General features: G+C 40.1%; 4 protein-coding genes across 5 annotated transcripts in view; 2 read left to right on the top strand and 2 right to left on the bottom strand.

Annotated features, from left to right (window-relative positions):
- Window positions 1–5,706, bottom strand: part of ESM1 (endothelial cell-specific molecule 1) — a 6,334-nt gene extending 628 nt beyond the window's left edge. The window contains exons 1-2 of one of the 2 annotated variants that reach the window (XM_009873884.1): window positions 5,406–5,706; window positions 1,576–1,731 (exon numbers count right to left, since the gene is read on the bottom strand). In XM_009873884.1, the coding sequence (XP_009872186.1) occupies window positions 1,576–1,731; window positions 5,406–5,706 (457 nt within the window). The remainder of the gene's footprint in view (window positions 1–1,575; window positions 1,732–5,405) is intronic. The other variant, XM_009873885.1, reaches the window with a different exon arrangement.
- A 23,311-nt stretch (window positions 5,707–29,017) lies between these two features.
- Window positions 29,018–33,573, top strand: GZMA (granzyme A (granzyme 1, cytotoxic T-lymphocyte-associated serine esterase 3)). The gene is made up of 5 exons (XM_009873882.1): window positions 29,018–29,078; window positions 29,801–29,948; window positions 31,585–31,723; window positions 32,418–32,690; window positions 33,418–33,573. Exons 1-5 carry the CDS (start codon window positions 29,018–29,020, stop codon window positions 33,571–33,573), a joined length of 777 nt encoding a protein of 258 aa, XP_009872184.1.
- A 5,784-nt stretch (window positions 33,574–39,357) lies between these two features.
- On the bottom strand, window positions 39,358–60,668 carry CDC20B (cell division cycle 20B). The gene is made up of 11 exons (XM_009873886.1): window positions 60,654–60,668; window positions 59,550–59,727; window positions 57,199–57,347; window positions 53,087–53,186; window positions 49,606–49,716; window positions 47,534–47,730; window positions 46,615–46,709; window positions 44,903–45,131; window positions 43,713–43,838; window positions 42,868–42,985; window positions 39,358–39,533 (listed from the first exon to the last, which is right to left on the bottom strand). Exons 1-11 carry the CDS (start codon window positions 60,666–60,668, stop codon window positions 39,358–39,360), a joined length of 1,494 nt encoding a protein of 497 aa, XP_009872188.1.
- A 2,126-nt stretch (window positions 60,669–62,794) lies between these two features.
- On the top strand, window positions 62,795–66,521 carry GPX8 (glutathione peroxidase 8 (putative)). The gene is made up of 3 exons (XM_009873881.1): window positions 62,795–63,003; window positions 63,644–63,905; window positions 66,182–66,521. The coding sequence occupies exons 1-3, from the start codon at window positions 62,797–62,799 to the stop codon at window positions 66,343–66,345; spliced, it is 633 nt and encodes a 210-aa protein (XP_009872183.1). The 5' UTR covers window positions 62,795–62,796; the 3' UTR covers window positions 66,346–66,521.
- Window positions 66,522–72,089: the final 5,568 nt, after the last annotated feature.

The raw sequence follows: 72,089 nt of genomic DNA, 5'->3' as shown, positions 1-72,089 counted from the left end.
ACCATGAAGATGTTCAAACTGAAATACACAGGAACACACCTTGGCACTGTTAAATTTACTAGGGTGTATGTAGCCATTACGTCTTTATAAAATACACAGGCCAGAAACTGGCATGTTTAAAATACAGAAATGTTCACAACTATTTTAATTCACAAAGGATCTGCCCTAGATATTATAGGTACCTCTGAAGACTACTATTAAGTGAAACCCTGTGTGACCATCCCATGCAGTACTACCTATGGTGTCCACAGTTTACTTTAAGTGACAGACTTCTGAGGACAGAAACCAGTGTGAAACCTTTGCATGGCTAAAAAATACCATATGTTTCTGTGGGGTCAGTATCTCATCCTGGCTGGGATGCTAAACATTGAAGCAGAAGAAAGTTTTGGACCAAAGGCAAGGGAAGGGAAGAGGAACTGATGAAAAAAGTTTACCTGGAAAGATTCAGAATATAGGCTAGATGTGGAGAAAAGCAAGAGAGAAATATTTTTTTTCATGTTATTTCAGCATCCCTGGTAATAAACAAAACCTGAAAAGGCAAAGGACCACAATCATAGAAAAATACAGAAAGTATCAGGACTGATCCATCTCTTAAAGATTTTTTTTCAAGATCATTTTAAACATGGTATAAGCGTAAGCTGAAGAAGTTTTCTTCTAATTTTCTCTAAACAGAGAGTGGAGAAAAGGTAGATCGTGTGTTAAGGCAGCAACACTAGATAGCTTAATGTACCAGGAGACAATCAAAATAAGGCACACAAACTGCAGCTGGAGGAGAAATAAAATTCAAAGACTTTTGAGGGAAGTCCTAGAAAAGCTCCCAATAGGTCTAGAATTAAACTGATGTTATTTATTTAAAATCTTTACATCTATGTTAATTTTGATTGCTGTTTAAATTTAGAGTAAATATTGTTCAGTCAAATAGACCTCAGTGTCATCAGGTGGAGGACAAAAAGGGAAGGAATTTTAATCCCAGCTTTAAAAACTTCAGTGATCTCTCCTTCCTGCCTCAAAACCCCTCTAGTTTCTTGCACTTCCAGATCTGGAAGGATTTGTTACATAGCCTTAAAAGTAAGAACTTATTCCAGAGATCCTGTGATAAATGACTAGAATAAGACACTTTGTAAAACACTTCACTGACAACTGAAAAGGTATAAAGCTCTGTCTTCATGGGGAAAAAATGTGTTATTTTTACCATGTATGAGCTAACAGTAGTAAGTGCAGCCTAGTGAAATCCTATTCTACACAAAGCGGGTACATGCACCTAAACTGACTAATGCAAATCATAGTAGAGTCGCCCATTGCACAGGAGGTGTTGTACTGCTTGTGCATGCAAGAGCCGCGAAGTATTTTGCACATGTTAAGATTTCAAAATATTTTTACCATGTGTCACAGCTCACCTAATCCCTTGTCTTATGTTAAGCGGCTGCCAATAAGAAAAATAAATGTACCTTGTGTTGCTAGCTTTTTGCACAGCTCCACCAACGTACACATCACTCACGCACAGCACACAGAGCGTGGTAGCAGATCACGTACAAGGTGACTTCTGCAAAAATCACCTGCCCCGCAAAGTCTTACCTGCGTGTGAAACTATTTTTCGTCGATTTGGAGGCTTTGAGGCAGACAGCTGAAAAAATGGGAACTTCAAACACTTCCCAGTTACTCGGTCACAGATGCCAGAGGGACAGCTGCAGGTTTTCCTGCATTCCATTCCGTAGGTACCATAGGGACACTCTGAAAAAAAGTAATATAGGAAAGCAGTCCTCAGAGATCCGAGTCAACCACCAGTACTCCTAATACCTTGCCTGCTTACAGCCTTAAAAGTGGAAAACCTCTGAGTGGAGGTCAGCTAAGCCTTAATTATAGGATTTCAGAATGCCAACTGCTTGTTACAAGTATTCTCCAGTTTTAACACACCTTGACACACATTATATCCATAATTTCTTTTCCTATAGCTTACTTGAAATGTGCTATTGGTAATTCTTCTCTGAAATATTCATCGTATTAAAAGACAAATTAAAGGTAATGTGAACATGTAAGTGTGTAATCATAGCAGATGTAGTTAAGGGCTTAGAATTGGTTTTAGGCAAAAAAGAAGGCTTCAAAAAGTTCCTGAATTCATTGTTTGGGCATGACATTATATTTAAATCATGACTGTCATGATTTAAAGCTGCAATCCACTGCTGGAACCAGGTTTGTGGCCGGGGCCGCTGCGTGGAGGCTTGGTGGAAGCGGCTGCCCCGACCCTGAGGAGCTATCCAGCAACTCACCCTCTGCCTGGAGACGCTCCCAGCTCTTGAGGAAGAGCCTTCCCTGTGAGACAGTTTCTCAGACAGCAAGGGTCTGTCTTCCCACGGCAGACAGCAAAGAGCTCACCTCCATCTCCAGCCGAAAGAGCGAGTACGCTCTAAAGGGATCCACTGGCAGTAAGGTGGCTGTCTGGTTATAATGCGTCTGATTGCATACTGCCCCGAATCAAATTTCTCATCACTTGAGCAAGCTTGTAGCTTTTCTGAAAAAAATTAAGCCAGGTGCAGAGGATTTGCTCCATCCTGTAGCTGACACATATCACATGCTGGATTGCATAACTTCCCAGAGGGTTTTAACCTGAGGTCACAGCCCTTGTCTTCTCATGCCTTGCTCTTGAACAGGGTAACTTCCCAGGACCATAACTGAAGGGATGGAGACAAGGAAAATCCAGCTCCAACAATCCCTTTCCAAACATCCAAACAAGAAATGATCTCAAGAGAAGTTTGGGATGTCCCCAGAGAAAGGTCTTTTTGCTCAGGCTGTCCTTGCCAACCCAGTGTGCATGGTCACCTTAAATGACAAGCTCTGGAGAGCTTCCCATTTAGTTCATATGGGCATATCAATGACCATTCAGGGCTGTACCAAAGATCTATCCAGCCCACGCTCCCATAAAACACTTAAGAAATAAGATGACATTGGTAAGCACGGATAACACCTCTCCTCTCATACACTCCCTCATTTTCCACTCTTGGACCTCCTGATCCAGACATGGTTTCTGTGCATGTATCACACCACAGCAGTGTTACCCTTCTCAGTTTGTTTAGTCTCTGCTTGAATCAATGAAAATATTTAGTTTCACCATACAGCCTAGGCTATCTGAAAATCAGGCTAATGCCCCCAAATGAAAAACACATACTACAATTCTCTGCATGTCCAATTGGTATACTTTTATAAATTAAAGGCACTGGAACATCAACCAGTTCCCTACTAGGGACTGCACAGTGAATGCCTCCAGCCTGGAGGACCTCCTTGAATTTCACCATACTCCCCTTCCCAAGCAAGGACACTCTCTGATCTGCTGCTTGTCCACATAAAACCAAACCAAAATCCTGCCAAAGCAAAATAGTTTTTGTGTGCACAATCCTTCCCTGAGAGCATATGCCACACAGAGCATCAATCTGCCTGCGGCAGGTTCTCAGCCCTCAGCCCAGAGAGGTGAGATACAAAGCTGTGCACAACAGCATGGAAACAAGTCTGAGCCCAATGCACTTCACCTCATGTGGAGCAATCCTGGCATTGATGCTGCTCTTCAGATTTGAACTTTGCTGTTGGAAGTTTTTTAGGTTTTTCTTTCAGTAGAGTCTGCTCCTAAATAAATAGCTCCCAGTCATCTAAGGGAAGCAGGAGTGGGTTCTTTACTGTGACCATTATACCTCAGGTTTAGGGCGTATTTACTAATAAAAGTGCAGAGCACCAGTATTCCTTAGTCTGATTTGCACAGTACTGACATTGCTATTGAAAATGATATGATGAATTCTTAGAATACTAGAAGAACTCCAGATACTGCTCTGAAACTTACACTGTCCATGTTTTACCCATTTTAGGAATAAAAAATTGAGGAACAGAGATTTCAGGTCATTTTTCCACAACTTCAAAGTAAACCAGTCACAAGCAACCAGAGAGAATTTAGCCATTGTGCCTCTTTGAATTATTATGAAATGGAAGTCATTAAAATGAGTGATCTAGTATCATATCTATAAATTGATATATAAGTTAACAATACGTGGCCCCATACTTTGCCTGATAAAATTCATGTGTGTACACAAAAGGAAAGAAAAGAAATTAGAAACGACATCTATAATTTTTAGTGAAAATCAGTATATGGGGAATATAAACCTTAATGACAGTTTTTCTACTGAGCATCCAAGATTCAGCCACAGGGATTCAGATCTCATGCCCCTCAATGTTTTTTATTCCCCATTTGAATTGTCCTATTGCATAGAAATTCCTATTAAGACAGTGAAAAGTATATAATCATTAAAAAAAACTGTTGAAAGAATTATAGGTGGTATCCTGCACTGCAGTAATTTTTAATAAGCTGGAGATTAGTTAACTATCTCAGTAGAATACTTTTCTGTGTGCTGTATGTGAGTCAGCCTGAATGATTTTTGCAGCATCTGGTTGTAAGTCATTACTTTAACTGAGGCTATTAATACTCCTGATATTTAATTGCCAAAACATCTACACTTTTAAGGAAGTTATTCAAAGACATATTTATATCTACTTACTGAAGGGGTACATGAGCACAGGAAGACTCACTGTGTTCATGCTTTGCAAAGCCTTTTTAAAAAAATATTTATCTTTAAAACTTTCATCCTACTTCTTAGTAATTTAGTATCTCCTCTCCTTTTAAAGATTCTCCTTCTTTCATGGAATGAAGATAACTCTTATATTAAAAATGCTACTATAGTCTATGACTAAATAAATCAGCACGCAGTGTACCTGGAATGCGCTGAGAGCAGTGGCTGGCTGCTCATCTCACAGTCAGCACCTGTTGTTATTTCCATCTTTCAGGCAGGAGGGTCTCTGTTTGCCTCCCCTGACCACATCCCTAAAGTAGCTGAGCACCTCGAAGGCATGACTGAATTAAAAACAACAACATATCAGGCACTGTGGCAATGCTGTTATCTCCATCCCCCAGATCCCAGAGAGAGCACCTGATGTCAGGGCAGGCAGTCGGCAGCACCCGAGAAAACCTCACCCAGGGTGGGAGCGTGGCAGGGCAGGAACCCCTAGTCAAGGTTGGACTTGCAGGATTAAAGTATTTGCAATTTATAGAAAGCCACCCACCAAATCAGTGGGAGGAACAGGACTATTGCCTGGGTCTCCCAAGTCCCAGTCAAAAATCTCATCTCCAAGCACAACCCATCCATATTTCCTCACACGTGTCCCCAAGTCTAAACAATATTCTTACATTCATGACCCTATCCTGCCTATATGTAACACCTTTTAGTACCAGCAGGTATTTTTCATTTTCTTCTTGGCTAAGGGATGAGCTGGAAAAATCCAGTTTTAGACCTTTCAAACAGGAGGCAAGCCCTACATGTAGGTTGCTGTCAAATTGCCACAGTGGGTGCATGCAAAGTGAATATTGTTACCTTTGCAGATACCAAATTCATCACCAAAGTCATCCTCCTCTGTGTAAAACTGGCACTTCAGCCCAGGACCACACTTGACACCATCCATACCCGAAACCGTACGATAGCAAGTCTCCCCCAGAGCAGCTGCACACACTCTGCAACAGCCACAGTCATCCAGCACTGTTCGCTTACAGCGCAGGGTACTTTTGCATGCGTTACTGTCACAGGGCTCGGGACAATCTACTGCGTATTTCGCACTCCAAGCAGTTCCAGCATGCGCGGGCATCAGGAGGAGTGTGAGAAACAGGAAGCTCTTCATGTCTTGCAGGGGTAAATGCTCCGTCCCAAAGAGCAGGCTTTAATGCTCAGCCTGCTGGTGCCTTGTGCCGAGGGAAGCAGTGGTACAGAATCCAAAGCGGTAGCTGCACACATCAGCCTACAAGTTTATGAGCTTTATAGAGTATGTTGCCCACATGCTGCACCGTCGTCAGCTTCCTCAATCCGGCAGCGCTGCTCCTGCCAGCCTCCCTTGTTTCAGTTTATGAAATCCAGGATGAAGGTTGGATTAGCACTCTGCTGCCATCCAGGAATTGAAAAGCCTGAGCTGATGTAATCTGTTATGTTTAGTTGGTTGTTTTGCATGAGGACTAAAAACTCTCTCACATCCGTCTCAAATGCTCAAGGACGTCTGCCAAAAGAAAAACAAAATAAAACAAAACAAACACACAACCAAAAAAAAAAAACCCCAACCCCCAACCCTGGTAGGTTGCATACCTTCCTGCAGGACAGGGATTGCTCTGACACTAGGCACGCTGCTGACAGGATGGCTCTGCCTCGCTCACACAGCTCATGTAGCCAGAAGCAAATCACACTGAATCATCTCACTTCTAAAGAATAATCTTTAAAAGAATAAATCTTTGCCACCCCCTACAAGGGGATGTGGACAGTGTGTTAAAGAGCAAAGTGAGATCATGCTATTTAACAGCTGAGCTCAGAAGTTTCGGTGGTGTTTTGCCTGTCTGCATTGAAATGCTACTTTTTAATCAATGTTGAGCTGCAGGTGAATTAAATGTTTCACTCAAAGATTATTGCTAGAACTAAAAATAGGTCAGACAGAAACCAGCATTTTGTGGGGTCTTCTGCAGGAAGTTCGGGAGAGTGATCAATGAGCTGCCCTGACCTCACAACCAAAGGGGGAAATCCCCATCCATCACCAGCACCATCTGCACAGCCTTAACATAGGTCCAGGGTGGCTGATTCTTCTCCCTTTTACACCACTTATATCCTGAACATACTGTATGGGATGGTCTGATGGTGTTTTTCAATGAAATCAGTGCAAATAAACATAAAGTAAGTCTCAGTTCCCCCATCCCCTGTCTTAGATTTTATTCACACTGCCAGAGCTTTGACAAGAAACAGCAAACAACCAAATAGTTTAGTGAAACAGATAAGCCACCAGAGAGATGGAAATTTCTACTTTAAAGAAAGATCTACAAGAAAGGAAAAAAAAGAATAAAGCTAGCCATAAATCTCTGAATACCAAAAGTTGTTGCCACTGAAGTTAGTGGGAACCAAATGAATCTAAATTTGCACGTGGCCAGCTTGCCATTTGAGAATCGTGTGTCTTGGGTGGGCTGAGGACACTACCGGTAGGCTGCCAAATAGAATGAAGGACTATGCTGATAATATAAGAGAGGAAGAAAGCCTTTTCTTCATAAATGGAAATCTGAATTGCTAGATCCAAACCAAAATGCTTAACTCTTCTCATTCATGAAGAACATGAAAAAACAACATACTTGGTTGGTATGTTGCATTTGAGTAGGTTGTTCATGTACTTCTGGTAGGTGTAGGTAGAAGAACCTGGATAGCATAGCCTAGCCTAGCCTAGCCTTGCAGTGCATTACACTGCATTGCATTGCTATGTAATCCTGGACCAGTCCATGAATTTATAGTGTAAAAACTAAAGCATTAGGTTGAAGTCTTGTAAAAATTGACAAAATGCTACTGGTAGCCATGAGATGACAGCAATTAGCAATAATAGACAGCTTCGACTTCAAAATCCAGTGCAACTATCATCTGGGAAATGAAAAGTAGACTTCAAATATGCAAGTGAAGATTGCAGCTAAAACCTGAGGAGGAACAAAAGTGTGATGTTATAATAAGCAGATAAATTAGAAATGCACGTGCTACCCCTGACCCCATCACAACTGCAACATGGCAAAAACCTGTTAAAAAAAGTGCACAATATTCCCCAAAGTTCACGGATAAGCACAGTAATGTAAACCACTGCCCATTTCTGGTGGCATTAGCATCAACTAAAATTGACATTGGTTTATATTAATAGGTCAAGATGTAACCTGTGGGACTGAGGAGCCTCTGTACATCCCACGGAGCAGTAGGAGAGAGAGAACCAGGCAGCACAGCTAAGGGCAGTAACAGTTTTAGCTCCCTGGCCAAATCTGCTCACAAGCGTGGAGTAGCCCAAAGAAGCAGGTTGCATACTTAGTGCATGGAACTTCACCAATCTGCCGCAGTAAAGAACAGGAAAGCTCTCGCTTAAGTCCCTCCGTTAAGTCTTCCTTCAGTTAATTAATACCTGCCCTTAAATTCATACCTGCTTACTCAGAGGAGATAACAGGAATATGCAGACCCATCCACACATGCACTTAGGCGTTTATGCCTGGTAGTAAACACCAGCTAGTAAAATCTCAATCTGTAAATATATTTAGGAAATGCTCTTTGTATAAAACACAAAACAAGATCTGAAAGGGCTGCATTTCATGTTTCTCACAAGAATAATGTCCTAGGGAGATAATAAATAAAAAAATTCACACAGATGTGGTGAAGAAAAGAAATTGTAAAAGAAATCAGCATGCACCCCTAGCAACTAGCCAATATTATTTGGAATAAGATGGAAACTGTATTCTGTGCTTGGAGCTTGAAGCCAAAGTAAATTATTACAGTGGATCAAAAAATACATGTAATGGAAGAAAACAATATGAACAGATAGAGGTCTGGCTTATGCATGACTATCATGGAGGAAATAATGATACTCTCATCTCCCACACTGTCCACTATTAAGTAGTGACATAAATCCAATGTCACACCCTCTGGTTTTAATGTTTCTTTGTTGTTTTACCTGTCAAATCCACTAAGCTTTTCTTTCCAATTAACAGCTTGACCCTGTAAAGCCCTCAGCTAAGCTCTCACTTGAAAACTGGTGCAACAGGAATTAATGAAGCTTCTCCAGCTATCAACAGCAGAAATTTTGTCACCATTATTTAACTTGTGGTATAAATATGCTTTAAATGTGGAAGATTTTCTGAATCAGATCAGATCAATGCTAATTACTTTTCCCCCAAATTTACAGTATAAATTGTCTTGATCCCAGTTTACCTTATAATTACATCACCATTTATAATGTTTCTCATTCCTTCTAGAAGCAGAAAAAGTTTCAAACCTTAGGTTCAATGTTTTACAAGGAACTGAGTAATTGCTGGTAGCATCAATGAGCTGTGAACTGTGTTTCCAGCTGAATACTTTAGAGCACAGTTTTTCTCATTCTTTTGCAAATAATCAATTTATCAAGCAAAAGAAGCTGGAGGGGGTCCCTTGAGGTTGTATTTATGCCCTCTGAAAAGTTTGACCACATTCGTTAAAGATCCCCCCAAAATGACATACCTTGTGATAAATGATTAATCTGGTCTGATACATGGGAGCAGTCGATTCATTAGACCAATACTCTAAGGCTTTGCTCGTTTTACTTTTTAGGTAAAGAAACATTCAGTACAGTTCTTCTGAACTTAAGCATTCTGGCCACTGCCGTTATCCAATCTTTTGAACACAAAAACTCAGGATAAGCAGGAAGCACTAATATCTCTTTAAACATAGGAAAAGGTTTAATGTATGACCCTTGTTGCTCATTTCCAAAAGACAGTCCCTAAACTAAAAATATGTTACCGTACATTCCTGAATGATCCAACTTTTTCCCAGGCTTCCTTTACAAAAAGCCATAAGCACAATGCTGTACGAGAAGCAAAGATTCAAAGGGAAACACCGAAAGGAAGCTGAGCTGCAAAGTCCAAAATGAAAAGCCAGAAATAGGAAGTAAAAGATAAGAATCAGGAAAGTGAGATAGCAGCAAGGACTCCCCTTTGTATGATTTCTTTTCTTGTATCTTTTCAATGAATTGCTAATTACTCTTTGTTTCTGCTGTAACATGGCAACTCAACTTCACTCTGATAAAAATAGATGCTTTGGGACATTTCCTACTTACTAAAAGCAAGAGGTGTTTACATCCTTTCTCCAAGCAGACCAGGTGCTACACAGAGAACTGGGTAGGCCAGCTACCTATGTGTGCACTTCAGGAGCTACCACAGAAATGACTGGATATGGTGGGATTATCCACAGGGAGCCTTAGGAATTAGAGACATAGCTTCTTCGGACCTTATTAAAAATGTACTCGCCCATAACTCCACATACAAATACATAGCCTGAGCACTGGAAGCCAAACTGACTGCATGTCACTTCTGCCCTGAGTTTCCTTCCTCAGACCTATGGCCATACAAAGGCTCCTGGGCACCTTCCAGGTCTGTGCCGCTGTGTTCACGTGGCACAGTCCTGTTCATCGACAGGTCATGACCTGGCTCTGATGGAAGGATCTCTACACTGTGTCATCACCACAGTGTGGCTATTCTCAGTGATTTTACAACCACTGTGATGATCTGCGTAGCAGAAGTCACTGGCTTTCTCTCAGTTAATTCATGAATCAAGTCAAATAATTCTGCTGTGCTGTGCTTAGAGAACATGTTCTAGAGACAAAAAAATATCACAGAGTGGTGGAAAAGCTCTACTACACAGCAAGGGGGACAGATTTTCTCCAAGGCAGGCAAATTTGTCACACAAAATAAGTAAGTAGTTGATAAGTCGGGAAAAATTATGAAAAAAATAAGTTGAGATTCTGTTACTTTGAAATCTTTTTTTTTTACTACTTTTAAATCGTCTACATTTCCAGAGAAACAAAAGGAGTTTCAGTGCCCAAGATCTCTAAGATCTATATTAGAAGATTTCATAAAACTACAGGAAAGTCACATACCTTCTCCGTGCTTCAGAAAATGTGCTCCTCTGAATACAATTCTAAACTTCACTTGTCACCAACAGCCCAAACCAACACTCTATTTTCACACCTCTTCACCTTACCCTGTCAATAGTTTTGAATAGTTTTTTCTTCTGTGGGACCTCTTGGTCCTGGGAATCTATATTGCCTTTGTGATCAAGCCATATACTCACTTAGAAAAAAAAGCTTTTCCACATAGGAAAACATCTCCGCTATATTTCAGCTATTGATTTTCCACATTTGGAAAACAAACAAAAAACTTCTCTTTCTAGATTGATTTTCAAACGTTCAACTTCTTTATCAATAAAAGAAAAGAAAATGTGACTGATGGTTCTTCGCATGGTCTACTTAGGTGCTCAGGTGCCGGTATTTTGCCCATACAGTAAGCAGCTTTAGTGCTGAGATAATGTGAAAGATATTTTGTCTCTCACTATTTGATATAATTAACTGATGGAATACATATTCATTTCTCGATTGCCATGCAGCCTATGACCTCAGTAGTTCTCTGCAGAACTAGAATAAAACATATTAGACTGGAACACAACCGTCAATAAAATGAGAAATATTCTGAATTTTATCCTTTCCCTAATTAATGCAAATAGTAGTTTTATTTTGACTCTATCAGTCCATGATAACTAAGCCAAACTCCCATTTGATATGTCTTTGTACTCGATACCTGTACATAATTTCAAAGTTCACTGTTTCGTTTTCAAATCCTAGGTAGACATTTTAGAATTAAACATTTTAGGATTGATGGGGAGTATCTGTTTACTTGCAACTCCAGATGGTTTTAATCTCTGCTCTTTAAGAAAAAAAAAAAAAAGGTAACATCTCTATAGTCACTTATGGGAATAGAACCATATCTTAAGTGTTAGAGTGTAATTAGTATTACTTTTCTGCACTAAAAATGTTTTTTGAAAACCTTGTTCCAGTGAAGCAGTGTTAATATCTTACAACATTTCTGCAAAAATTTTTAGCTATGCTTTAGATATATACTTTAGATTTGTCTAAGTAGTTATTTCCTGCAATGAATGGCAAAGCTATTAAAAGCTCAGCTCTTGTTGTGCTTTGTGGGTTGCTAACAAGAAAATTGGCCTTCATGTGAAATGTTGAGTTGTTTGAGTTTGGGATAGGTGTCCTCATGAGCTAATATTTCAATGTATTCTTTGAAAAATCACAAGGATAATAACATTTGCATTGGCAGAGAAAAAACAAGATCAATCAATTCATTTAGATAGGCAAAATTATCAAATGTATCAATCATCATTTTTCTTCAAGAAGAAACCTCTCTTCGTTTTTATAAGTACTTTCTTTGAAGTATAAACACTTTTGGGAGTAATTAGATGATCCAGAAAGTCTTAGGAGTACTTCAGCCTCTCCTGGGTAATAAAAGTTCAGGGAAGAGCCATCCAAAGAGTGGTAGGAAAAAAGACACTAATAGGAATTATAAAGAATTTTCTGCAGTGTTACACACAGTTTCTTTCCTTAGGATGAGTGGCTGTTTTTTCTGGCTTCCTTTTACCACAGAATCTCTCCAGATCACCCTTAGTCCTCATTATGCTGGTTTTCTTCACTAATGAAATTTTCATCTCTTTATTTAAATGTGTTATCTCTCTCTCTCATTTATATGCAGCTTCATTCTTTGTAAGTCTACTTACGCTATGCAAAAAATGCACCCTGAAAACAAGGGTAGAACAAGACTATATCCCTTCGGTCCATCTTTACTTCTTTCTATGATTCATAGTCCTCACACTCTGTCCATCTTTTCTATCCAGACTGAAGCCTCTCTGAAACTTGGGGCTAACTGGTGCAGAGCCTTCTTCAAGGAGACTTTTGACAGTTGGTCTTCAGGTATTTCCATGCTATATGCAATTGGTATCTACTTCAATGATCAGGCTTGGACACAAAATCAATGAGTATTTTGTCTTGCATGAAAAGAAACACCAGTCAAGGTTTCCCAGAAAAGTGCAACTGGAGGAATCTAGCACAGATCCATTTATTTCCCCAGAGTGTCAACAGGATTTTCATGCATGCACATGATTCCTACATCCTTTGGCCTTTACTTCATCAATCATATGATTGTATTTTCAAATATTTTAATACTTTTTCTCTTCCCCTGGCATACATATATCGTGAGTGGATGCCAAATCCAATGACATAAATCCTTTGACACTTATTTCAGTAGGGCCAAGATTTCACACAATACTTTCAATACATTATGATCTCTTCTGTGAAGAAACCAAAGCCAGTTCAAAGACTTTTGTCCATGTTTTTTTTATGCAGAGTAAGGAAAGGAATGTTTGTGAACAAGCTCTGATTAGAAAGCAATGGGGAGTAACAGCTGCACATTGCCTGTGATAAGCTTGTGTTTCATTAACTGACAAAACTGACAGAAAGTGTAGAATTATAAGCCATAAATGTAAAAACAGCCTAATTACTTCCAAATCTGTTTCAGCTCATTATCTCATTATTATCAACTGTCTTAATATATTGCTAAAAGAAAAAAAAGTCTCATAACTAAGCAGTCTTACAAGTGCAGAACACAACTTTGCGCATTTACTTGTACCTTTGATACTGTGTACGCATTTATATCTGTTCAGCATATTTGCGAGAATGAAATAATGGAGGGAAGGGATGCCATCCAGAGGGACCTGGACAGACAGGTGGGCCCGTGCAAACCTCATGAAGTTCAACAAGGCCAAGTGCAAGGTCCTGCACATAGATCAGGTTAATCCCAAGTACAAATACAGGCTAGGCAATGAGTTGACTGAGAGCAGCCTTGTAGAGAAGGACTTTGGGGTGCTGGTGGGTGAAAAACTGAACATCAGCCAGTAACGTGCACTCGCAGCCCAGAAGACCAATCACGTCCTGGGCTGCATGAGAAGCAGTGTGGCCAGAAGGTCGAGGGAGGTGATTCTGCCCCTCTGCCCTCCTCTGGTGAGACCCCACCTGCAGTACTGCATTCAGCTCTTGGGCCTCCAGTTTAAGAAAGACATGAACCTTCTTGAGAGCAGGTTTAGACTAGCTATTAGGAAGAAATTCTTCACAGTGAGGGTAGTGAGACACTGGAACAGGTTGCCCAGAGAAGCTGTGGGTGCCTCCTCCCTGAAGTGCTCAAGGCCAGTTTGGATGGGGCTTTGAGCAACCTGGTCTAGCGTAAGATGTCCCTGCCCATGGCAGTGGGGCTGGAACTAAATAATATTTAAGGTCCATTCCAACCCAAACCATTCTGTGATTCTACAAAATAAAATATGGTGAGTTGTATTGCTTTCTTATTTTACTCATACATCAACCTTAGTTATTTGATCAAAAGCTTGCTGTTGATTTTTAGTCATTTAATCAAGTGCCCTGAAGTTTAATCCTTTAAGAAAAATGCCTGAAAAAAATGATTAAATTATTTAAAGCTGCAGCTGTTTTCCTAAACTGTGAATCTGACAGACCAAATATGTGGTTTCATCATACTAGAATATTTTTCTCTTTTGCTTTATCTTTTGAATTGTCATGTGTTATTGAATTGTCATGTGTTATTTTAGATATATCCTGATCCTGATAGAATAAACTCATTAAGTAAGCACAAATTCTGAAACAGTTCACAATCAGATACACTTCCTTAGATTATTTAATTAAAATCATATAGTCATTTCTCAGCCACAAATCCCATGTTCTAGTTGCCCCCCATGCTGTATTATGGACCATGTGTCAGGGGTTGATCTCTAATGTTATAGACGGTGAATGCTGGCCAGATGCTGTGTATGTGTCTCATCTTGCCTATCATTGATCTGCAAAGGGAACCAAGAGGAAGGTCAGCTACAGATGGTTGTTGACAGTAGGAAACAGGCCCCAAAGTTCTGGTATATGAGATACTCCCTCATGAAGCCTGTTCAGCCAGAACTGGGCAATAGTATCTTCAGTTCTGGCTTTAGTGGCTTTTTCTGATTTGTTAGTAAACACTGTAGTAGTAGTAGTAGTAGTATGCATTGGCAGTTAAACAAATAAGCCTGTTTTCTACAACCAGAATAGAGGGAAAGGGTTTTTTTGTTTGTCTATTGCCTCAGGTAAGTGCCTAAAAGAGAACTTAGGAACCACTGGCTGGACCCATTGAAACCCAGAGTCACCAGCAGTGTTTGGCTAGGCAGAGGAGTGCTGCCCAGGATGGCTAAGCTGGAATCATCATGAGCAGGAAAAAAAACAACACAACTGGTGGAACAACAAAACTTTCTGAACACCATTGTCTCAAATACAAATATCAAAACTTGTACCCATTACTGTGAACCTGACTCAAGTAACCAGGTGCAGGACAGGGGAAGGGAAAGACTCCTGGAAAAGAAACACTTGAAATATTGCATTAGGAGTGAATCTTGCATTGCCGTGCCACCAGCTGTGCTCTTACAGCACGCAGATACTGCATAATGAGGCTAAGACTACATGATAAGATCCACACCATTGTTCATTAGGCAGAATACACAAAGTGACTTTGTTTAATAATTCAGGCCTCTGATGTGCAGTCCCTGCCACATCTCACAGTAGCTGCCTAGCTGATTCATGCTGCAGCACAGCCTCATTTCACAGCTCACAGCACTAACTCACAGGGTGGCAACTTAGCTCAAACCACCTGTTTCCACTCCTAGAGGAGCAGAAACACCACTATCATCTGGCTACAGAGGTGATAACTTCTGAAGTGGGTGTACCTCAAATCATGAGCACCATAGCCCCCTGTATCACACTTTTCAGCACACTCATGTTCTCACATGATCTTATTTTAAAATAGAGACATCACCAAGAAAACTTGGAGTTATAACCTATCCCTCTGAAATACTACAGGAAGACAATGAACTACACAGCAGTATCAGCAAGTTTATCTTCTATCTCCATGTGTGGGAGATGTTTAGTGTTGAAAGTATTGTTGCTGTCTCCACATTATTCTTTTCATTATGATGTGGACTGTACATAATAGGAATTTGTTGACAGGATCTGGCTGGGCAACCTTGGAAGCTGGGGTCCCTCACCACGCCGAGTGAAAGGAAACAGTGCAGGTTTCTCCACAGTGTTTCATCAGTGAGCATGAAGCATCAGTTCAGAGAATAACCATGCGCTCGGTGTGACTGTTACTCAAACTCTGCTAAGCCCAGTGCTAAGACAGGACTGTGGCTTTTGGCATGTGACGCGCATGCCACAGATTTTAATCAGCGAAAGCCACATCACTCTCAGTGTGGTTCATTGGCATTTGAAAAAGTCAGGGGGTCTGCGAACACGAAAGTCCAGAGCTCTCCCTTCTTTCCATGCATCTGCCCTTATCTGGTACTGTCATGTCCCACCCAGGAGAAGGGGACAAGTGACTTTTAGGTGCCAAGGAGGTTGAAAGGATGTGTGATGCAGCTTTTCTTGTAACAGCTTGAGATAGGGATTTTCCAAGAAACCTGGACACTACATGCTTGTAAGTAACATCCTCTACATGGTTTCAGGATAGCCTAAACCAACAACCATGAGCCATTTATTCATTTAAATTGTAATGGTTAATTAAATACTCATTATTTTATTGTAGTGGTGAGTAAGAGTGTTTAAAGTAATTTTCTTTATCATTTACGGATGTCACTCTTTTAATTATTGCTTACCTTAATTTTCCATGTGACTGCATTTTGTTGAAATAAAGTTTTTGTGGAAGTGCATTAATAGGGCAAAGTTTCTTGACTTTTACTAACAAATGTGAAACTCCATTGTTTAGACATTGAATCTAATCTCTGCCTTTGGTAGTAGGTAAGATCTGTAAGTTTCGGTTCTATTTTTCAATAAAATAAGGGCTTTTTTGTTCATGTTTCTGCGGTTTCTGTTCTGTCATGGCAAGGATGTGGGTCTTCATACAGCTTTGAGACTCAAGGACTTTCTGTGAAATTAGTGGCTGACTTTCAATGCACATTTCACAGCTGATTTTAATGGCTTTGAAGCAACATGTGCCACCTTGAATTGAATTACAGTTAAATTTAACCTACAATCTGCTAGATACTGATTATTAAGTATTATTAGTCAGTCCAATAAGAGTTTCATCAGATCACTGTTAGGTTATAAACATACTGGGTTGGAGGTGTCTGAGCCATCTGTCAGATCATTAACGAGATGAGGATATGTTTTGGAAACTAGTAAATCCTAATTAAAAGATGTAACAGACATATTAAAATTGCTTGTAATTTGTTTGACTATGGATTATGGTGAACTGATCTTTTCAGACTTCAAAATTTGTCTGAGTTTATCTTTGTTTCTTTTTATCAGATTTGCAAGATAATTTTCTTGGATATCTGCCAAAAAGAAATTTCTGCCAGATTGAGTTTTCCAAAAAGGAGGTTACTTTTACAGCTTATTAGATGGCAGGGGGTTCTGTACTCAGGAGATAAAACAAAGACTTTGACTAGGAGGTGTGGAGGCAATCCATGTTCCAAACATTTCACCACACTTTCAGGAAGCAACAGTTGATGACAGTAGATAATGTCAGCTTGTGTGCTAGGAACTAGAAGTTTGTTTAATAAAAAAAAAAAAAAAAGATTTCCACAGTGAAAATACAATGCATTATATGTGCATCCAAAACAAGTACAAAACATCAGCCACTACTGCCCAGTACAGCGGCAGGAAGGACATAGGGACTAAAGCTAACTGGTATCTGCATCCCCGTGCGATGTGTGAGTATGAGTTGTCAGCCTCCTCTGTTGCATAGAGAGCCATCAGCCATGTGTCAGCACCACACTGTGCGTGTCAGTGCTATATGCTGTGTGTTGGCCTGGCCAACGTTAGCAGCTGTTCTCTATGCCCAGACACGACTGTGTGACAGGTGACAAGAAAATCAGACCTCAATCCTTAAGACATACTGTTTACCTGGAAAACCTCAGTAAAAACAGAAATAGATGTAAATACATGGCAGAGAAGCCAGCTCAACAGAGAACAAGTAGCAAAATGCAAGTGTAGGTAGGATCCCTGGCCAAGAGCCATAGGATTCCCAGGACAGGACTTATCCCCTCGCCCAGAGGGGCAGATAGGCAGACACTCTCTCAAGAACACCAGGATTTCAACACTGGCAAAGACTTCCCTCCTGTTGCATATGGAGGGAATAAAGACTCTGCTTGCCTCAGGGTGGACATGAAAGAGTGAAGGTTACTGCTGGGCTCAGGCTTCTGTACTGCCAAGGCCCACAGGGCATGTGGGGAGGCCTGGCTCGGTGGGGACCACAGCTGGGCAGGTCCAGGCTGAGGGGTGCTGGAGCCTGGCCCTGCTGTGGCATTGCTGGGACAGGCACTGGTGGTCCTGAGGAGTGACTTGGGCCCCAGGCATGGGCTGGGGGAGCCCTAGGGTCTGGGGAGGGACAGCCGGGCTGCCAGTGCCCTGGCGATCTGGCAGGAATGTCCTTCCACCAGCTATGTCACCACTGAAAGAAGAAATGATGCTGTAATCGAGTAAAATCACGACAAGAGATCACACACAAAAAGCACAGTATCTGAACTGGAATTAATGTGCTGGGTTGTGATTTCCACACTCTTATCACTCATTATTTCCCATCTGTGACCAAGATACAGCTACCATTCACATGAACTGAGTGAAATTTTTGCTTTTGAGAGGTTGAACGCCAGTCAGTTATTATTGGGCTGCAGGGTGCAGAAGACTTCCTGTGGTGTGGGAAGACAATATCCTTGTTGTTATTTACCTTACAAAGGCAAAAGGGTCTAATATGTGTGTTTATATATTATTTTTTCCACTTTTATATCATTTCCCCATTTTTCCCCAGTTTCTGTCTGTATTCCAATTCTGAGACAATCCTCACTGTCATGATTTAAGACCTTCTTTACCATGACCTTCAGTAATAATTGAATCTAGCCTCCGTACAGCACATGACAGGTTTTACTTCACCATGGCTGACTACCAGTCCAGCTTTTGCATAGCCTTTATGAGATGAGGCTTGCTCTGCTTAGAGCAGTAATGTGGCTCCTAGTCAATTATCAAGGCCAGTATGGTGATCTGTTGGAGATGTTTATTCATGCCTCTGTAATGTGACAGAGATTACAGTATTCGGTATATATTAATGCAATAACCAAAGAAGCAGAGAAATGCTGCAGATAGTCACTTCCAAACTGTTAACAAAAGAAAGACCTACAGAATGTTTGGAAGATAACAGGAATGCATCAAGCTAACCACAGGCTTCTTCAGAAACACAGCAGGCCCTTCTGTTAATAGAAGTCCATTGAAATCCATGAGAAAAAACCTGTTTGTTTTGACAGATGTTAGATAGCCACCATGTGACAGAAGTATAATTACTTCTATTACAATCAGTATTTATACGTTTTTAAACAGATTGTTCACTGAAAGGTGAGATCATGAACCAAGCTGTGAAACGAGATGATTTTGTTGATTTGATCACACTAGAAGAAAATAGGGAAAATAATCTAAAAAAAGAGAATTTTTCTTTTCTCTCATAATGGAAGATTAGCTGGAAAAATGTTTAGCTATTTAATACTTTAACTTTGAAAACTAATGAAGTTAAATATTTAATAATGGAGAATTGAAGTATTTGGTTTGGGTAGCATCACAGGAAGGTGTTTGAACATTTAAAGCTTTGTTCTGCTTTTTTCCCATTCAGCAGGTATCTCATCTACCATCCATCTGAAATTGATTTTTTCTGCAAGTACACATTCATAAATACTGCCTTATCCCAGGCACAATGAATAAGGTGAGCAGTACTTTCCCATCACACTGAGAAGTAGAATGATGTCTGACATAAATAGCTTTGTCTAAGAGGCAGTTCCCTACTAAAGATGAATAAACATGTTATCTGTACAAAGGGGAGTATTTTTAATTGTTCTCACAAAGATGTGGTGGTGTTAGTAAAGCTGTAAAGCTGGGAGATTCTTTTTAAAAGTGGTGCACTAAAGCAGCAGCATCTAATGCATAGCATAGTATTTATTACAAATGTCTTGTCTGTCTCATGGATCTCCGTGAAGGGAAATTTTTTTTATCCAGCCAATTCATTTTTCAGCTAGTCAAGTATAAACTCCAGGCATGCCTCTTCTTCCACATCCTTTTCCAAAAGAAATAATCGCACTGTATTGATTAGCACAGTTTAATGGCCCACCTGAATCTCCCCAGAACACAAAACTGAAGGAACTATAAATATATTGCTCTCCAGAGGAGCACGCAGTGCCACATGCAGAGCATTGCATGTTTGGAAATGTTCCTTCTAACCTGTTCCAACCTATGAAATGGATCAGTTGGCTTACATCACTTTGTGGAAGTTGGATGAGGTATAAGGACAGGTTGCTTTTCAGGCCTGAGGGAGCCTTTGATGTAAATAATGTAGACAGCACAATGCTATCGTAATTCTATTTCAAAAGGTGGTATTTTTAGTGTTGGTAAAAATTAATTCTCACTTCTTTAGCCATTGGCCCTTCTGGAATCAGCATAGAAGACATCAAAAACAAGAGCCAAAAAAACCCTTAGAGTGTACAGCTAAATTCTGTACTATTCAGATGTTGACATCTGAAAGGATTGGATGATTCAGACTCCAAAAGTTCTTTTTCTCTGATAACTACAGGTCGTGCATACAGACAGCAACTTAGCTAAAGAAATGTACCTAAAGTTAACTGATATAATCCCATACTCAAATTCTCATACTCTTAATCTTGTTCTGTACATTAACCTAACTACTCAAAGTTTTAATACCTCTTTTTCACAGTAATAAAGTTTCTTTCAGATGTGGTTAAAATCATTGTGAATCTGTTCAGCCTCCTGTGTCCAGCACTGCTTTGTTCCCAGTGTAAAGGGAATCGTCATTAAAAGCACATCTCCTCCTCTATTTAACTTTGCTTCTTAGCTGGCAAGCATCTGTCTTCAAGAATTCCCTACAACACACAATATGGTGCTGGTTATCTTTGTGTAATTTCCATGTTTGCTCTCATAGATTTTTCTACCAAGAATTCTAAGAGTTGTTTTCCGAAGATATTTTGATGGCTTTCCTGAAGGTATTACTCACCAGCTGCCCAGCTTGTATGTTGTGCCAGGTTTAGTATCTTCACAAAAGTCAGGCAGAGTCAAAAGTTGTGCATATTTATTTGGCTTTGCAATACCATTCAGCTGGGGGGGAAAAAAAAGAAGAAAAAACATGCTTCATCATGCAGAAAGGAAGGAAAGTATAATCTAGTTTCAATGGGTATTTAGTCTCATTTTATCAATGTTTTTCTTGTCCAATATTTAGGAATGGATCTTGGGCTTAATTGCCCCATTGCCAGTCCAAAGGAATTTCTCTGGTGTCTGTATAGCAATTCCCTAGCTATGGCAGCATTAGGGAGTTCGAGCCCAGCTTCTCATTGGTTAGAACAGGAAATTAAAAACCAGCACAGGAGTTAGGCTGTTGAGTCTAGGTCGTATTTGAGAACCTAACTTGCTATTGAACTTCTATGTTGAAAATAGACTCTGGTGGTTATCTGACCCACAGAAAAGTCTCAAAGCATAGGGCAACATCCCCAGTAACAAAGACGAAAACAACAGATATAACCATTACACAGGAGAGCAGCAGCATAATTGGGGGATAAAATAGGTCTTGAACTCTTCAGAGCATCAAGTTTTTGCTCTGAGAGATTCAAAAGGGTTTAAATGATCCAAAAGTGTCTGTGTTTTGTTGGTTACCTGACAAATTCATCCTTAAGCAGAGGCCAATTTAAGCCTGTAAATGAAAACATAGCCAAACACTAACACGTATCCTCAATGTGTTTGGTAAATGCTCACAGCTACTGAAAAGACATTTTCTGTTTTACACACAATTACCACAGCATGAATCACTTCACAGGTGGTTATACGTGTTGCTGAATCGTCAGTTAAACAATTCTAGCTTTATACCTTTTAAAAAAGATACTCTGACAAATCATAAGTTTATAAAAAAAATCCTTACAGTTTATCATCACCAGTGCTGGTGGAAATTTCCAAAGATAAAAGGTTTGTGCCAAGACACTTAGTACTGCATTACAGCAGAAGTGTGGAGGTGGGTGGTGAGTCCTCGTGCTACACTCTCTGCACCTGTGTCAAACGCAGCCAGAGGATTTTATGGTATCCATGTCATTCTGGATCAGAGGTGGAATTTTTCATTCTAGAAATGTTACTTCCTACCAATCTACCCTGGTATTGTGTTCGCAGATAATCTGGCACTCCTAATAAATTGCTTGGGGCCACCGGAGAAGCCAGCAAAGTGAAGCTGTCTGCCTTTGCCATGAAACAGGTGGAGAATGCACAATAATAGCTGGGGGAAGGAGCTTCTCACACTTTGGCCGTGATAGGTCACTGGAAGCACAGACGTCTGTAATGCTCCAAGTAGTTCAGGAAAGGGACATTTCTACTTTACTCCCTGTCTTATTGTTGTATCAAACTGGTAATACCATCTATATATTAGAAATCAGGTTCAAGTCATCACTTCCTTCTCCATGTAACACCAATTATTTCAGAAGTGTGGTAGTATTCATAATACACTGTATGTAGTCAATTATTTTAAATAGGCGTATTGGTCTTTTACACAAAACTATTTCTTCATTGTCTCAGGCCTAAAATTAAAGCATAGCCCAAGTAAAGGTCCATCCAAGATTTCTTGGGCATTGTGCTAAAGCCATAATGTTTCTAAAGGTATAGGCAAGATGGTGTACAAGTCTTGTCTCTGGACCAGCAGTGAAACTGCTGGCAGCAGGAAGGCAGTCCTCCAGAGCCATTTGACCATCTACAGGTTTTCCACACAGAGACTGCCCTCTCCCTATTCAGAGCACCCATGGCTGCTTCCACATCAATCTCAGTGCTGGACTAACCCATGTCAATCTCAGTGCTGGAGTTCTCAGTGCAGGGACAAATGAGGTGTGAGTCAGGCTGAGCAGGAGCTGGTGTGCATGAAATTGCTACAACTTTGCCCCACTTTGGCATCCAAGATGATGATACCAGCAAGGACATCCTTCCATGCTTCATTCTACAGTGTCCTGAGCCTTCATTATGCGAACACTCTGTGCTCCTAGAGATGAATTCATCTATGTCCTGTATTACACACACTTTTACTTTATGTGGTTACCCCAAATTATTAACAGTAAGATTCATCTCCATTTTTGCTTAGTCCAGCATGAGGTATCCTTTTGGAATATAGGTAGGACCCAGACTCCATTGCTTCAGCATTCCCTTTGAAAAAATGCTAAATAGTGTGTCTGAGGGTTTTGGAGGGGTTGCTGCAGTGAGTGGGTTAAATGGACTTTTAGAACACAGAATGAGCTTGAAATGTCATCCCTGCTCACAGCGCCAGTGATCCTGTAACTCTATCTAGATGAGTACAACCAAAAGCAGGGTGTTCTGTGATATTGTTAAGCTATGTAAACAGTGTACTGCTCAGTATCAAAGAACAGCCAAAACTGTCATCATCAGAATTTCTTTTATAATAATAGAGCAGTAATTAACACAATACCTTGAGGAGCATTGTATCATTTTCCTTGGAAGACTTGCCAAACTGAGGATTAGGGAAGTAGTGCATAACCTTAAATATCTGATATTCTTTTCAGCTATGGATGCTTGATGGGCTCCAATAAAACTCTAACTTCTGATTTGTTTAATCCGTATTTTAAAGAAAGTGCTGGGACAGAAGGTCACTACTGGAACTGAGCAACATCTTTCAAGGTAATCAAAAGACATGCAACATAATACTCACAATTTTATTTTACAGTAACCACATTAAAATATATACAAGGATGTTGTTCATTTTGATGCTTTGACATGAGCTTGTATTTTCCTGTACAAAGAAACTGTAAATCTAGTTTGGTGAAGTACTGGTATGATAGCTGACCTTCAGGGATTTCTGGATTCTGGAATGTGTTTCGTGAAAAAGCCTCCTGGCTTTTTAAGGAGAGTCCCTGGCACAAGGACTGCCAGTACTGATTCCTTTCATTAGTCTTTTAATGGTCTCCTTTGGATTTATGACCTAATCCTGCAAAGGACTGAAACATGCCTGACTAAATAGCATGTAAGTTGTCTTACTAACATCAGTGGGATGTCAGAATACGCATTGGTACTCAACAGTTATTCTGAGTATTATACTTACAGGTAATTGCACTGCTGAAGTGGACATCCTTAATATTAGTAAGAGTTTTGTCCTTTACTTCACTAAATATAAGATTCAGCCTGTTAAGGGAGAAGGATGGGTGCTGCCTTACTAAAGACACCCATATAGGGAATATTAAAAAGAGAGACTGGCAAAACCCAAGGAGAGTTACATATCTAGTTCCTGCTAATAAACATAAGCACTATGCAACTCATAAATCCTCCTCCAAGCCTTCTGAGTATCATCAGAAATATATTTATTAGAAATGGATATTAGAAATTTATTTATTAGAAATGTATTTATTTGTCTTTCTTCATTTTGTCCTGCTAAACTTAATGCAGCCCAGGAAGATTACAATGCCAGAAAACGTACTGCTGGTTTCCTGTGCTTTATCTTCAGAACACTATCTCATTACACACAGGACAATATATTCAAGCCAGAATAAAGACTTTATCCATCCAAACCAACAAAAAAAAAGTTATTTTCTTCATTCCAGTTGCATGTTTCACTGAAAGTTACACTTTATTTATTTGCATGCAAAAGTTTGCATGTGAAAATAGCTGGAATGGCAGTGCTGGATCCTAAAAATTTCTCTTTCTATTTATAAAGCCTGCTTACACAGTGAGAATGGCGGAAGACTCACAAAACTCCATCCTTGTATGTATCATCGCCAAGAGAGGTACAACTGCTGGACTTGCAGAAAGCCTGTGGAATCAGTCACTGTGCATACAGAGAAGCTTGGAGGGGAAGCAAAACCCCACTGCCACCTCATCCAGGTCTCTGACAGGCCACACAGAAGTTCATGTTGCTGGATTCATGCAATTTTGTCTAAGACAAAAATTACTTCAGAAGTGACTATCACATAATATTCATTAGTTAGGAAGGCTTACGTGCACTGCAATTGCTCGTGCTGAGTAGTCTAGATATAGCACAGAGGTGTGTATTTTTTGTATGGTTATCATTACACAGCTCAAGCAAAGGAGACCAGACAGATGTTGTTTCAGTCTGCCCTAGTGACAAAAACTTAAAGTCAGACTAAACTGTTGTGCATGTTAGAAAATCAAACCAGTGACCAGAGCACACTTTCCACAGGACCAGCGACCACCAGTGTCTTTTCCACAGAATAGCTCCTAAATCTGAATTTTTATAACCATGACTGGATTATCTCAGATCCAGTGACCGAAGGGTGAGAGATTCCAGCTCCCATGAAAAAACATTAATTCAAAAGATGAAGTCTTGGTGTTTATTCTGTACATGTCCAAAACAGCACATGCTAGGTGTGAATATTTCTACCCTTACAAAAAACACAACCAAACCTGATTCAGCAGAAGCAGTATGAAAGTCAAATTAATTTAGAAAGGATCTGTGTCCTCTATTTCAGACTGACTGATGGAACAAGGCTGTCTGAGCTGCCCATGCTGTGTTGGAGGTCGAGTTTGCATAAGTTTATTGTAATTGATTTGCTTTTAGTTACTTAAAATACAGGGAGGAATAAAGGAGAACTAAAATACAATTTAGAGAACATTTTAGGAAAACCAGGGCATTTTACTGCCTAACCTGAACAGTAGATGTCCTGCTTATACTGAGGCAGCTGTTCAACAGCTGTGCCAGCCTTGGGGTATCCCACCTGGGGAAGCGGTGCTTGTGCTCATTTTGACTTGTCAAAAGGACTCCTTGTCATAGTCATTACTGACATTCAGTTTTTGTGAGCCCAGGTCAGTTAAAATAGGAGGAATAATGTTTCCATCTAATTCAACTTTACAGCTGTTTTGAGACTTAGTCCCAGACACACAGATAAGATTTGTTTAAAGTACTTTGGAACATATCCCATCCTCTAAGACACTGTTGTTTCAGATGCATAAATAATGAACTGGATCTTTTATCAGTACAGTCTGTATTCTGTAAAACTGACAGGATCTGACTAATGAAGGTAACTGTACGCGATGTGGATCAATAGTTTACAAAACAAAACAGAATTTCAAGTTCTTAGATCAGTTTAGTGAGAGAACTGCACGTTTTATTTTTTTTAATCTAGCTTTCTTTACTTGCAGGTTTGCACACCATGCCCCACTGCAACGAAGAGTTAAAATTGCCCTGCTATCAAAACATACTGCTTTTCCACAAAAGCTCCTCCACATTCAGTTAATTTCTCTGGATAGCAGCCATATAAGGCCAGGAATGAGGATGGATGACAATGTCCGTGTATCCATCTGAAATGAAACAGAAGTGCAATTACATTACATATTATCCAGAGGAATTGGGAATTTGGATATTTTTATCTTTAGATGACTGCTTATATCTTGGGGGTAGGATAACAGCAATCAGAAAGAGCAGAAGAGCTAACAGGTGGTTTGTCATAGCTGCTGCTATTTACTGACAAGAGTGTTGTAAATTACAATGCAATCTTTTCTATTGAAATGTCCCCTACAGGAGATTGTGGTTGAAGGTTATATGAATAGCTCCCTCTCTTGAAGTTTCCCTTTACATCATTAATATCATATTGTTTAGCTGCACCGTGATTTCTTTAGGTTCTTCCTTCATGTTTCCTTAAAACCTGCCTGTTTCTAGAATGCCCAGCATGTGTCAGTATTAAAGGTGCAAATCTTAGAGGAGATTCAGCAGCCTTTCACCAGAGGTATTGTATTAGAAAACAAGTGCGTAAGAAATTTCCTGAGCATTACATGGGATGAATGTATAATAAAACCTAAGTAAAGCAGCTCAGAGAATTCAACAGACTTTCAACTTTAAAGAAACAAGAAAGGAAATACGCGAGAAGAATGAAAGTGGCTGTCTTCAAGCTGATAAACAAATGGGAGAACAAATACAAAGGGCACCTGAAAAGGCTTCACAGAACACCAGTGAGACAGAAAACTCAGAGCAGTTAGACTACCAGACTGTGGGCAAAGATGCATCAGCAGCCAGCAAATCTCCTGCAGAAGTATACTGCCTAGGTAACATTTTCAGTTGAAACACTGAAAAATATTCAAACATGAATTTTATGAGAGCCACTGAGAACTTGCAGTCATCTGTTGTCTGATAAGCTTAGAAACATCAGACAGAAAAGACAAGCTACATACACGGAGAGCAGAGCAATTTGTATTTTCTTACCACTAAATTTTGAGCGTGCAGGAATCAGATGCAGAAAATCTCAGGGTGTGCAAGTGTGAAATGCAAACAAATTATCTAACCAGTGGTCACAATAAAAAAAAAGACGAAGTGGTGGGAGAGACATTTCTGTATTGTAAAACTCTGTGTCTGCACCACCCATGTTTTCCACTCCTTGCTGGTAAACCACTACAAAAAAAAGCATGCCCTTGTGTGAAGAAGTTTAAAAACCTGCTATCATCTTAATTGCCTTTAGAAAGAATCAGAAATGTAACTTGCCCAGTATAGCTAGCTCTCATTTTTATTCAAGACTTGGAGAACAGCAGGTCTCTAGATTGTTGAAATAGATTATATTATAGTCCTGAAATGTTTATTTCTATGGCACAGAATCTCACTCATTGTAACGCAGTTAGAAAATATATACACGATGCAACACATTGTAATATATTCATATTCCGGAAGATTCTTACAAAGATCTTTTAAAAGAAAACACGTGACTTTAAGAATTCATCAGCTCATAAAAGCCAGCTCTACTTATCCCAAGATCACTCTCCATCCCCCAGCTAATCCTGGGATTATACACCCACTAGAGTTTTTCTCTTCAAAGAGGGTCCTAAAGGCATAATCATGTTCAAGTCCTTTATGGCTTTGCCCTCCCACTAAGTGGTTAGCTTAGAAAGTACCATAAGAGACAAAATGGGCAGCAGACCCATGTTCTGACTAGATAGGAGAAGGCTTGCATTTCCAGAGCATAATACCTAATGCTGGATTTTTTCTGCTAAGTACATCCAACTTCATAGAAGTAATGCTGATTTGCTACAAGGCTTTGAGGACTCTCTGAGTTAACTACATCTACTTGTATTTCTGTGCTACTACACTTTTCTTTACTACTACACTTTTCTGTGACATTACGCACTAAACAGATGAAAATAGGGAAGCTGAGCAAATAGCTGAGGCACAAAAGACAACAGGTAAGTATCCTGAGACTCTGGTACCAGAGGAGAAAGTAAAATAGGTATCCCTAGCAATATGATCTGTCCCTTCCTCAGAGAGTCCCTGGGAGTGTGTCCCTGCACCACTGAGGGACATGTCCAGATAAACACACAGGGATTGAGTTGGGGAAGAGGCAACCCTACAAGGAGACAGAGAAGGCTCCCCATCTCTGCCTCACTGTTCTTCCAGCAGATGCCAGCTCTGCACCACTCCCCTACCCTCCCTTCCCCAGGCCCAGACATTAGCCTCATGACTGAGCTAAGACGTTGCCTAAACTCCGGCAGCCAGTGACTCTGGAAGGTTTGGACCTGCAGGTTAAATTGGTGTCCTGAATTTATCTCCTAAAACCACACCTGATGTTCGTCTTTAGCACCACAGAAAGCAGCATGAAGTAAAAAGGAGCATAGTAATTGGGGAAGAAAAATGATGAAAACGATTCAGTGTAAGAGATAGAATTGTTCAACACAGTACTGAACAGAGCTGATAGTGATCCGCTGGCCCATGGACCTAACGCCCATGGGAAATTTCCTCAAAAGCAAAGGCTAGAAACAGAAGCTGGGTAGACTTGTTCTTTTACTCAGGCAATGGTTTCTGAGAGCATGGTTTTCTGAGAGCATGGCTGTACCTTGTGAAGAAGGTGAGGATAATGGATGGACCATTTTGCTTACATAGGTCAATCCTCTTGAAAACCAATTACTTATGCCCCTAAGCCTGTTTAAATTATTTTTCAGTATCTAAATGCAGCCCTATCTACTTCTAAATCCTACTTCTAAATAGTTTTTTTGCTGTAACTCTATAACCACACAGTGCTATATGAATGCCTATCCAGTGCAAAGTTAAAGAGGGAGGATCAGGTGCTGAAAGGAGCAAACATCAAATTCACTGGCCCTGAGAAGCTCCTGAACAGCACAGATAACTCTCTAGTGGGTAATAGGATGGGATTCATCTCTGACCTGGAGGCCACTCAGAATGTCTAGAATGAAACTACACCTCTGTATATGGGCAACTGAACTAAGCCTACATTTGTATGAGCCAAGTCCCACTGCGTAACCACACGCTCAGTGGCTTGCAAGGTTTCACTCCAGTACACACATAGAGAACATGAAGCGAGGCAGATCCCATCCATCTTCACACCACAACAGATGATGCAATTTCTCACTAACATCTCTGCTGTAAACTACATGGTTGAGGAGGTTTTTTGCCTGTGTCATGGCTAAAAATGTCACATAACCTCTAGAGGAAAAACAAAACCCACATCCTTTTCATTTATATATATATATATGTATATATATATATGAAAGAGTGAATAAGGAGGAACACCAGACAGAAATCATGGGAGCTTTCCTCAATCTGTCCACATCTGCTGCTGTCATTCTCCTGGTAATTCGTGGAGGTAAGTACCCAATTCGACCCTATTGAAGGTAATGATGTACAGAGTTCCAGTTAAGCCAACACATATTAATGTAAAGAAAGTAGTCACAATTATTATTTGAGTTCTTATTATTAGTTCTTTTCCATTGTCTGCATGTGTTTGATCTTTTGTACAAACAAAATAATTTCTCAACAGGCAGTATGAATTAAAGCTGCACAGAGGACAGGCTATTTGGAGGAGTTCTGAGGAACTACCATAACGATTATCTGACCTCTCTTTCCAGAGGCATGCACATATACTAATGTCTCGATTTTCAATTTTTTTTCTGAAAAACAAGTTCATGTAATGTTACTTACACTATATTGCCCAGTTTCCAAGCATCCATGTAAGTCGCATATCGTACAACATTTATTATGTGGCAGATCTGATGTTGTTATTCACAATGAAAACTAAGAAATTAACCATAGCAGTGAACTTTGAGAAATCTGTGCTAGAGCAAAAACACTTTGGTGTTTTCATTGTCAAATCTCACCCCACTGATCTAATTTTGGTTTCACTGAAACATACAAAAGTAGTACTGCTGAGCAATAAGTCTACCCTGAAGACCAGCATTCTGACATATGCACATACTTGTGTGTTTGTATACTTTGTAATTACATTAACTACTTTTTCTAAGAGACTATGAGTGTCTTACAGTGTTTGTTAGTCCAGTTGCAGGTATTGTGACTTATTTTTATTTTTAGGTTTGTGTGTGGATATCATTGGGGGAACTGAAGTAGCACCACACTCGAGACCATTTATGGCCCTAATCAACGGAGCAAAAGGAAAACCTATTTGTGGAGGAGCTTTGATCAAAGAAAACTGGGTGTTAACAGCTGCCCACTGCAATGTGTGAGTTCTTACTCTGATTCAGATATTGTTCTTAGTGATCATCTGATGTGTCTGTTCAAGAAGGAAAGTTAATACCCTCGGTGTTTTTTTCACATTTAGCATGACTGTGATCATTTTCTGCATACTGTGTTTTATAATTTATATTGACAAATATGCTTCAATGAGGAAAAAATAATATACTTATCTTCACTGTTTCTCAAGACTGTTTTACAAGCTTCTAGCTGCATGCAAGCATAGAATAGCAACACTGAAGTCGTGAATTTGGGGGAAAGGTTTATCCTTGTTTTCTCAGTCAACCAGTCCACCAGGCCACAGGTCCAGCCAGTCTAAATAGCTGCTCAGAAAACAGAAACAAAATCTTGTCCTTTTATTCTGTAAAAGATACGCAGTTCACCCCAGAAAAAAGACAGCATGCAATTACACAGGAGCAAAAATCCTTCAGACAGATAACAGGAGACACTGAGAGATCTCTGCTCTACTCGGTGTGTTTGCTTCTCAGCCAACCTTTCTCCTTCCTGTCTGACTCAAGATGCAAAAGGATATTTTGCGCCGCAGAGTCCCGCAGGAAGGCAAGTTGTGAGGTTTAAATGACAGTTCCCACCTCTTGCCTTTTTCGGGAGGACTGGAGCTGCTGCTGAGCCAGACCTCATACAGGCTCTGTCAACAATCTACTTGGGAGCAGTGAATCACAGGACTCTGCAGACATCAGAGAAATGTATCCACCTCTCCTGTCCTCAACCAACAGGGAGATATAAGAGACCTATTGCAAAGAGAGCATGGGGTCCCAAACCTGTCATATTAACATAAGGTAAAGAGTTTTTCCAAACAAGATTGCATTTAAGAGAAAAGAAAGAATTAACATAATGATGCTCAGACAACAGGTCTGACAGCACCTAATAGCTGAAGGAAAGGACAAGCCACTTCCTCAAGTGGATGCAAAGAACGGCCAGCCTACACATCTGGTCGAAGAACATTCTCCAGTTCACCTGCAATGTATACTTTTCTCCTATAAAGAGCTATACCTGTGGTCTGACTTGGACTGCTTGACTGGGGAGTGCTAGACTTCTGGTTTCTATACCAGCGAGCCCCAGCAGGCACTGTCCTGTCGGCACTTTAGAATCTAAGTATATGAAGTTGCAGAACAAGTTAGAGAAAGAGGATGACCCATGTCTAACAGGGACCCAGAAAAGGTGTTGAAATTGCGTGAGGTCAAAGCAATGGTGCAATCCAGTTCAGTCATGATGATCTCTAACAGCGCTGTGAGCTATTCTCCTATATTTTCAGGACAATTTGCAGAAGGAACAAGTGGTGAGACCACTACCAACAGGAAAGCTGATGCATCCACCCCTCTTTCAGCTCACAAAGGGAGATAATAGGGCAGGGTCAGAGTCAAGTACCCTGCCTATGCTCCTGGGAAGCTGAAAATAGGATAGCGTGAATTTTGACTCAATGAGAATTTTCTTTAACTACTTGTAGAAACGGGGCAATCTTTTATATTTTCCTAAATTACTGCTCTTTATCAGATATGAGAAATGAGACTCTGTAGCAGCCAGACATTGTAGGACTACATTTAACAGAAAATAATTATGGAGTTACAACAAATGAATCCCACTAACCACATTGCCTCTCTTCTCAGGGAAGGAGGGAAAGTCACTCTTGGAGTTCATTCACAGAAAACAAGAGAAAAAGAAAAACAGGTTTTTCAGATTGCAAAACAAGTTCGCTACCCATGTTACTGCTCCAATTCTAAGGAAAACGACATTATGCTGCTGCAGGTATAGACTTACATATCAGTTATGGAATTTGCATCTCCTAAGATGTACCAGTTCTTCCTTCTTGTGAGGGAGAAAAGCCCAGGGAGTTTCTGATGTATGGGTATTTTCTGGAGTGATATAGTCTGGTCTACTAATCCAGCAGACTGAGGAACTGGGGATGCACTGGGAACTAAGGCAATCAGTAATTCCTGTAATGCATGCAAATGCTACAAGTAGAAAAATTCTGGATGTTGACCAAGATATTTCAGTTTCTGTTTTTCAGTGAAAGAATAAAAGTGGCCCACAGAAGGAAGTGTATTTCACACATAGAAATAATTTGGATTAAATCCCTAAAGTTCCATCTGAGAAACAGTTCTAATTAAAAGTGTCTTACTTCTCTGATTCTCACTTCTGCCAGCTTCAATGATTTCTGTCATTTTTGTCCTCCCAGTGATCTGAGAGCCAGGGAAGTAAAACAGGGTAATTTTTAGCACTTACATTAGAGCAGAAGCTAAATGGGTTTCTATGAGACAAAGAATACTAATTTTCCTTATTCTTACATGGATTACATAAATCCTATCACAAAGAACAGAGGAATATCAAAAACGGGGTACAGTAATCTCCCACTATCATTATGGAAAAAATCCAGTGGTTAACATGCAGGGGCCTTGGTTGGACTCTGACACATAATAACTATTTTCCATATCTTCTACAGCTTGAGAAAAGAGCAAAACTTAATAAAGCTGTGCAAATCATTCCCCTGCCTACCTCAGATGATGATCCCAAACCAGGAACAACTTGCACAGTATCTGGATGGGGACAAACTCATACTCATCACAAAAAGCCTTCTGATACCCTGAGGGAGGTCAATATCACTGTCATCAGCAGGCAAGTCTGCAATGATAACCATCATTATAAGAACAAGCCTGTTATAACAGATAATATGATATGCGCAGGGGCTAAGAATGGAGGAAAGGATTCATGCTTGGTAAGTATATTTACTGTCTATATCCACATAGATTATATCAAAACTAAAATACAAAGTACTAGCTTTTACACATTTACATTTTCTAACTCTCTTCCGTTCAATGACAAATTTTATTTAAAATGAGTTAATTTACCAAGGCTTGTTGTTCTTACAAGCCTTAAAATTAAAAGGTCTGATCTACAGATCCACCTTCACAGACTTTGGATATTGTGGGTTTTTCCAGGCATACCAGATAGCTATTCTCTTCTTCAATAAAACTATTTTAATAGAAAAATCTCCTCAAAATAGCTTTTGAGCCCATTCTCAAGCAGCTAACCACAGTGGAACAGGTTGTGCTGATAAAAAGCATTTTGACTGAGCTCAAGTTAAATGTACACCTATCATGTTTTAAAAGATTTCAGTATTGAATTGACAAAGTTACAAAAAAGGTACCAATTTCTAGAGACTTTCTGCTCTTCAAAGGGAAAGTTTCCATCTCTTTTTAAAACAGTTAACTATTCCTTAGCACTAAGCTAGGTTTGTTCCCCATTACTCACACTTGAAAGATCCGGTTTAGGTCTTTCTTTTTTGCTTCCAAAAAAAAAAAAAGAGGAAAAAAAAAAGGAAATCAATGATAGCACTGTTTATATTTTTACTTGCTCCATGCAGCTGGTGGAAATTTTATTTAAAAGAAGCAGTCTTTAGCTTTTGTAAATTTGAACAGCATTTTTTTTTCTCTTTTGCTCAGGGGGATTCTGGCGGACCTCTGAGATGCAATAATGTGATGAGAGGCATCACTGCTTTTGGGAAGTCAAAGTGTGGAACTGTTGATGGTCCTGGTATCTACACTCGGCTCACAAAGAAATACCTTCAGTGGATAAGGAAAACCATAGGAGGAGCCTAACAGATCGAATTCTGACCAAGTGATCTCCTACTTTGTACTTGCGTAACAATATCTAGTTTTGAAATATGCTTTTAAAAACAGCTTCATTAGACTAGTAAAGGAGGTATTCCCACACTGAGCTTTAACAGTCTGATGTTCTTATAGGTGAAAATATATGTGTGGCTTTTTCAGAACAGATGTGATCTTAACAGGGCCAGAAGACAGCGATCTGCTGCAGCAGCATTTGTAGCTTATACTGCCAACCATGGAGTCATTCAACAGGTATTTGTGACTCAGGCTTCCAACATTCTTGCAGACTCAGATCCATATGGATGAGTATTTCTGACCAAGAATATAATCCAGCTGTTATGTCCTCACTGCATGCTGGGTATATACTGCACGCTTCTGTATCTGGACCTCTGCAAATAACCCTGAAAGTCAGTGAGATGCTAGTACCACTCCAGACACCTGAAAAACTTGGTAGTTTCTTTGCAGCAGATCTCCTGATGTAGGGGACTGCTAAGCTTCGGAATATTAAGTTTCAACAACTGCATTTGATTGTAGAACATAAAAGGTGTGCATTTTCTGTCTTGCGTTTGAAACCTCTAGCTTCCATCCCCTTACGTACTTTGCACTTAATAAAGAAATGGCAATAAAAATCTACTGCTTTCAGCTGCCAATTTATGTGAAAAGCTCCCTCTGTTGCAGTACAGGTAGTTCATGTATGTAGTGTTTTGGATGTGCAATACATTTGCAGAATACATAAAAATCAGCAACATCATGTTAAAAAATCACCCGAAAACCCATCATCCAGACAAATGACAGAAAGTGTCTCAGTTGGAGTATCAGTATGATAAAGTGCCTTTCTTAACATAAAGCTATCTTAATTTTATGATGCCACTACTGATGTGATATGTAGTGAAATTTTTAAGTTCAACAACTGCCTGTCAAACAGCAAACTTACTGTGAAAAATTCTTCTAGCCTTCTCTGTATTAACAGTCTTGGACATTTTTGGTGCCTTGAATACCTGGGTTTACTTTGTTTTGCTTGGGCAGTAGGAGTTACTTGGAAGTAGGCATTAGCTAAGAGAAAGCAGAGGACAATCAAAGGGTTAAGAAGTCTTGTATTGATGTTAATTGATGTCGAAGAGGCACTCAGAAAAACAGCTGATTCTAACCCAAAGGCACCACACACCCCAACAGACAAAGTATATTACAGATTCAGATGCAAGTTGGAAATTATCACTTCACAACTGGATTTAGGAATTTCCGACTGTTCCTCTAGAAATATGACCAAAAATGTGCACACACTCACTCACTAAAAGGGGGAAAAGGTCTCACTCAAGGGTACCCAGCTAATCCAGAAATCTCGCTCACCCTGGGAGGGGTGGACACTCTCAGTCCCAGGAAGCTTCCTTGGACAGCATCCTGACCCAAGGGGAGGGGGAGATCCCCAACTGCAGACCCACTGCTCTGAGGAGGATCAACTCAAATCTCAAATTGGCTTTCCGGCGGGGCACCATTTATACCTGAGTCAAGGCTGGCTGTGGGCAATTTCTAATTAGCTCAGGAACCAGTGCGCAAACGACACGGTAAACAACCAGGCCTCATCAGGCCTCAAAAGCAGTCCTTCCCAGGTCCTTGGAACAGGCCTGTTGTCAGGTCTTTTGCAAGGTCTGTTGTCAGGGAGGATGCAACTGCCACAATTGCTTGGTCCATTACGAGGAATTAAACATTACTTAGAAACACAACATGAGAAAATACAGACTAAATTCTTTTTACACCACAGCCTTCACCCAATCTTGTTGAGAATAAACTGTAGTTTTGTCATAGAAAAATAATGAAGGGGGAACAGGGAGAGTGGCTAAGCCAGAACTTTCCAGAGCCCTTTTCTTTCATTCCTAAAATGTTTGTTCCAACTCTCAGGCTGAGAACAAAACCATGCAAACAAACACATACACAGAAGCACGCACAAACACAGAAGCAAAGCGCAAGCAGAGAAGAGGATTCCCAGCCAAGTCAGATCAAGTTGGATCAGTGAAGCTGAGAGGAGAATTTGCCCAACTGATTGGTACTGAAACTCAAACTGGTAACTTTGATTCTGTCTTTAAACACACCAGAAATAAGTAAGACAGGTCCAGATTTTTCTATTCTTGCAAACTACCAAATCCTTGCTTAGGAAATAACTGATTCTAAAAACCTTCAGAAAACAAAAATATCCTTATCAATCTAGTGAAAAACATGTAGCTGATCTTCAAGCAACTGATCTCCTAGAGCTATTTCGTTCTTCCTGTACATCAGCCTTACTTCATTTCTTTCCTCTTTGCTCACTTTCTCACTTTCTTTCATTCTGCTATAGAATTGTTTTCATTTTACTGCTTCCTCTTTGGTCTACTTCTTCCTCTTTCCTGGAAGTCAGAGGCAGCATCCTTGTCCACAGAAAATGCCACTCAAAACCTATCATCCAGTACTTCTCCATTTTCAGACAGAAGTTCTGACCCAAAGGTTGCAGAACCATAGAGACAAGGAAAGAGAGGTTCTGACCCAGGAGAAGCTTGCAATGCATGACTAAATGTGCAAGAAAAAACGTGCAGCCTTTCCCAGCTTGAAATTCAGGATCTACCCCAAAATACTTAAAAAACTTATTTTTTAACATGAGTTTTATTTAGTGAATTATGTGATGTGAGCCAGTGGAACTGGACTTACATGCTAAACAAAATATTCAGGCCTCTGTCACACTGCCAGTGTGGAAATCCGTGGGAAAAAAAAAGTAGAAGCAAGAGCAAGAAGATAGAACTGAGTTTTCACCTGGGCAAGCACTTTCTCTGATCAAGAGGCATGAACTCAATCACAACACAGATCCACCACTATGGGATAAAACTCATGAAAGTTTATGTACTAGCTAAAAAAAAGTTATGATCATTTGATGTCATTGTGGCATCTAGAATGTAACAATATTTTCTCACTGTGGCTGTATGACATATTTGATGGAAATTAACAGGTACAAACTAATGCAACATTTGTGTAGGTCACGTCAAAGCAGATCATACAGTGGCTGAAGAACAGGGGACTGCTAGAGACCAGTGCATTTATGCACAGAAACAAAACGACTCACCAGTCTAAGTTTCTTTAATACATTTTATTGCTTTACAGACAGAAAATCACTTTATCCTACTGGTACACCTGGGAAGACACGTGCCCTGTATGGGTAATGAAGTTTTCCTCTTGTAAAAACTGGGTTTGTCCTCCAGTTTTGGATTCCGTATGTTGTGCAGTGCTCTACCTTGGAGAGAACTGTGAGGATGAAGGCCTGAGTTTAGGAAATTTAAATTTTACTTAATCCTCTGTGCAATCTCTGGAGACTCAGACTTTAGTGCATATAGACCTCAGGTGCAGAAAAAGCTGACCTCTTAGAAATGGGTTTTGATTTCTGTCTCAGAATGGACCTGAACGATATATTGACTTCATATGTTACGACCTCTGCACTGGCAGAATGAGGCAGCTATGCAAGAACATAGATTTACTTTCAGCAGCTGCACACTCTATACCTGCAAGTATTCAGCAATATTACCTGCAAAAGATTAGTGAAGCAGCAACAAGCTGCCTACTCAAGCCCCAAAATTCCTATTACACAAAGATAGATACTTGCCAGGTATCTGACAATAACAATAAAGGAGTCTCAAGAAAAGAAGTACATCCAGAAAACACGCTCCGGTACATGTGTAATTTCACTCAATGTTAGTCAGAATCTGGAATTTAAATGCATGCTTAAATGCTTTCTCAGACATGGTCACAGAATAGAGCTTCATATCACACGTACAGGATTCTCTCATATTTATGTGCTGTTCATCAGTTGTACTGAAATCAGTGACTTCTGTCACTTTTAGACATAGTGTTGAAACACTTCTGTGAAAATACAGCTGGACCACTCAATAATAAATAACTATAATTAACTAAGAAATGAGTACTTCTCAGTCTCAAAGAAATGTATTTTCTTATTTTGACAGCTGAGCATCCAACAAAACGTGCACGGCTTCAATATCGACTAGCTCCTTCCCTACCACTTCCCCCCATATATCTGGCAAACCAGTATCATTTAGGTACTGTAAAAGGGAAGAGTGAGAATTCTGGGAGAATCAAAAGAATATATGAGCAAAGAGACTAATTCCACTCCTTTTTTCCTATTCCAAATAGAAAAAAAATGTTTTTAACATTTTAAAAACTTTTAAATTATTCTAAAAACTATCCTGAATATTTAAATCAGATTCTAAATGTTTCATAGTCTGCTGCAATAAACATGCTTATATTAGAAGACAGACAGGCACAGTACAAGTTATTTTGCATTCTTAGATTTCAGCTTCTTGGTAGTCATTTCTTAAGCAATAATCAATGTTCCCATTTTCTAACCTGTTTTGAAGACCACGCAAGATGACATCAGAAACCAACAGTTTAGTAGCAGTTTTATTGCAGATTAGCATCTTGCTAGGTAAAAAAGATGAGTGGTCTCAGTCTCCCAGACCTAAATTTAGCAATCACGTGATTTCTCAACAGTAGAAGATGAGGTTTTAAAAATCATGAGAACTGAAGACATCAGAGTTTCACATCCAGAGGTACTTGTTACATTGTTAACGTTGCCTTTTCAGGCATTTGATCATGCGTCATGTTCCATGGACTGACACTGCTCTACTATCTTAATCTCCCATTCTTCCCCAGCTACAGGGAATGTTATAAATATTACCAGCTACAAAAAAAAAAATTAAAATGAGTTTCTGAGCTCACAGGTCTTTAACATACAAATGCAAGAGTGAATCCTTACCCCTTGCCTGTCATTCCTAATAATGAAAGCAAAGCTCCAAAGATGTCTGTGGATAGAACATGTTTTGAACAGCACTAATGAGATATATCTGAACAGCATCTTAAGACCAGTCCTGACACCCTTACTTTGCTGTTGACAGTGTGCAAGTCTTACACAGGCAAATATCTGTTAAAGTTTATTTATTTACTAAATAAAATTCGTAAGAGGATGACAACTGACAAGTTTGCTGACCAGAATTAAGCTGGTACCCTTAAGGAATTAATGAATCAACTGCTGTCTTTGATCCAAACATCACTTCTTTCAATATGCCCATCTGGTTTATTAACCAGTTGATTATGTAATTATGCATAATAATATAATAATTATTCAATTATTTATATTTTCAATCATTGTCAAACATAGTAGGTGGGTTTAAGGAAAATAAACAATTCAAAATCCAATAAGGACAGTTTTCTAATTAAGCTAGCTACCATTACCACTACAAAAGCAATAAAGAATTCCCAATAAATTATTTATATTTTGTTGGTTACATATTTAACCTAGATCTCTAGAAACAGACATATTCTGTACTGTGGCCTATGGGATATCTAGAACAATACAGACCCCTGGATTGGTCTCTGCTGATGCTACCCTTTGAATAATTCAATGATATTTACACAAACTGGCATATAGTTCCAAATGGGGGTGTCACTATGATGTAAAATTACTTACAAGAATCACAGCTAAAAGCAGAACCTAAGACTTTATGCTGGCACTTGATGTAAGGTGGATTCCATCCATGCTTGTTAGTTTAATAAAAATAAATATGATGTTATTCTTCAGTTAGAATGTGTTTCCTCTAGGGTAAGTAAGACAAGCTACTAACATTTCACATGACAGATTGAAGGGGAAAATATTTTCTCTAGAAAAAAAATGTACTGTCTTATGCCATGTTTCCATTGGAAGGGACATGCATATTTTGAATTATTGAATGGGCTACATATATTTAATCACTTGCTTTCAAGGAAAAGTGAGCTCAGATAACCAGATGAAAAAACCTTGCTGCTGTGCTTGCTTTCCTCAGACTCGTAGCATTTCCACAGACAAGCTATCCCATCAGCCGCAACTGAAAGGAACCTGCTCTGATCTGGACTCAGGGCTATATGCAGGACTCTCCCTTTGTGACCTGTAAAATAAAATACGTTTAAAAAAAAAAAAAAAAGATAACATCACAATTCTACATTGATTATGCCAGTCACTCTCACAACCCCCACTCACATTATGGCTTATTCCACTTTTACTGCAGCAGCAAAACATACTGAATATAAAACAGGAAGCTAGCATTATATATAGAATATTTTCACATTAAGAAAGAGCTGAAAGCAATATTTTCTTATTAGGGACCAGGCTTTAACTGCCAGGACTGCACCACATTGAGAAAACATTTTTGTCAAAGGAGAACATTGAACTCTTGATCCTCCACACATTTACAGTATCAGTCTCACAGGCATTTGTGAATGTGTCTTGCTGCTGAGCTTTCCCATTTGGCTGCACATGCTTTGCAGACAGTTTGCAGCTGATTCAACAATAATAAGATAGTGTCTCCAGCTGCTCAGTTATTAGTGTTAAGGATATCTTTTAACAGTGATCCCACTAAATAATCTATTGGAATTGTATACTGAGCTTTTCTGCAGTTGCAGTAAACCTCATTGCTCTGTCACTGACCTCCTGTATCATCTAGCATGATGTCAATGTTAAGCAAACCCATGAGGTTTTTAGACACATGGGGGCATGAGAAATCAGAAGCCTTTGTACTCTAAGTTACTGGCCTTAGCTTCTCTGATCGGGTGATTTACTGATAATCATTTACTGAGCTAGTCACCCAAAAGGAAAAAAGAAACCTCTAAACCATAGTGTACTTAATCTAAAATAGACTAGATGAACCACATCCTTAAAGGAAGTGTGAAGGTAGGAAGTAAGTCTTAGGTGACCAACTTGAATACTCACCTGTGGTAACCATTGTCCTCCCATCATCTGTACCTGAATTTTCCATGAACAGAAGGCGATAGCACTTTTCTAGCTCAAAATAATTTTATGAGGATAAACATGTGAGGAGCTGTAAAGCACCCTGAAAATGTGGTACTTATCACAATGGTACCTCATGAAGATCGAAAGGACTGTTGCAGATGGACAGTCTGTTCTAACTGTGACTAAAAGCATATATTGGCTGTTCTAGTGGTGAGTAACATGTCCGTCCTTAACTTTGCGACTAGAATTTTGATACCACCACTAAACCATTTCATCAGATATAAACTGTCAGGCTTTGAGCACTCTCATATTATTAGGCGTATATGATGTTTGTCAATACTTAAGACCAGGAGTTTACAACATTGTGAATTCTTTACACTGTCTCTCTTCACTGTATGTAACATCTCTGAAGGAAGAGCTGGAGAGGTAGTCTCTGGAGATATCTCTGGAGATATCTTTAACTATCTACAACACTGATTGAAATTTGATTATTAGTTTCTTTTATGTCAAAAAGAAGTGAAAGGGAATAGGGAGAAATCAGAAAAGCTGAAATTACTACCTTCCATGTTGTCTGTGTGAAATTTCCTGGGTTTAGTTCAATTTTTCAAGATCGCATTCAGTTATTTTTCAAAGCAATTACATACTTAGTTTGCTTGTATGTTTTCCTTGACCTACAACTTTTCTAGCAGGAGGGCATTACATCCAAAGTGAATCTTTCTTTTTTAGTAAATTACTCTCTTAGTTCTATCAGAAGTATCTCAAAAACATAAAACATAAATATTACTGCCTTTCAGTTGTTGTTCTGTTCTGAATATGCTCAGTAATAGGTAACATCAATTACTGAAGTAGGCATCCCCAGCTGACGGTGCTTCATTGCTAAGGCGTTCAGCATTTTGCAGGATTAAACTTACAAACATTTGAGAAACCTCAAGCTACAGCAGTTAAGACTAATGTTCATGACTCTTTCCAGACCGTTTCTGAGAACATTACAGGGCATTAATAATCCAAGGGCTGGAGCAACTCTCCTACGAGGACAGGCTGACAGCTTGGGTTATTCAACCTGGAGAAGAGAAGGCTCCAGGGAGACCTTATAATGATGTTCCTGTGCCTGAAGGGGCCTACAGGAGAGCTGGGACAGGACTGTTTGAAAGGGTGTGTAGCAATAGGATGAGGGGCAATGGTTTTAAACTAGAGCAGGGTAGATTTAGATTAGATATCAGGAAGAAGTTACTTTGAGGGTGGTGAAACACTGGCACAGGTTGCCCCGAGAGGTGGTGGAGGCCCCATCCCTGGAGACATTCAAGGTCAGGCTTGATGGGGCTCTGAGCAACCTGATCCAGTTAAAGATGTCCCTGCTCACTGCAGGGGGGTTGGACTAGATGACCTTTAAAGGTCCCTTCCAGCCCAACACGTTCTATGATTCTGTGACTACCTTAACAGCTGTAAATAAATAAGGAGGGATAAAGAAGGAAAAGCAGCACAGACAGCATGACACATGGATAATGTGTAATCATATCCACGTATGTCTCTGCTGCCCTCTCTCTTCCATCCATATTTGTTTGGACTCTCCTGTGCTTTCCTCTTACAGGTAGTCTGGAAGCCAAGTCCCTGATTCCACCCAAGTCCCTGGTTCCAAGGACAGCATCCCAGTACAGCAGGTTGTAATAAATCAGGAATTTAATAAATGCCTTCAAATGTAAGAACAGGGTACAAAAAGTATTTGTAAATATCAACTGTCAAGTTAAAAATCCAAAGCCACTTTCGCCATATCTCGTAAGTGCATGTGAAAAACAACCATATTTGGGAAAATGCAGCCAGTGCATAAATAATCTATTTTTCTTTAACTTCTGATACTTCTACTGTATCATTGCAGTTAACAAAAACATGTCGGACTGAATGCACAGGAGTGACAGCAAGCACCGGAAACAGGAAGGCTTATTGCAAGGAACAGCTTTTTTACGTAGTGTAGCCCTACAGCACCATCAACCAACACAGAGCTGCAAGAAAACTCCACTTTCCTCTAGCTGCCAGCATGGTACAAAGGAAACATGCTGCACCACAGACAGCTCCAAACAACACCTGGAGATTTATTTCAAACATCATTTGGAAGTTGGTTCAGTATCCTTGCATGATGAACTGCAAAATTGAAGAGCCACAACTAGCAATCCGATATCAGCACACTAAATCCAGACCTAGTAAGCCTTAGGGAGAAGTGGAAATCTGCATCCTGCACCTGGGATGGCCTTGGAAATGACATCAAAACCCAGGAATTTTACAGAAGCAACTTATACCATTATCTTAGTAAGTCAATCTTTATCATTCCATAAATAAGGATTGTGTACATGAATCCACCTGTGTATGCAGAGGGAGGATGTGTGGGTGACTGCTCTTTTAACACTTTTTTTACATATGTGCGTAAGGCATGCACTTGCAAAACCACACTGATTAGACAGTTAACTGAAATAATTAAAACGACTAACTGAAATACTTGCCATAGAGTTCTGAAGAATTGGTAAGCATGGGATACTTCCATATTTTCATCTGATTTCCAGGAAGACCTTGTCCAGTCATCAGTTTGCTGCTTTTGGGTAACCAGAGCAAGGAACAAATCTATTGCAATTTAAAATTCTGCTTTAATTTTCAGGAAGAGTCAACATACACCATCCAGTAGATTTGAAATGTTATCTACAATGTTTAAACAAGCTAATGAGAAATAGTTCCAGCAGAATATTTACTTGTTTAGAAGCATCATTTCACTCCCTACAACACTTCAAAGTACAGCTGCCTTATTGTCCTATCTAAACATGATAACTGCCTATCAGTATAAAACCGAAGTCCTGCAAACACACCCTCAGCTAATTGTAATAGCTCCAGGAAAATCAAGAGTTATGCTGCTTTACTGTATTTGAGAATCTGTTCCTCTGTCTCCTAATATTCAAACTCCAGAGATGGATATTTGCCCTTTGACTCTCATACCTCTTCTCACCCCAGCACTCTGGGAATTTTCCCGCCCTCTCAACATTCTCTCCACATCAAGAGTTTTGGCCAAAACTATTATTGCAGATAAGGAAAAGATGATGAGAAATGTCTGGCCGCAAGACCACCTCCTCTTCAATCACTTCTGTGCGGAGACAGAAGTGGTGAATGAGAAATAACAAAGTGCTTCTGAGTCAAACCACACACTGCAGTGCTGAAAGTAGCAAAACTGAACATCCAGAGAAAATTCTGCTGCTCCTCTGACCGTAGAACCACTCTCAACATCAGTGGGAGTTTGCCAGATGAGCATAGCTATACAGGGAGAGAACAGCTTACGTGTGCAGACGTTTCATCACTTCACCTGAGAATCTGTAGCTACACTTCGGATGATTTTCTCACGATTTATGTCCCAAACACGCAAAATCCCATCTTTCATTCCACCTCCTGTGGCAAGGACTTTGGATTGCCAAGGACACCAGTTCATAGCCTGAAAAAAAAAATGAGAAAAAATAAAGAAATGTTAGAATAGACTAGGAGTTTAGCTGGAAAAACAGAGTAGTTTTTGCTTAAAAGCCTAGTTAGACAAATAAACTGCAACAAGCACTCAGAAAGTATGCACACAGCAATGCAGGATCCCAAATCTCCAAATGATTATTTCCTTGCCATTGCTTCACCATAGCCAGCACTGTCCCACATATGCTCATGAAACTTCAGATTCTCTGCTTACCCTTCACAAGCCAAAGACTCACACCTCAGTACAAGAAGAAACCAGCAGGACAGAGTCTTACCTCCTAACCCAAGCCATCACAGAAGCCTAAGCAACATGACTGACAAGAGACCTGGTTTCTTTTGAGATATTTCCAGGATATGCCTATGGCTCAGCCTCTACCTGAAGAAAAGCTACTATGAACTCAATTCCACCTGTTTCAGTAAACTCTTCTGACCCTTTAACTCCAGCACTTCAGGCCAGCCTCAGATTCTTTTGGGAGGACAAACACCTTATAAGTGCTGGACTCCCCTGACTCTTATTACTAATACCTGTCTTCTGTCCCACACAGACTGGGACATCATAAAGGTGAAGGATCTTAAATTGTCTCATTTCCTACCTCAAATTATTTACTAACAGGAATTACATGAAAATATAGGCAGGAGGGGAAAAGAAACCTCATATTCAAATTAATTGCAGCAGACAGAATTTTCAAAAATTCCAGAAATTGAAAGATCTTGTTTGTTAACTTGTAGGCATTGCACCACCAAACTTTTCTGTGCAAGGTAGAAAGATACAAGGAGAAGGCTGTAAATTTTACTTCTATTTGGCATTATACTGACAAAGGCCTATTAATCCAGTAAAATTTCCCAACCAAAGCCCTAACAAACTTACCTGTGACTTGGAATTGGGAGAACTGGTCTTAAAATTACCTGCATCACCGTCAAGGAGAAGAAACTAGTAGATATCTGTGAGATAATTTGAAAAAATCCCTACCTGTCCACATCAACAATAGGATTTCATGGCAGCAAATATAGGGAAGCAGAGAGTCCTTCTCCATATACCTTAACTGCTGAGGAATGAGGTATGGTTTTCAGTGGCTGTGACTGCAATTTCACACCAGGGTCATTAGGCCAGATACTCAGTATACCATCACTAGACCCACTTGCCAGCAACTGGTCAGTTAGTGACCATTTCAGGCTGCAAATGCTTTTTTTGTTTTGGCAAAGAGTCCCAACATGGTGCTGAGCAACCCGAACATCATGGTGATGAATAGATCCTAGATGTGAACCACTGTAGAAAAGACAAGACAGTATGGGTTTAATGTTAAAGAAGACAAGCTACATTGTCACACTGTTTCTTCAGTGGTTTCAGAAGCAAACCACATCTGAGTGAAATGTGTCTGCAGAACAACAGTATTTAGCAAAAGGAAACACAAAGCAACTATCAAAACGACACCCTGACTGTAGAGGTGGCTGACAACACAAAGGAGCCAAGCAGCTGCTCAGTTCAAGCCAGGTAGAATACCTCTTCTCTCTCATAGTTTTCATTTCCCTGAAGATATATTGTATGTCACTAACCTGCACTATGTTCAGCTGTCAAGATATTTCCTGTTCTCCATAAAAAATCACTTTGCAAGATGATTTTTGTCAAAGCCACATATCACTCTATGCCCACCAAAAACACTTTTGAGCTGCATTGGTCTGGGAAAGGACTTAGTAGTGAGCCACAGAGTGTTCTTTGTTTCCAAACCTTCTATACTGAAGGTTATGCCACTTGGCATTGGCAGGACACTCCAGCTGCATCCTTGTAACTTAACCCCACAGCGCTGCTGCTCCACCAGCACCATTTTATTAACTGGTTGATCAGCTGGTGTACTTGTACCTCACTCCAGCTAGCAGACCCAACACAATCAAAAACCAGAGCATACTGTGAAATCAAAGTGAAACTACTTCTAGTGTTCCTAGATCGAGATATACTAGTTCAATTTTGAGTTTAACAATAGATTCGGTCCACCCTTGCTATTATTTCTGCATTTAAATTAAACAGAAGACTATCATATGATTTTAAAGTCATAGAAGCGTTCATCACAAGTCTCCTCTCAAGTCTTCTCTCAGCCCCTTCAAGCATGAGTCAAAAACCTGAAACAGAAAGTGGGAGGAAATAAAACCACAAAAGAGTACTCTCAGTCTTTCTCATCCAAGTTCCCATATTGAAGTGGTCGCTCAATACAAAATATCCACTAGCTGGTATAAAATTCACCCCTGGTAAAGAAAAGGTCAACCACTCCAATTGTCCTTGGGTTGTGGATTGCAACAAGCTTCCGTTGTAGATACACAGCTAGAGACATGCACTAATCATAACAACTGTGTTTCTCTGTGCACCTGAAAAGACAGATGCAGTCTTGACACCAATGGAAGGGCAGTCCAAACTACATGCAGGTTCCACTGAGACCAGACCCAGTGGAGACAACACCATTCCAAGCTCAGGCTTTGCACAAAACCAGTGCCAACAGCCTCCATATGTTAGTGAAATTCTGCCAGCAGTGAGTTTTCTGGATGGAGAGTAAGAGATAGAGAGTAGAGTCAAGTTAAATCCCCTTTGGCTGCTTTTCTGCCATACAGTAAATCTACATATGATTTCCATGCCAGCTGATAAGTAGAGGAACAGGATAAATCACCTTTGAGCAAAGCCAAGGAAAACAGCTAAAATGAATGGGAAATCTGTCTAAGTAAAAGCAGCAGGACTCTTTCCGGGAACATACTATGCCACTCACCTGCTCAGAATATAATGATTCCAGCTTAGAGCTCCAACTACAGACAAGTGACCAAACATATTTCTCAACCTCTTTTTGGTTTCAATGTCCCACAGCTGCCAATCCAAAACAAACAAGAAATACAAATATAACAACAACAAAAAAAAGTTTGCATTCTCTTCATGTTTGCAGTTCTGACTTGACATATGGACAACATCAAGCTCATTTATTTTACAAGTAAGACAAGAATTATTATTTCCATATATCAGTGATGGTGAAGTCAGATAGGGTTGAAGGGAATGCACATCTGTCAGTTTAAAGCTGTTTATTTACAGTATATGGAAGTCCATATTTGAAAGCACTGGCCTTCAGACCTTCAGACTGCTGACTCCAGACTCCAGCAGGTAAGTCTCCATGTTATCTAGCATCTCAGCCAAAATCCCACAAAAATCTTTTGATAATAGGACTGTGCTGTAACAGCAGGCTGAGAGGTATGTGTATAACTGAAGTCCAGATCTCATGTGTGATTCCATAAAAGGTTCTGGATTGAGTTCTCAAGGCATCCATCACTAGAGTGATCTTAGCAAGAGAGATACAAGAAAAAAGTAGCCTGTGCTGAGTGAAATAATTTGATGAAAGAGTTCCTCTTATGGAAGAAAAAAAATGGGATTGTCTCTGAACAACCGATCACTAATTCAGTCACTGGCTTTTTAGTGGCTTTAGAGGCTCCATTGAATACAGAAAACACTGGATTGTCACTAAGCCATTCAGTAAGGTGCAGCATGATAGAGGCAAGGGCTGTATATTGTCTCTGACTGATATGTTCTGTAATTTAGCTACCATTTTCATTTGTTTCCTTAAAAAAAAATCATTATCAGATTGTCTTGTGGTCACTTTAGCTAAAAATGGAGAAAGACTAAAAAAGTAAATTATCTAGTACTTGCACTTCTCCATCACTGGTGCCAACTGCAAGGCAAGTTCCTTCTTTTATCCAAGCCAGAGATGAAATGTATTTGGAACTGGAATTCAAATCAATGCTTTCAATGGCTTGAAGAGTTCCTCCACTCCAGATGTGTGCAGCAGATCCTACAGCAATACCAATGAGATTTTCAAGGCTCCAATCCAGTATGTTTAGATCTAGAAAAAAGCTACTGAAAATTACTGGAAAAAAAGTTGTAGTTAATTGGATGGTGTAAGGGGGTGTATGATTTTGGTTAAAAAGGCGGGTTTTTTCTGAACAGTTATGGAAAAAATTCGAGAGAATACTTCTATAAAACCATTACTGGCAAGTATTCCTCATACATGAAGGCAAGTATCTCTTACAAGGCAACGTTTTTGCTAAGTCTGATCTCCACAAGCTAGTATCTTTGCACAGCATGATCTGATTTACAGCTTCCCCACTAAAATTTTCTAATCCTTCACCCTGCATTTTGGATCGCCACATCACTCACTCTTAATTTCTGCCACCAGAAATGAGATTCCTCCACCAACAGCTACAGTTTCAAAATCACCCTTGTTATAGGGTAATTCTTATTTTTGAGAAAGATATAGGAGATAGTCTACATACTACAGTCTGTCCCACATCTTCAGGTTAATGGTAACATTTACTCTACGCATGACAAGGGAAAAAAATGCACAAAGCATTCAGAGTTTGCTGATCAAGTGTTTGATGGAAATACTGTTTACATTGCCCCTGCTGCTGGGCACATTGCACTTACAGATCCTGGCAAAGCAAATCACTACAGCTACTACCCTCAGAACAACCTGCATGTCAGGTAGGCCAGAAGTTAGCATACAACATTTAATACTACATTCTGATATGCCAAGGGAAATCCTCAGCTGTCCACTTAGGACAGCTTATAAATCATTCTGCATGACTCCTGAGGAACAGAAGAGAGCCAAGTCGCTCTCCATCAGCTATCAGCAGTCCTGGTTAACGGAGGAGGTCCCGGATGACTGGAAACTTGCCAATGTGACACCCATCTACAAGAAGGGCAGGAAAGAGGATGGTGGTGGAGTCACCAACCCTGGAGGTGTTTAAAAAAAAAGTAGATCTAGCACTTGAGGCTATGGTGTAGTGGTTAGGTATGCTGGGATGAAGGTTGGACTAGATGATCTTCAGAGGTCCCTTCCAACCCCGAACATTCTGTGATTCTGTGATTCTGTGATTACCATAGGCCAAGGTCTGACATCATAATTTGGTAACTAAATCATTCTGAAGAACAGCTGAATCTGTCAGTCAGATGTTTGACTACAGTTTTGGTTGTAGCAGCTGGCAATCACTTCCAAAGGCTTCTGTCAATGCTGTTCACCTTGGGATACACTTTGTGCACAATCGGTATAAATCATACAAGCAAACCTTTGTCCTGTTCATAGATATTACAGGAACACTTGCAAGAATATGTTGATAAAATCTTCACAGGGACTTTTACTTGCACATACTGAGTTGCTAGTTAGCTCTTATGAAGTGTTAAAATACGTATTTGCTGCTGTACATCAGCGATCTGCATGTGTTCATGTGTAGCTTGTGCATGTTTAATTTTTGCCTGTGCACAACTAAAAATGTAAGCAAGAATCTAGTTCAAAAGGTATTTGTCATCCAAATTATAAACAAAGTCACTGATGTCTCTCAAAACAAGAGATTTCAAGATCTTCTCAATAAAGTTGCTGCTGTGTTGACTGGCTGCTAGATATTCAAGATGACAGCTGAAACATCTAAATTTAAGAGAGGTAAGTATATTGGTATGATTTGAAAGTTGTGTAGAAATTTACAGCTGAAGGAAACTGAATAAGAGTTAGGCAGTATTGACTCTAGGGTTTGATAAATCATGTCTCCATCTTGGGACAGGCAGTTTTCAAAGATGTATCCTTATAAGAAAAATGACATCATGCAGCCATCCTCTGGAGGTTGCATTTTATGTGAAGGGGACATATCTTCATCATCCTTCTTGAAACATACTTAAGAATTCCTAATCTCTGCAAAAAAACACCACACAGGAGAAATTAACTTACAGTAATCATTGCGCAAGCCAGTAATATGAATCCTCACTTCTGGCTCTGGTGCTATGGAAGGTTTCATGGTGGTAATAGCTCTAAACTCATTCTGGGTCCCGTCTCGGCATCCTGTATTTGAAGATTCACCACACCCAAATCAGTAATGCAGAATGCTACCAGCTTTTCTCAGGCCTATTCTCACTTTATCTCACTCTCCATGGTCCAGAGGAGGCCAGAAAGGTCTAACTCATCCTGAGCAGACTCAAAGCACTACATACTAGGTGAAAACCACCTTTTACCACCTCTTTCAAACCTCCAAGGATTGAGTCAGCTAGACTAGAGAACCGGGTCCACTACATTTGGTTTAAATTGCAACACAAGTCAGTACAGAATGTGGAGGTTTTTGTCTTTTTCACCTTAGTTGTCTGTCAAAACCTGTTAGTAGCAGAATGTTTCATTTGTGCTCACCCACTTCAAAACCTCCTCATATAGCAATTAACGTTTATGCCTTCTGGTGTTAATTTCTGACCAAAATGTCTCCCCTATCAATACCTAACCACAGGAAAAGGCTTTTAAAGCACACATGATTTGATAACAGCACACTAAGCTTGTGACAACACAGAAGCGAGAAACAAAAGCAAATGCAAGAATGAGCAAGTGGAAGAATCATCCTTTGTGGTCATCATCTATATTATGCTGCAAGGACACCAAAAGACCATAGAAAAAGTGCCAGATCATTACCACTATGAATCATTTAATGCTAGATTTGTACGTGTAAGAAATTATCTTGCTGTAATTTGCAATCAGAAAGCTGGAGATTCACATTTCTGTGCTTTTCTTTGTGTTTAGACTTCCTTTTTGAATTATTCTCCAGAGAGCAGTATTAAGAACGTATATCAAAAGTTTCAGGGGCAGAAGACATTACTTATCTCTACAGCTAACCTTCTCTGTACAAAAATAATCAACACTAACAAAGTTTTTGTACTCTGTAACTTTTGTACACCATAACACAAACACCCTGCATTTTAACCTCTGTGATCCCTCAGCTTTACATTGAATATGATGTATATGGAATGGAATATTCTTATTGGTCACTTGCCCCGTCCATTCCTCCCCAAAGGTGCAACCTTTTACTTCCCTGTGACTCCTTTTACGTCTTGGCATCCCCAACCTTGGTCACTGCAGGAGCAAGTATAGACAAGAGCCTTTCTGCATCTCAAACCCTGGTAGTAACTATAAACATCAGGTGTTACCACTTCTAGCAGCACACACTGTCTGCAAAAACATGCTGCTAACTTCAGAAAGTGCAGTCTCTGAGACTGATCCGAAAAGTTAAATCACTTCTGTTTAGCTCAAACCAGGACAAAGTCCAGTGATAAACTGGAGAACTTATTTCACACGGTCCTTCACTACTCTGTCCCGAATCTTATCCGCTAATCCAAAATTAACTCTGCCAGACAACAGATATTTTCCCTCTCAGATATTTTCCCTCTCAGATATTTTACCTCTCTTCTCTCCAAATAAAGACTGAAGATGAGCCAGAAACAGGACACAGTGATTTTCTTCTGTAGCTAAAATTTTGTGAAGTTCTCAGACCTGTCCAATGGGATATGTAACACAGCATTCTAACATCAAAAAAGCCTAATGTTACAGAAATCAAATTTCTCTGTATAGGAAAATTTGTATTTATAGCATCTAGATTTTTTGTTATTTTTTGAAAACTTTACCAAACCTTTCTGAATCTAGCCAAGTAAGATAATTCAGGAAAATTAAGGCGCTTAATTGTAATAGTTGCATGTACAGCAACACTTCTGAAGCACTCTGAAAACGTTTTTCTTCTTTAGCATTAGCTGCTATTATTTAGTAGTGAGATATGAAGGATGAAATAATCTCTGTAACTCATTTCAGGTTTTCCTCATGAGCAATTCATCTACCCCAAATTCATACTGATCACACTTTCAGCTCTATCCACTTACTTCGTAGACACATGAATGTTCATAACAGGCTTTGTAATTAATGGAAATTAAGCTCATTAAAACATTTGTGTTATTTTGCCTGGTTACTTGCAGGTATCACTGACTTTTGATAGGATTTCAGCTCCCACATGCCTGTGTCACTTCTCAAAATGAGAGTCAGGAAGCGGTAAGTAGTCAGCTCTGTCACGCCAGACCACTTGAACAACAGTAGTAGGTGGATGGAATAAAACTCAGTACTCCCAATACCTGTATTAATTTGCCATTAAGAAAATATCCAGTGACTAATCCCTGTACTGTTGCTATTGACTGCTCTGAAATGAGTCTTATTTACATGGAGAAAAACAACAAAGGAATATATAAATCTATCACGTAGCCCCCAACTTCTCATACAGGAGCTAAACTCCAGATTCATAAATAAGTTGTTTCTTACTGTTTTCACATGAGCATGAATCAGGCCCTGCCTGGCAAGAACTTGTCATCACAGAAAGAGCCAGATCATCAAAACAAATCACCTATCCAGGATAGAACACAATGAAATACTAGTCTGATGTTTAATAAATTGCCTCATACTCAAAAAACTCTGGAAATATCTGTATTATTTCACAGGTTAGCTCCTCACATCCCACATGTTTTTGAATCACCTGATCACTCACACTCCTTTAGGCTCATTCATTCCTAGGATATATTTTGGAGCAAATGAACCAACTGCTCCTGCTCCACAGATGAAACGACAGGCAGTGCTAGGGACAGTTTGCTCCAGCTGCCTTTCCCTACAGGAAGGACAAACAAGACCAGATCCCACCCATCTCTGCATGTCTTGCACTTTCACGAACCCAACAGCCATAGGATACATATGCTGTATCCATTCTGCAGCACAACCCTACATTAGTTGCAGGGTTCTGAAACTAAAAAGAAGAAAGGAAATTAATGTTTTAGGGCCACCAATGCATCAGATGGGGCCCAAAGGAGAACCAAGTAAAATACTAGGGGTTAACCATACTGGAAGAGGTGGAATACTATCTCTTCACAGGCAGTGGGAACTCTAGAAATAGCCCCAAGCAGCACAAATCTCAGCCACTTGGTATGGCTTCCAGGGGCCTACAGGAAAGATGGAGAGGGACTTTGTACAAGGGCATGTGGTCACAGGATGAGGGCCAGTGGTTTTAAATTAGAGCAGGGTAGATTTAGATTAGACATTAGGAAGAAGTTCTTTATTATGAGGGTGGTGAGACTCTGGAACAGAGAAGTTGTGGATATCCCCTCCCTGGCAATGTTCCAGGCCAGGTTGGATGAGGTTTTCAGCAACCTGGTTCGAGTGGGAGTTGTGCATGACCATGGCCAGGGAGTTGGAATTAGATGATCTTTAAGGTCCCTTCCAACTCAAGCCATTCTATGATTCATGATTCTATGACTCTCTAACACTTGCTGGAACAAGTAGATGCACTTGCTTTTCTAGTTTAGATGCAGTCTGCTGTATCTTACTGTTCAGTGTGCATGAAAATATTTGATATATTGGAACATACCTTTCCAGATGCAACCGGTATTTCCACAGGTCTTCCTGTCACCACTTTCTGCAATGCCACATCGCAACTCTTGGACCACTGGAAGCTGAGAAGGATATTTCTGCTAATACATTGAAGTGAAAACATGACTGAATGAAGACATCTGTCAAAAAACTTATTTAAGCATCATGGATAATACAACTCCCATCAAAGGGCTCAACACTTGTTACATAAAAGCTTCAAAAGAGTCTCTTGGGTGGGAGATCAGTTACAAACACTGAATACTAGCGTTAAATCATGCGTTCTAACTTAAGACACCATCTTTCCTTCTGTAAAATGTCAATTCACTGATAACGACCACACAGACTTTAACAAAGCTGTCTGAACAAGGCCATCTTACCTGTGGAAAAGGTCCCAGGTCTGTACATCTGTAGATACTGCCACAGGTACTACATGTGAAACTTTAGTGCCCTCTTGTCCTCTTCTGAATTGGTGTTCAAGCTAATTTTACCAGCACACAACACCATGTTTTCTGCAAGCAGTTAAGTCTGATGCCTCTGTGAGGGAAGACCAGTTTTGTGGTGCATGCATTGCAGGGCCATTGATTTCACCATGAAACCTACTGGATGTGAGAATCCTCTCTCAGATTAGGGTCCCAGAGCCTGGACTCCATGATGTCATTCCTTAAACCATTACTACAATATGAAACTGAACATATATAGAAGGTGGCTCAGAGGAATAAGATTTTTTTAATTACTTTATCATTTCCTTGGATATCAAAGAAACAGATGATACAGCAGACAAAGACAAGAAAATGGAAATCTGAATCGTTATTGGAACTTTTTTTTTTTCAAAAAAAAAATCTTAGGTCTTTAGCCAGGATTCAGGCAAACCTCACACAGGGTCAGCTCACACAGGATATAAATCTCTTCACCAATCCCTAGTAATATGCATTTCTCCACAATATTCTCTGAGTTGAATGCTCTGGTGGCAGTTGTCTGCTTGTTCTGTAATTCTTTATTTGCAGTCAGGTGGAAATGCAGTTGATGTTTTTAGCAGCCACTTAAGAGTACTATGTTCTTCCTCCAATGTCTGTGAAATCTATCTTTTCAAGCACACTCATTGTTACTCTTCCTCAAAATCCTGTTGCAATCATGATAAGACCTGTCTTACAAAAACACAGCTGAAAAAAAATTGTTCCTCTGTTCTACAACCCAGCTGTTCTACAGCAGGCCTTCATCTCTGAGAGGCACTTTCTGTACGATTTACACAGACAACTTGGCAGAAAGCTAATCAGATTTCTTGGATCTATGTCCCTCTAAAGTAAGTGCAGACATTTCTGTGGAAAATTGATTGTTTATAAAAGGAACTAATCTTTTGGCCTGCAAACAGACCACACATGTTCACTGGAATGTGAGAAGATTTTATTTTTGATGAAACCATGCCTTTATGCTACCAGGCAGCACAAATTAAATAGTCATTAATTACTGTATCTAAGAAGATTAATAGATTTTCATATGGTTTTTTGCCAGGACTGACTTCGAAATGGCTTTAGGAAGAACTTGAGTTTTGGTCATCTCACAACGTTATCTTAAAGACCCTCACATTACACTTTCAGGAAATGTCTGATGTTCTTGATGCAGAACTGAATATCTTAGTTCTAACTGAATTCCTGCTTATAAATTACAGTGTAACTCTAGGTAAGCCACTTCACTGTAGAGATGAACGACTGACATACAGAGGACTGATGCATGATCCATAGTGGGACCAGTACTGTCTAATATCTTCATCAATGACATAGACAGACTGAGTGCACCCTCAGCAAATTTGCAGATGACACCAAGCTGAGTGATGTGGTTGACATATCTGAGGAGCAAGATGCTTGGAACCTGGAGGAGCTCAAGAAGTGGGCCCATGGGGAACCTCATGAGATTCAACAAGTTCAAATGCGAGTTCCTCCACCTGGGTCTGAACAACACCCAGTATCAAAACAGGCTAGGAGATGATGTGCTAGAGAGTAGCCCTGCAGAGAAAGACTTGGGGGTACTGGCAGATGAAAAGCTGGACATGAGACAGCAATGTGTGCTCACAGCCCAGAAGGCCGACTGTATCCTGGGTTGCATCAGAAGTACCATGGCCAAAACGTCAAGGGAGATGATTCTGCCCCTCTACTCTGCTCTGGTGAGACCCTGTCTACAGTACTTTGCCAGCTCTGGAGTCCTCAGCACAAGAAACATATCAACTGTTGGAGTGGGTCCACAGGAGGGCCACAAAAAATGTCAGAGGGAGGAAACACCTCTCCTGTGAGGAAAGGCTGAGACAGTCGGGGTTGCTCAACCTGGAAAGCAGAAGGCTCCAGGGTAACCTTATCAACACGTTTCAATACTTAGAGTGGGTCTGTAAGAAAGATGTGGACAGACTTTTTAATAGACCCTGTGAAATGTTTTACAATGAGGGTGGTGAAACACTGGAATTGGTTGCCCGGAAACATGGTAGATGCCCCATACCCAGAAAGATGGGGCTCTGAGCAATTTGATAAGGTTGAAAATGTCCCTGCTCATTGCAGAGGGTTTGGATTAGATGACCTTTAAATGTCACATCCAACTCAAACCATTCTATGAATCTGTGACTAAGAGTGAAGCCAATGACACGTACTCATCTTTTAAAAGATGTTATGTTTTAAGGAAGAATGTTTTACATACATTACTTCACAGAAAATTCTTACTACATCACAAAAAAGTTCCATTAAATTTCTCTGTGGGGTAGATTCAATTAAGATTATTAAATCCACTGAGTTGTGTATTTCAGTAACTCCAAAATTCACAGACCATCCAATCAGACTATGGAAGGGGACAGGAAGGAAGAAAGCACTGTTTTTGAAAGGATGATTTTCCAGACTAATTTGCTTATTTAGAAAGGAAAGTGATTGCCACAAGGACCAGGTTTCCCAGAATGATGAGAAAGTATGGGTTTTTTCCAACATCCAATGACCTTCAAGAGTACAACTATTAAAAGATACCAGTCAAGAAGCCTGTTAGCACACCTTTCTTGACAACATCTTCTTTTCCTAGAAGCTGAGCTTGATACCCTTATAGAAACTTCTCAATAATATTAATTAAGGATTATAAACCACTATATGCATCTCTGAAGCATCCTTATTCAGTTATGGTCAAAAAAGGAAACCACATGAAACAGCTATAAGCATCTCTAGTACTGACCTCGAACTAGCACAATCAAGGAAAGGAGAGTCCATGAAAAAGCATGGTCACTGACTAAAAATGTACATATTAATAGATGAATAGTCACAATTAGATAGCACCATAATAGAGAGGTGGGTCTGAGTGTAAAGTTATGGTAATAACTTTTACTAATACAGAAAAGTATCACCATGCTTCACATGAGAAGTCAATTTTCAGGAAGTTAGTGAACAGAAACAGTTGAGTGGCTGAAGCGTAGGTTTATTTAAGATGACCAAAAAGCAACAGATAATGCCTAAAAAGAAGAAACAAAATCAGTGTGTCAGTGTCCACTAGGAAAAACAAAGGGATAAACTGTACAGCAATAGAAAATAACACCTAAATGGGAAGGAATCTGAAGTCTGTTTCACATGTTAGGCAGATTTCATGTGTTCTTCCATCCTTGGTCAAGAATCTGACCTTCTGTTGTCATGACAAAAATTTTATTCTCACAAAGCTACTTTTCTGCAAATTTTTTATAATACCTTGTTCTGTCTACGTGACAAAAGGAACCACTACATCCTGCACAACTGAAAAAATTCTCTTCACACATAGCAGTTATAAAAGCAAGTGGAAAACTGAGTCATTCATGCTTTTCATGTGTATTTTTTACAACATACATTTTACCTCAGAGATAAGAAACATTTTGAGAGCTTTATTAGCTTGCTTTCAATCTTAGTTTGCAGGGCAATAGCTTGGAGGAAGTGGAGAGAAGCTGAACCAAGTAAACGATGAAGCAATTGTTCCTGATATTTTTCTAGCTGACATTTCCTAAACAGACCTTCTCAGGTTACTGTTCTCCATGTCGATACAGTGGTATCTGCATAACAGATTCCAGGTCAAAGATAAGGTAAAAAAAAAACCATCAGGAAAGCAAATACCCTACCTGTTTCTCACCTGTTTCTTTTCCATTTCAGTTCTATTATCCCTCCCTTCCAAGACTGCTGCAGCAGGACTACTAGGTAGAGTCACAACAGTTTTCATTATGGAGAGTTTCTTAGGTACATGAGGCATCACTGGAAAAACATTTTTAATGGAAACAATTCCTTGAAAAACCATAAACAGGGATATATGTCAAGTACTTTTCAGCATAGCACAGACTTCATAGTAGCAGTACTCTAAAAGTAGATCTGACGCACCAAGTAGGACAATGCAAATACTGACATTTGAACCAGCTATCTGCTTTCCTTTTGTTGGTGGAGAGACATTTCTATAGCACTATTCATCTTATCTGAAACAAATGTCTATAAAAGGTCAGATTGATCATTCCTTTTATAAAGAGTGCCTGTTTACTACTGTATCTCATCTCCAACCTTAGATTTATTGATGAGTTACACAGGATGTTATCCTATAGGAAATCAGTATCTGATTTCCCAGAACAATACAGGCTTTCACCACTGCTAGCAGATAGCATGCAAGACTTTCTGTTCTAGAAACTGAAGCAGGGAAGACTTCACCTTACTTTAGAAGCTGAGTTGCCTAGGATGGGAATGTATTATTGAACAGCTGTGTTATTCTGCTTAACAGGAGATAGAACTGCACTTTCTGACCAACAGCCAAGGCATAATGGGAACACATCCGAAACACTAAATTGCATCTTTTATTTGTTTTCTAAATATTTCCATTAATAATCAAGAAATGAGCTATGCTTAATTCCTTAGATCTTTCAGAAAGCTATTCTTGCATATGCAGCATGTAAACCCTTCCCCACTTTCCCCTAGCACTGCTGGAATTAAGAGTCAGTGTGTTCAAAGGCTCATTCAACCTTTCATCAGCTCCCTCTGTTGCTGATGGAGAGAAATAGCCTCTTGCAGAGACAGTTCTCCAGACCGAGTAGTGAAAGATTGATCTACGCTCTGCATGGACCTCAGGTAAGTCTCTCCCTAAGGTGACTTGAGCACTGCAGTTAAAACCAGGTGTGTGGCTGTTCTGGTTTGTGCAAAACAGAATCAATTATTTTCAGTGATTTTACTTTTCAGCTCAGTCTTTTCTCAGAGACTGCACTTTCTGAAGTCAACAGCCATGTTTTTGCAGACAGGGTCTGCTACTAGAAGTGATTATGCCTGATGTTTAAGTTACTGTCAGAGATCAGTATACAGAAAGGCTCTTGCTGATACTTGCTCCTGTAGTGACCAAGGTCAGTGCTAAACTTCATGTAATACATTGAGGGTGCTGAGAAGTAAGGTTGCACCTCCGTTGAGGAATGGACAGTACAGGTGACCAACAAAACTATTCCACTTCACATATGTCATATTCAGTATAAAGCTGAGGAATCACAGGGGTTAACTCTTCTTGCTCTGATGGTCAGCATCCAAGGAGGACTCCACCCACTTTTCTGCCTTTGATTCCGACCTCGAGTTCCCAAATCCAGCTCCTGTGTCTAGTTTCCCTCTGCTGCTGAGTTTGGGACTTCCCTAGTGCTGGCTGCTCTGCAGCATCAGTAGGGATTGCTATAGTGGGGGAGAGTTGGGTTCAATATCGGTTTTGTATATATTTATATATATGTTCATTATTTCCATTATTTCCTTATTAGTCCTATTATTGTTTCATTAGAGCTGTTTGAGTTTTCTTTTCCAATCCGTAAGTCTCTCTGCCTTATTTCCTTTCCCTTCCCATTTGGGGAGGAAGAGAGGCTAAAGAGCATCTCTCAGTGTTTAGCAGCCAGCCTAGCCCTCATCCTCGACAGCAGCAGATGTGTGTAGGGCAAAGGAGAAACAGAAAGAAGGGGAGAGGCGCGTATGGAATCTCCTGCTCTCTTGTCAGCTGTTGTTAACTGTTCCAGACACGAAGGTGCAGCAACAACCCATGTGCACTGTTACAGCCCAACGCAAACTAAACCCAGTCCAATACAGCCCCATCACAGAGGAAAAAAGACTGGTCTGCAACAGGCATAGCTTGGCTGGGGATGAGACATTTTTATCTCTCTTTCCTTTCACCCTCACCTTGATGCCAGAAGTCTTGATGACCTTCTGTCCACGCACCAGTAAGTGAACCTTGAGCCCAGCCTTGCCCTCAGGAGAGCCCTGTGTGCTCCTGTCAAGAGCTCGCTGGTGGCCCTGAGTGTGCTCCGCCTGCAAAGGCAGGTCCTGCTGCTGCTGCTGCACACAGCCATACCCAGTGCCCTGGAGATGGGGCAGCGGGGAACACCAGCCCACACCTTACACGTAATTCCCGGCTCCGGGTTATTTCAGAGGTCCCCGCACGAGCCCATCTTCTATAGGAAGACATGTCTTTACATCCCCTCTGACCTGGGGCCTTCCTTGCTGCGCCGAGGAGCCGGGGCCGCCCGGAGGCGCAAAGGCATCTCGCGTGCAGCTGCTGCCATCTTGTGACAATGGGGCTGCTCGCCACCCGCGCCATGGCCGCCAGCTTCTTCTTAATCGAGCTCTTGAACCTGGAGTACGTGGTCCTGTCGGAGTCCAGGACCTGTAGAAGTGAAAGGAGACAAAACACCGAGATTAGTCATAGAATCACAGAATCACAGAATTATTGAGGAAAAGACCTCTGAGATCATAAAGTCCAGCCTATGACCCAAGACCATCACATCAGCCAGACCAGGGCACTAAGTGCCACATCCAGCCTCTCCTTAAACACCTCCAGGGTCTGTGACTCCACCACTTCCCTGGGCAGTGCATCCCAGTGCCTGAGCACCCTCTCCATGAGGAAGGGCTTCCTGAGATCCAACCTAAACCTGCCCTGATGCAGTTTCAGGCCGTGCCCTCTCGTCCTGTCACTGGTTGCCCAGGGGAAGAGCACGAACCCCACCTAACCGCACCACCCCTTCAGGCACCTCCCTTCAGGCAGTTGTAGAGAGTGAGAACGTCCCCCCTGAGTCTCCTCTTCTCCAGGCTAAACACCCCCAGCTCCCTCAGCCTCTCCTCACAGCACTTTCCCTCTAGACCCTTCCCCAGCCTCATTGCTCTCCTCTGGACCCGCTCCAGCCCCTCAGTGTCTTACTTGCAGTGAGGGGCCCAGCCCTGCACACAGGGCTCGAGGTGAGGCCTCACCAGTGCTGAGCACAGGGACAGAATCACATCCCTGCTCCTGCTGGCCACACTGTTCCTAACACAAGCCAGGATGCCACCGGCCTTCCGGGCCACCTGGGCATGACTTAATACCATTCCATCCCCTCAAGTTTTCCTCTGCCACAGAGCGTAGGCTCAGCCGACCTCAGAGCAATAGGCCATGGAAATGGATGTTGGGCTGAGGAAGGCTCCAGCAACCAGTTACCCAGGTGGAGAAAGAGTAAAGAGGGAAAAAAGCAGAAAGAAACAAGTGTTTGTGGTCAGATAAGTACCCCTGAATCAACTGTCATACAGAAAGCCTATGGCATCAGCCTTTGAAAGACCCACAGCATCTTTAGACATGTAGCGTAGGGTCTTGAGTCTGGTCTTCCCTGAGAGACAGGAATGTGGGCAACCTCACATCTTGGCTGTCTGGAACCAGGCTGATTTTCTGCTCTTCATCTGAGGGATGGCTTAGATCCCTTTTGGTTTCTGAATCTTCTCAGGGCCACTGCAGCTTGCTTGTACTATTATTTTTAATAAATTACGGCATACTAAATAAAGATTAAACGACAGATTTACATTTCTTACTTTCGAATTCATTCATAGAGCAATTTGTGTCAGAAAAACTTAAAACACAAGAATGTACCAAAATTTTAAATATAAGAGGTAATACTAAACACAAGATTTTGGTTTTCAAACAGTTTTAAAACAATGTTTTAGGTAAAAGCAACAACAGTAAAGAAGCATTGCATGTATAATAGACTTCTGGATAATTATTAGTTACTCCAGTAAATATCTATAATATATTAGGTCTTGTAATTTTTTTATTTCTGAAATATTATTAGATGAAAATGCTGAGATGTAGCTTCGACAGCAGGGTATTGCATGTATTTTCTGCAATCAAACACATTCAGACTTGCTTTAAAATCAGCATTAGTCATCTGTGTTTGCTTGTCGAGTACAGCTTTGTTCATTTCAGCACCTAAGTTTGTGCTTTTTCTGTCTACACTACTGAAACACCATGCTCGCAGGCATCACTGTCAGGCAGGGATCAAGCTTCACATGTCTTGAGATCACAGGAAGCATCCAATTTCACAGTTTTTCAGCATAGACCTTAGCTATTTAGAGGTGATAAAAACGGTTGAACAGACAACTATGATATTGTACAACTCAAGAATAGTTGAGGTGATATTGAAGTCACTGAAAAGCAACAGGCAACCATTTCAGAAACCCCCATTTTATTTTTATCCTTTAAAATGTAGCTTCTAAGTGCAGCAAAAAAAACAGAGAGATAAAAACAGGTGAGCGAGAAATCACTCTTCGTGGTGGTTTGGACTGGGAAGAAAAGAAAGTTAGCAGAAACTGACAAGCAACATGGGCTGAAAGACAAGTAATAGCGTAGAAAAGCCCAAGAACAGTAACATGAAGAAGGCAAAACAAAATCCTGAAGGCTGAGAGGAAAAGAGAGAATAACAAATGGACAGAAAGAAAAAAGGAGAATCTGAGCATGGGAAGACATGAAGAAAGAAAATTTTTTTCTGTAGCTGAGTTGTAACTACTACATGTTGATGTACCTTCAGAAATTAAGACCACCTTTAAAACATAAAAAAATAAAATATATGAAAGACAGCTAACAGACCAGACTTGTGTGGCTCTAACATTGAGAGTGTCTTTCACATTGTCTCCACAAAACATCACTGGAGCTGCTTGGCTTGTGATATAAGCCAGGCAGATCCTCAGTTAAGCCATAGGATTCTCAACTAACTCATTCTTCTCTTGTGCAGACTTTCCATCTTCTCATCTCAGCACAACTAGTTGCAATTAGCCAACAGCAATAAGAAAAGCAACCCATGTTCCACCATCAGCCACCCACAACCATTACAAGAATGTTTTATTATTTTCCCTTATGCCAGCCTATCAGGAAGTTTTTCTCTGCCCTATGTGCTGTAAAAGAGTTTTATGTACAAAGCTGCCTGAGATCCCACAGCAGCTGATGAGAGGCAGGACTGAGGCTGTAAACAGGGTGGTTTCAGTCATACTGTCTTCCCCCTACCTGAAAATCTGCTCCCCAAACTGCTTCTCCAAGTCTGTCTGACAGCATAGGTGCCTGAGCTGCATCAGGCGCACCAGACGAACCTAGGAGAGATGTGCTAGAGCAGCACTACACACCCGCAAGAGGCCCCAGCAGTTCTCAAAACAGTGTGCAAACACTGGAGAATCCACACAGGTCAGATAAACAGAACACCCTTAGGTGATGGGAACACACTTTGCATTAATTTCTTTTTCTTTTTTTTATTCCCCAGGGAGATTTTTGTACCCTACGCAAGAGCTCTTAAGTCCAGCAGAGGCACTGTGATTCGAAACAACCACTTCTGCAAGAGGAACAAAATGAGCAGCTTTGTTCTTTCCAGTCGAGCTGCGAGTTTCATATTTCAGCTCCTCCTTCACATTCCAGGCCTGCCCAGGCTCCTTTCCAAAGATTTCGAAAATGGAGCCTCTCACAACTACTTATCCTCTGAAATACTCAGTGCCCAAAGCCAGGATCTTTGTTGTCTTTCTGTCAATGGTTTTGTGTACCACCACTCTCTGCCTGCTGCAATTAAGATTTTTTAAACCTAAAATCAAAGATTTCTACTCTTTCGAAGTCAAGGATTCACGAGGAAGGATCGTTTCCTTGGAGAAGTACAGAGGGAAAGTAAGTTACAACATTATATCTTTGTCTTGAATCTTTACTGAAAAGCAGGTGTCCATTTGTAGGTAAACAAAAAGTTTGGTTATGGGAATTTTCAGCAGAGATTTTTACTAAATTCCTGTTTTTCAAACAGCAACCTGGAGAGAAATTTATTTTATGTAGGCCTGCTCCAGGAATTAAGTATTAAATCTAAGAAATCAAGAAAAATGGTGGGTTTTTTTATTCTTTATTATAAAGCAATATAACATAACAATGTAACATAACAATATAACATAACAATACAATTTGTGTGTTTTAATCTTAGTTAAGAATGGTGGTATGTTGTGTTGAATTCTGGAAGTTGATCTAGTAAACATTTATTTCAGTGCCTATCCAACGTAACTGCTTTTTTACATGCTTATATTTAAGCAAAGCTGCAAGTTGAAATTTATCCATTCACTGGACTTTTAAAACAGGCTGAAAGTCAGTATCTTAAGCTGCTATCACCCTTATCTGTTTAATGAAATTATGATCAGAGAGATTAAGTTTAGCTTTCTGGGAGGAATGGTTGTGGTAGTAGGAAATGGCCATTTTAAGACTTACTTGTAATCTCTATGCCATCTCTAGGGTTGTTTCTTACCATGATACTTTTATTTCTCTGAAGGCAACTTTGGTTGTAAACGTGGCCAGTTACTGCCAGCACACAGACAAAAATTACATCGCGCTGCAAGAACTACACAGAGAGTTTGGTCCCTCCCACTTCACTGTGCTCGCTTTTCCCTGCAACCAGTTCGGAGAATCAGAGCCTAGCTCAAGCCAGGAAATAGAATCTTTTGCCAAAGGAAACTATGGAGTAACTTTCCCTGTCTTCCACAAAATCAAGATCCTAGGATCAGAAGCAGAGCCTGCCTTTAAATTTCTAATAGGTAACTATTTTTTTATATATATCGAGTTGCCTGTAACCATGGTACATTCCCTAAATTCCAGTCTGTTTGTCAGGAAACACTGTACTCTGTGCATAGGCTGTGGAGAGGAACAGGCATTCAGCATACCATTCACCGTGTTCCAATGTGGATATAAAAAATATGGTCAGAAAAGTTGTACCCTGAAAGCATCTATTTCTCCTCACTGATTATAAAAACAGCCTACTGTGACCAGTCCGGCTAGAAACATCCATTTTTTGGATGTATTAACTTGAGTGCAAACTCCCACTTAAAAAATCCCATTTCAGATTACATGACTTTGGTTGAAACAACTTTTCTTATGGACAAAACTGTTACTATGGAGGGTTTTGAAATTACTGGAAGATTTTGCATAAACACATGGAGATGAGAAGACTCCTTTTTTACCAGAGTCATATGTTCACCTTTATATAAACTGTATTGTAAAGCAGGATTATATATACATTGTAGTTATATATAATCACTGATTTGAATTAATTTGTTTTGTCAACTTCAGGGCCCAGCCTGCAAAACCTGCTCACACAAATACTCCTGTTACAGTAAGCACTTACTTAGAGTCTCGTATTCTCACAAGCAAAATGACGCTTGTGTTGGGCCACTGCAAGGTTTGTGGCCTCACCCTTCCTCAAATGGTGTCCAGCTTCCTACGTATTTTTATGTTGCATGAGTTACTCCCACGCGTTTGAAATTATATTCGGAGGTGGGAGTGTATTACTTTAAGGCTGATCCTAGATATAGCAACTCAGCAAAGAGATAATTACAAGCTAGGTCAGAGTCTCCGTAAGATGAGCTTTACTATATCCATTTGCTTGCCATGGTATCCCCTTACCATTCTAACATTACAAATGCAGTCCAATGACAGAATTCAACCCACTGCATCCAAGAATCGGTGTCGGGTTCAGCACTGTTCCCCAGTTCGCCATTGAAAATCTCATGGAATTTTCTTCTAGTTTGTCTCTCAAAAAGAGATTTCCCTCTAAACCCATGAGATTCTCCAGGGACAAAGCCAGAGTGAAGAAACCACTTTTTCCTCCCCGAGGAGCCCCACAGTTTCCCGTTAGTCCCTTGATCTCAGAAATTATCTTGCCAGGTATTCATGATAGCAAAGGCACTGGGAAGGTTTTGCCTCATGGGATGAAAGGGTTTGGGCTGGGCTGGCCTTAAACAAATGGCAGATGCTCTCTAACCACGAATGGGAAAGGAAAAGGGAATGAGGCAAAGACACTTGCAGACTGGAAAAGAAAACTAAAATAGTTTTAATAAACAATAGTAGGACTAATAAGAAAACAACGAAAATAGTATGTATAGATAGATACAAAGCCAATATCAAATCCATCTCCCCCACCCTCCCCCCACAGCAATCCCTACTGATGCTGCAGATCAGGCAGGCACCAGGGAAGTCCCAAACTCAGCAAGAGAGGGGAATTGGAAACAGGAACTGGATTCAGGAACCAAGGACTGGGACAAAGGCAGAAGAATGGACAGGGTCCTCCTCAGGCACCACTCACTGAAGAAGAGAAAAAGAGGGCTTAACCCTTGTAATCCCAGATTTATACTGAATACGATGTATATGGAATGGAATACTCTTGTTGAACAGGTTTGGATCACCTGTCCTGTCTCTTCCTCTCTGCAGGTGCAATATTTTTACCTCCTTGCGACCCTTTTACTTCCCAGCACCCCCAGTGTGGCACACAAGACCCAGCGGTGACCTTAGTTACTACATATAAGCCTTTCTGAATACCAATAAGCCTTTCTGAATACCAATCTCTGGCAGTTACTGTAAACATCAGGTGTTACCACTTCTAGTAGGAGACTGCAAAAACATACTGTTGACTTCAGAAAGTGCAGTCTCTGAGAAAAGACTGAGCTGAAAAGTAAAATCACTGAACAGAGGTGTTTAGGACAGAGGTGAATTAAGCCATCACCAGTATGATTTCCTGCTCCCATTTCACTTCCCCTAAACAGACATAACACTGGGGATTCTCAAAATGTGTATGCAGTCCTCATATCCTCCTCCCTAGGAAGCAGAGCATAGTTAAAGTAGGAAATCTTACAAGAAGGGGAAAGTATCATTCACTTCCCACTTTTCTGATCATGAACACCAACCAATAAATCCATGCCCAGACTACTAGCAGAGAACAAGGTGGGATTACTTCCATATAAATAGCTGAAGAATCACTGTAGGGTAATGAAACAATTACACTGTAAGTCACTAAAATGATCTGATGCCATTCTTACAGATTCTTCAAAGAAAGAGCCTCGATGGAATTTCTGGAAGTACCTTGTCAGTCCTGAGGGTAGAGTTGTGAAATTCTGGAGACCTGAAGAGCCCATAGAAAGTATCAAGCCAGAAGTAGCATCATTAATCAGGCAGATTATCATGAAAAAACGAGAAGACCTCTAAACAAGCAATTCATGCCAGGAATCGATTCAACTGCATGGGTACAGGGCCTTTCCTGGGAAATGCTGCTAGAAGTTAAACCATCAGGTCATTTTACTTTTCTTTGGTGTTAGTATTTTCAGCTACACTATGTCTATTAACGTGGGATTGGCTCCTGCAACAGCCTTGAGAACCACTGAAGTTACTGCGAATGGCAAGGCACACACTGCCTTGCAGGGATGGACTTTCAATTTACATAAAGTTTGTGAATGTTTCTTTAAAGTGCAGACAATAGTTAATTACAATTGTCACCAGCAGGGAAATAGCTAAAAAGAAGGGGATTTTTTTATATAAAATACTAAGTATTTGCACAGAGTTTTGTTTCCTATCTACCAGTAACAAATAGATTTTGATATTCCATTAACATGTAATTGCCCTGACTGAAAGACATGGGCTCCAGAGGTGTCATAGCAGGGTTTTTAGAAACAAATGCAACTGAAGATACCAGCTTTGCAAAATATTCTCAAGGAAGGATACTGAATTGTGAAGCTGTTAACTTAGGTCTAAAAAACAGTACATAGAAAATAAACTTACTGAAAGAAAAGAGAAAAAAATGAAGAAATGTTTCCTTGCCTGCTTTGTATTTTGATTAATTTTATATTACATGTCTACAGTAACAGCTTTAACCTCTTTAGCCTTCTCCATACATTTGCATTGGCATAATACCAGAACTAAAATAGACTTTTTTTGTTCCATCAACAGCACCCATCATTTCTTTTTTATTCAGTGACTTGAAAAGCATTGGGCCATCACAGTGCACATGAATGGACATGCGTGTTTTTGTCATGTGCCTTTTCAAGGAAAGATACTGTTCACCTTTTCTGGGAAAACATTATGTCCCGCCACTTAGTTCCATGGAGTCTGGATTGCTCCCAGTGGAGGGAAAGGATTCATATCTCAATTCCTTTCTTGCTCCATCAAAGTGGCAGGGACACATGACAAAAATCACCTGCTGTTCCCCTAAAGGTTCCAAAGGCTGGAGCTGTATGTTCATGAGCTGACTGGAGTAAGACACAGCACCTCAGCATAAGAACAGGAACTGTCTTGACAGATCAGTTGTGGAATCTTACAGGCTGGAGGCAAACAGCTCAGGAGTTGGTCTAAAACACCCGGAGTAGGCACGTTTAGATTAACTAGACCCGTACGTAGGCCTTAGCTGATCTCTGAAAGTGTGGCTCAAATTGTCATGCGTAAGGCTTGATTTCCCTTCCAAAATGATGGTTGTCATTATTGAGGGTGATTTTGTTTAATCTGCCACATCAGAATCCTTAATCAATCTGTAAACTCAGATAACTCAATGCCAGCATTAAGATCAAATATCTTTCCTGGTATTCAGAAACAGCATGGGATATTAGCAAATGAGTGGACAGAATTATTTAACTCACTGCTTCCTGAATTACTTTGCTTCAGGTTTCTAGAAAACTGGGTTCTGCCTGAGAAAATAGTTATTGAATTTCTTATTTCACCATTTAGTCAGAATCCACTACAATCATCTTCTGTAGAAATTTGAATACAGGCACCATTCAGTCCTGAATCTACACAGGGTTTAAGTTTTTTTCAGAGTTTACTGCTAATTAACATTTCTCCAAAAACTCAACAACTACTTAAACTTCATGAGACATACCAGCTCTTCCCATGTAATATTTAGGGTGGATCATTGATAAACTCATCACTTCTTTCTTAAAAACAAGCTACAGTCACCCAGTGTAAAAATAAAGCATCTCTAACTGTCAAATCTACACAGACTTGGAAAGGTGGATAAATGAAATGAAAAAACACTTATACAAGCACACATTCATCTACAGATAAAAGCCAACAAAGTAACATGAATATGTGCATGTATAAATATTCACATACAGTTTACTTAGGATATACCATATAAAAAATAATAAACTGCAAAACTGTAAGCAGATTAAAATCTTTTTATTGGATTCTTAAACAATTCTACCAATTTAAGATAAAACCATCCTCTTAAGAATGTTAACAGAGTTCAGCCCATGAGTGTTCAAGTTCCTTCAACCCCATGTGAGCATAACCTATTGCATCCTTCATTTCTGTCCCATGCTTCCCTCACTCCTTCAGTCTGACATATCCTCATTATCTCCCAACAGATACTATTTAACTGTCAGCTACTCTTTCCAAAAAAAAATGCCTAGGAGTGCAAATACTCTAAAACCATTTCAGTCACCGGTTGGACACACCGCTGTTAATTCAATATTATCAGAAAATACTTGTTTGCTGAACCCACGCATCAATGGTCCAGTAAACATCAAGTGGTGTAAAAGAAACATATTCATATAGGGTCCAAACCTGAAACACTTACTTCGTACTTACATATTTTATTAAATATTTTGGAAATCTGTTGATTAGCTGCGTAAGTGTGTCAAACACAGTTACACTTAATTTTATACTCTACATTCACTCAGTTTGCATAACCTAACACAGCTCCTTTCTGTCCAAGAAACTAGGCAGGCATCAGGCCCCACACCGGCTATGGATCTGATGTTATTTTCAATAACAGTGTTTATATTCTTGTCTCAGTGCTGATGTGCTGATGTGGCAGTGTCGTCAGTTGCTGGTGTATGAAGAACAGCTAACTAACAGTACACTGCCTGATCACCACACACAAACATCACAAACATCGATGTTACTCCTCTTCCCAGGACGCCTTCACTTTACAAGGCACTTACAGCAGCACCCGGATAGAGCAAGTAATGACAAAGAGTTTCTTCTCTGTTCTCTAAGTGCTTGAAGTGGCACAATGAGGGTAGAAGAAACACTCTGTTGCCTGTGGCGGTATGTTTGATAGAAGTTTGCAGTGAAACATGAATGAAAAGGAATGCTTCCAGCCTTTCTTCTTCTAAACATACTATTATGTCCTACTCAAATTGTATCTCCTGCCTGGTGAAACTATGTGCAGTTGTTTTAATGTATTGCTGTTCACAAGTTCTGAGAAGCAAGAGGACAAGAAAAACTCTAAATTTTTCCTTTTTTTCTTTTCTTTGAAAGAATTGAAAGGTAATTTTTCAGATACAGCATTCAGGCAGTTAGTGGGAGTGATTTTAAGCACTTACAGCAACTAATTATTCTGTCAAAAAAAACAATAACAACATCCCTCTCCAAAAAAAAACCCCACAAGATTTTGCATTTGCCAAATATCATTATAAAAAAATTCAAATCAAACTTTAAAACACATGTGATGTGTTTAACTGGGCTTCTTTTGCTTTAAGAAAACTTACAGAGCTTAAAATTGTTTGAAAGTGTTTTAATTATTTACCTGTTTGAAATAGTTATGAGCTTTCTGCTGCCTTCATATCTAAAAGCAAATGAAAACCTGAATCTTAATTCAGCAAAAATTCTCACAAGTCTTTGGATAAACAGTGGATGATGGAAATAGAAAATACCACTAGAATACCAGAAATGAGCTCAACAGTCAAAATAAAAACCCTTACATAAATTCCTTATACAAATATAGTAGCTCTCCATTTGGATGATCAGAGTATGTGGAAAAGGATAGCAACTGCATGTTAGCTGATACCAGAATTTCAACCAGCAAACATACACTGCCACCCCATCACACACAGATGCACCACCTGCATTCCTGGAAACTGGAACCCTAGCACTTCCCAAAGGAACCACCTTTTTAAACAACGATGAGCTGGCCCTGCAGCAGGTGACAGTGCAGTAGTGACTGCTACATCCAGGCACAGCAGCCAGCTACTAGTACACTGCCTACCAGACACAAGAGTCCATGCAGAGTGGATGCCTGGAAACGTCCATTATTCTCTATCTAAATTTAGCATTGCTTACCTGTTTTGAGGTACATGTTTCATACATGCATATATACAAGTTCAAGCAGTAAATATTGTCTTGAAACAGTCCATTGCACAGAGAAGTTTCTGAACCAGCAAGGCCTGAACTAAAGTAATAGTATAAAACCTACATGGAGTATGACTAGAATCAGAACCCAGACTGTCCAAAACGAACCAGATAGTGTTGGAAACAGTTTCTTACCATAGTTTTATGAGCACCAGTATAGTAAGTTATCTCCACGAGTTAATTAGTATCATAGACACTTACTTCAGTCCTTTACTTCCTTGGACATATACGGTCACTCTTGGAGCCTGGCCCTTAGCCTAAATCAGCACAGAGTCTAACTCAGTAAGTCAGTTTTAGGTTATTTTGAAATTAGAATTATCATTGGTTACTCCACAGTACAACTTAAATTTAGGTGATAAGCCACACTATACCTCCATTTACAGCCATGTAATGGAGGATGCCTAAAGATGCCAATGTTCAAGTTTATGGATGTAGGCTGGATAGAGATAAAACTTTATCTACAACATCCATTTTGATGAAAACCACTTTGAAGTCATGCTGGAAAGCACCCACTGAGTTCGACGCTTTGTATAAAAGACAACAAATATCAAATTTGAAGCCTTCCCTTTGCTTCTTAAAACTGGTCTTAAATCACTCAAAATAATTCTCAACTTGATACAAAGTGAAGCACTAAAACATTTACTTGCCTGACTGCTGCTATAAGCAGCCACAGAAAAGCTGGTTGACCTCTGTTTGTTCCACAGCAAGAGGAGACCACCTCAGAATTTATCATGATGCTTTTGAATGAAACAATATGGAGTGCACCTAGCAGCTGTTGACACGTCAGAGACAACAGCATGCTAACATGCACTGCCAGACTGTTACAGTCTCTTAAGTTTTGGCCATCAGCTCCTCACCACACCACCTCCCTAAAGTTTCTTCTCCTAGAGCCCAGTCCTGGCTCACTTTAACAACATGACTTTTCCCATGGGATCACTTATCTAAAAACTTATGTTGGAGTGACATTCTCAGCATGCTGGTGGCTACATTTCTGTACTGTCATTGCATTTAACAGCACAACTCAGCTACTGCTTCAGTATTTTCAGTATTGTCTATTCTTTTTACACCTTCACCTCCCATGCCACTAGCCCGAATGTTGTAGTGTCATGGTGTTTTGTGATCTATGTCAATTCTTGAAGGCACAAGCTGACTGTATTTTGTCTCTTGCTCTCTGTCAAGCATATTGTTGGCAATTAATAGGTTTTCCACCCGTGTTTCTACTTTATATGCAAGTTCTTCATTGTCCCTTTTATCTTTACCACACTTTAAGCATGGACGAGTCAGCTTGCACGCCAAATAAGAAGAGAGCTCTGTAAAGCCGTACATCTCCCTCAGTTAGGTCAAGTAAACTTTGCTTTTAAACAGCAAGCAGGCCCTCTAGGAGAGAAGCCCACAGGTGTTTTTGGTTCCTCCTCTCAAGAGACATCACTTTACTGTAACTTATGTTTTTCTGACATTCAGAAGGAAGTGTTATAAGGATCAATAGCAAAAGAAAAAATCCATAACTTGTTTTATAAAAGTCACTTTTTCCCGACAGTTTCCTCTTCTCCCTCCTCCAGAAATGTAAAGAGCGGAACTCTTCAGTGCAGTGCATACCAAGAGTGTGAATGTCCATGCCTGCCCTTACCTTAGCGCCTTTCTGTAGGCTTTGCTCTCTGCTCCAATTCAGGTCTTTTCCCAGCGTCCTCATCCCTTTCTCCTTGAAAGAAACACAAAGAGGCACGACGCTGAACAAACGAGTGGCTCGCCATTTCTTCACCCTAAAGCACCCTCCAACCCAGCCTTCACGCTCGCAAGGCTTTGCCGGCAGCCCCAGCCCCGGAGTGAGG

The sequence above is a fragment of the Apaloderma vittatum genome, unplaced genomic scaffold (genome assembly GCF_000703405.1).
Source record: "Apaloderma vittatum isolate BGI_N311 unplaced genomic scaffold, ASM70340v1 scaffold13667, whole genome shotgun sequence".
Taxonomy (NCBI): Eukaryota; Metazoa; Chordata; class Aves; order Trogoniformes; family Trogonidae; genus Apaloderma; species Apaloderma vittatum.
This window is presented reverse-complemented; position numbering and strand designations above follow the sequence as displayed.

Excerpts from the sequence above, each read along its gene's own strand:
- GZMA (XM_009873882.1), top strand. The coding sequence starts at position 29,018 with ATGGGAGCTTTCCTCAATCTGTCCACATCTGCTGCTGTCATTCTCCTG. Across the intron at positions 29,079-29,800 it reads TCTCCTGGTAATTCGTGGAG|GTTTGTGTGTGGATATCATT; the intron begins GTAAGTACCCAA and ends TTTTATTTTTAG. Across the intron at positions 29,949-31,584 it reads ACAGCTGCCCACTGCAATGT|GGAAGGAGGGAAAGTCACTC; the intron begins GTGAGTTCTTAC and ends CTCTCTTCTCAG.
- CDC20B (XM_009873886.1), bottom strand. Across the intron at positions 47,731-49,605 it reads TGGCTTGCGCAATGATTACT|ATCTAAACATACTGGATTGG; the intron begins GTAAGTTAATTT and ends GCTTTTTTCTAG. Across the intron at positions 42,986-43,712 it reads GTGTAGCTACAGATTCTCAG|ATTTGTTCCTTGCTCTGGTT; the intron begins GTGAAGTGATGA and ends AAATTGCAATAG.
- GPX8 (XM_009873881.1), top strand. The coding sequence starts at position 62,797 with ATGGAGCCTCTCACAACTACTTATCCTCTGAAATACTCAGTGCCCAAA. Across the intron at positions 63,004-63,643 it reads TGGAGAAGTACAGAGGGAAA|GCAACTTTGGTTGTAAACGT; the intron begins GTAAGTTACAAC and ends ATTTCTCTGAAG. Across the intron at positions 63,906-66,181 it reads TGCCTTTAAATTTCTAATAG|ATTCTTCAAAGAAAGAGCCT; the intron begins GTAACTATTTTT and ends CCATTCTTACAG.